This window comes from Thalia democratica, chromosome 6, assembly GCF_965202585.1.
Source record: "Thalia democratica chromosome 6, ktThaDemo2.hap1.1, whole genome shotgun sequence".
In the NCBI taxonomy this organism is placed as follows: Eukaryota; Metazoa; Chordata; class Thaliacea; order Salpida; family Salpidae; genus Thalia; species Thalia democratica.
This window is the reverse complement of record NC_139170.1, coordinates 4,056,644-4,128,732: the sequence shown is the minus strand read 5'-3', so window position 1 is coordinate 4,128,732 and position 72,089 is coordinate 4,056,644. Positions and strand designations below refer to the sequence as shown.

The window sequence follows — 72,089 nt, the reverse complement described above, 5'->3', positions numbered from 1 at the left end:
TAATTTGCAAAACAACAGTTTAATTTAAGTTCACAATGTCAATTATTTTCGCAATTTCATTAGGTTTACTCGTGAAAATGTCAAAAGTTGCCCTAAAGCAAAATAAAATACCAAAATAGAATCATTCTATAAAGAGTAATTACATTTTTCCGTTTTCAGAAACGAAGCTCTTCTTGTGCTTACTAAGGTATTAAAGTTACAAATAAAATTTTTACAATAAAAGTTCTTTTTTATTTTGATTTAAAGTAAGTAATTTGAAGTAACAACTAGAATTTAAAGCAAAATATTATTTTTTAAACGCTTATGTTTCGAACTTTTGCTTAAAATTATAGCTATCGTAAATAAACAAAACTGTTTTTTTACAGAAACTAAAACTTAAAGTGATTATAGATTTAATGTATAAAATGAACAGAGTAAAAACACAAAAATTTATTTAATGATACAATAAACAAAATTATATATTGTAAAAAAATCAAAACAGTACTATATATATTAAAGAAAATATTTTTGAAGCAATTTTTAATTTGAAGCTATTTTTATAGTTGGTAAAGTTTCACATATTAATGAAAAACAAATTAACTATTATTATTTAAAATATTTGTTTTTATAATGTTATCAAGTACAATAAATGTTTAAAGAAGAATAATTTATATTACGTTCGAAAACCTTGCTTAAAATATGAAATATGAAATTAATTTATTAATACATATTTTCAACACAACTACAATTTATTTTAATCCAAAACTGAGAAATTAAGTAAGCTTCCATTTCGCTCATTAAGTTTTATATGTATTAAAATATTTTTGAAAATTTGAATAAGTATAATACATTTACCGTAACTCTAAAAGATAAAATACAATGCGACTAAAATTACGTTTGTTTGAAAAATATTTTAAACTAAATTAAAATTAAAAAAAAACTATTAACTTAAACTAAAAAGAAACACCATTCCATAAACCTTTAGATTTTAATTAAGATTTGGATTTAAAATGGAATAAATTTTATTGAAAAAAATCTCGTTTTATTGAACCATTGAATGTAGATGTAATTGAATTTTTGTTTGGAATATGGATACTAAATAATTTATAATAAAAAAACCTACTATATATTCAGCCATGACCACACTTTATCTATCACATTTCGTTGTCAATATCAAATATCATGGTTCATTATTTTATTTTTTTGGATCTTAGACTAATTTTTCATAAATCGAAACTTATTTAAGTTCAGCAGTTAGAATATACAGCTTTTTACAAAAAGTAACTGAATTATAGTTTATTGTGTTATTTCATAATTTTGAAATTACATAAAAATATATTCTTTTTTTATTAACTGTAAACACCGGTTTGTTTTTAAACTTAAACACATAGTCCTTAAAATTTTTTTTATATTACTATTGGTTTTATATTGTTTTGTTTTTTTTTTCTTGGTTGTCTTACTATTTGATCTTTTTAACAAAGTCTGGCAATACCGACAGTCATTACTTTTACTTTCTATACCATTTTTTAAATTTTAGTTTTAAACTCAATACATAAGAAAAACAAAAGACTTTTGTTATTTTTTACAGTCAAAAAACTGAAATAAAATGAAAAATCATTTTTTAATGTGGTGATTACAATCCATAAAAAATAAAGTCTATAAAACTTTGATAATAATCAATATAATGTAAAGATTCAATGAAGTTAACTACAATGTCGACAACCTAACATTCATAATCAAGAATAAAACATTTATAAATAGCTACATTACTGTTCGAATCTGACATTTTTATTTATTTTTTAATAGAATTTGATGTTGAACAGTTTTAACAATTTTTGAAAAGCAAAAGTACCAATTTTTCAAAAGAAAATCATCTAAAATTTAGAAACTAAGACGACCAAGTCAAACAAAATATAAAAATATTTAAAACTAACAATTATAGTAAAATATTTTTAAGGACTAAGTGTTTATGTTTTAAAACAAATCGGTGTTTACAGTTAATGAAAAAAGAATATACTTTCATGTAATTTTAAAGGGGTGTCTTGCCAAATGTGAATTTTTTTCCTTAAATATACACCTATTTTTACTAGCTCACTAAGGATCACTGAGCACAAAATTTGCAGTTAAGTACTATTTTTTTTTAAGTTTAACTCAAACTACTTAAGAGCAAAAGGTAAGCTGCTAATAAGTCAATTGTCCAAAAAAAAAAGTTAATAACAAAATATCGTTAATTTTCGAACTAACTTTAGAAGGTATGTAAAGAAAAAATAAATGAGCTAATAAATTAAAAAAAGTATAACTTTAAAAATATTTGATTTTGTAGTTTAAACTTTAAATTGAAAAGACGATTATGTGCAACGTATATCCTACAAAAAAGTATTTTTACAAAATTTTCTGTTATCACTTTTATGTTTTTTTTTGAACTAAAACACTTTAATTATATTTCGTTAAAAACTAAATTGATTTGTAAATAAACTTTTTAATTATTTATAATGTTTTCACTACGTAACAAATACTACAGAACTGGACCTGTAATTTATTTTGTAAATAGTTACTCGAAAGATTAGAAAATAACTCAAATTAGTTTATTTAAATTAATTGTTTACGATAATTTAAAAAAGTAGATATTATTTAAAAGAAAGTTTGTGTTAGATGGTAATTTTTTTAATTTTTACTCAGTTTTTAGTTAACTTAAAACTACCTAACCAACAAGACTATTAATCTAATTATATACTATAAATTAATATTTCAAACAAAAAAATTTTTACGCATAAGTATTTAAAATAATAAACATATTTAGTATTTAAAAGACTAGATAGATACAGAGATCTAAAAATACTTAAGTAATTTTTAATAAAATTGTTTGTTGTTAGATACATCTTTCATAATAATAGAATCCTTGCCTCATTTAATCGGCGATTATGATAACTAGATTCTATTATTCATTTACTACATACTAAATACTAAAAATTTCAAGAATTAAATGCTAAAAACTTATTATTTTTGAGCACAGTAACATTTTTTAATATCCACTACCAGTACTAAAAAGACTATACATAAGTAAATTTTAATAAATAAAACCTTAAAAAAAACTTAAATGTTATATTTTAGATTATTATATCAACGAAGTTGCATTTAATTGAACTTAATTTATTTTCTTCTGTTATTTATAATTAATATTTACTCATGTAACAGACAACTGAACATTTAACCCAAAAGAGTAATCAAGTGTACAGCTTTATTAAAATAGTAAGTTAAGTAACAAAAATAAAACTGAACTTTTTTTGTGGTTACTCAAACATAATATTTATTTTTGATGTTTTGGTTTACTAAACAGCTTCTTAATTTGCGGATTTTTAGGTTTGATGACAATAAAAAAATAAAGTTATAAAAAAATACACTCAATGTCTTTACACTTGTATTTATTTAAGTATTAGCAGCAATTCACAAGGAGAAAAGTCGCTCTGCAGCGTATAACTCTTACAATTAACTTCCCTAACAAATTATACCAATCTCAGCAACCAGTTTTTATTGGTGAGCAACTTCTAGTGAATTAATCATTTGAATAATGACTTAAATTTGAAATATAAAAGTATAGGATAACAAGATGGATGAAAATAGAAATTATTTGAAGATTTTATACTAGTTTCAATTGTATATCTTAGTTTAAGTTTGTCTTTTATTTAGAATCAACAAAAATTTATTTATCACATATTTCTTGAAATAATAGTTGTGTACTAACTATAACCGCAACAAATTGTTTTGTTAACAAAAAAGCAAAGTTTACAAAAAATATAAACGCAAAACTTACCATCGAAGAGAAGTCACGGTCTCATGCGTCTGACCCTCTGGTTTGCATTCTACGGTTAATGAGTTCAAATCCGGGCAGTGGAATATTTTTTACTATATTTTTCTCAAAAAAATCTTTTTTTTTTTATGTCTACATAACATAGATGATAGTGTGTTTCTAACTATATGACTGTTTGAAAGTAGTTTTTTTTTATATATTTAAAAAACTATTTACAACCAGTCAATTAGCTTCAACCACAGAAAATGGACACTAAAAATGAACTCTAGAATAAAACTATTTCTTTTTACCGACTTTGTTACTTCATATTTCAAACTTTAGTCAACCTGTCTTGATTTTCAAAAAAATAAAAACTATACTGAATTTTTATACTTAGTTATTATTTCCTAAGTGCACTATGGTTTAAAGTTTACAAAACTAATCACATTAAGACAATTAAGACTAATCTTATTAAGTCTTAATATATTATTAATATAGAGTAGTTTGGTAAACTTCGTAACGGCAGTCCCCAAAGGGAAGGAAATAATAGCACCGAATATTTATGTTAATGTAAATTTAGGCAAAAAACAAAAATAAATACTACTATCAAGTTTGCATAGTGTATAATAAGATTAATAACTATTTTATTATAAGCACCGCCATCCTGAGCTTCGTAAGTTAAAATCCGAAAAATTTACCTTTAAATAAAAAACTAACTAATCACAGCAACCCTGAGTTTAAAGCCAAAAAATTCTCAAACTCGCCAGACTTAGTTTATGCCTAACTTAAAAAAAAAAAAAGAAAGAAGTGAGTGATTGAAAAATGAGCAAAATTAAGTCAGTATTTACCATGCAACAAAAATGTTACAGTGATTTAAGCTAAACTACATCACTTGTAGTTTTACATCATTAAAAATAGCTCTTTAAAATATCTAATTAAAATAAAAGATATCATTTTTTTCAGAAGACCTAGTCAATCTATTACCAATGCAGGCTTTATGAACTGTGGATAATGCTGATATAGGATAGAAACGTTAAATAATCACTAATAAAACTAATAAGACTTTCCTAGTTTGTTGAAGAAAAACTGATATAATTTTGAAACATATTGAAAGCAAAATTCTACAATAACTACAAATAAACATTTTAGTAATTTAAAACTTTCCATAGAAATAAACTACCTAAGCTAGTATTTTTAATACAAATCTTTAAAAAAAACAACATACTATTAACACATAAGTTTTCTGGTCAAAGGGGGTCTATGCTTTAAGTCGATTTTATTTTGATGAACTTTGTGTCCAGCAATTGTTTTTCACAGTTTTGAAATTCAAATTAAATAAAAATTACAATGAAAATAAGTTCATAATAAAAATCTAAAAAAATACTGCATTTATAAAAAAATTTTGTTCTACAGTTTTTGAACAACAGTTCTTTAACTTTTTTCTCAATTCTTTTTCTCAAAACAGTATAACCAGTTATTTTTTACCTTAGGCTAACGAAATATAGTTGATTGTGTCTTTGTATTTTTATGACTGTTGGACAAAGCTTAGTTGTTTTGGAAATGATAAATATTTCATAAACTTAGGAAAATAAGTTTATTTCTAAACTATGAGGCAAAATACAATTTTTTTCCTTGTACATTACTTTGAATAGTTTAGGATATTTTCAACTTCAAAGTTGTTTTAGTTTGTTTTGGTTCTTGTTACTGTAATCATAACAATGATATTTTGTGCTCAGTAAACCATTAAACCTGCAATAAAAACTGGTACAAATTTAAAAGAAAAAAGTTCACGTTTGGCAAGACACCCGTTGTTTTAAGGCATTTTAACATTAACATTATTTATTTCGACGCTTTTTAAAAAGATTTCTAAAAAATACAAATATATTTTTTGAGTTATTATTTACATACATTTGTTTTTTGTGGAAAGTCCTCATATTATAAAAATAGACCAAAATTTAGTAATTCACCATTAAAATTAACTTACACAATTTGCAAACTATAAAAGTTATGAATACTAATAATATTATAAGTTTAGCTAAAAAAACGTTGGAAATAAGATGCTTCTAGTTGTTATAAAGTCAAAAAAACGATTACAATCCAAACGTTTAAAAAGATGAAGCTTTCTTAAACTTAATGTATTAAACAAAAAATAGTAATTTTATTCATAAAGCTTTTAAGTAAGAAAATGTAAACTTTTAACAAGAAAATTGATGTGGTGTTTGAATTACTATAGACTTTACAAAACAAGAAGTTGTTTTTAAAGTTATTTTTTTAAACTAAAAAGTAAAGAAAGCAAGATATTATTATACAAATCAGTTTTAAAATAAAATACTTTGCTTTAAAAATTTACTAATTTACTAACTCAGCATTTGAAGTAGATGATGCCAACAATAAGTAGTTTCTTTATAGTATGGTAGGAATCAAGATTTGAAAGAGACACGCCTCCACATTCATTCAAACAAGGTTGTCGATTATCTTTACAAACTTTTTGACGCCTGAGTATGAGCTTTTGACCACAAAACCATTTCCGTGACTGTCCTAAAAATAAAGTTTTAAAAGAAATTTATTTTTTGTTTTTTAACTCTTAACGTAAAACTTACCAGTATGTTTCTTGAACTGCGCTGTGTATATTTTGTCACTTCTAATTGGTTCATGCATCTAGCCATCTTGCAACGTTCACCAACTGTGAAAAAGCATCGAAACGATTGGTCGAGGTATTGCTAGTTTTTATAAAGTCAAAAAAATGAATACAATCTACACGTTTAAAAAGATGAAGCTTTCTTAAACTTAATGTATTAAACAACAAAATTTTAATTTAATTCATAAAGATTTCAAGTAAGAAAAAATGTAAACTTTTATCGAGAAATTTAATTTGGTGTTTGAATTACTATAGACTTTACAAAACAGGAATTAGTTTTTAAATTTATTTTGTTAAACTATAAAGTAAAGAAAACAAGTCATTGTCAAAAATATCGGTTTTATAATAAACTATTTTGCTTTAAAAATTTTAATAATTAAATTCACTGCTATAGTAGTTAAACAAACTAACTGAACATTTGAAGTAGATGATGACAAAATAACTAGTATCTTTATGGTATGGTAGGAATGAACATTTCAAAACTCCTCTACGTTCAATCAAACAAGGTTGTTAAATATTTTCACAAACTTTTCGGACGCCTGAACATGAGCTTTTGACCACAAAACCATTTCCGTGACTGTCCTAAAAATAAAGTTTTAAAAGAAATTTATTTTTTTGTTTTTTAATTCTTAACGTAAAACTTACCAATATTGAGCTTGCTTCAACCACGCTGAAAATCTTTCGATGTTTCTAATTGGTTCACGCATCTAGCCATCTTGCAATGTGCAACCATCTGTGGAAAGGCATCGAAACGATTGGTCGAGGTGTTGCTGGACATTGAATGGTAGTCTACACAAATTTTGGCCGCTGAAAATTTGCTTGAATGTTCTAACGAATAAAAGATTTGTGCCGACTTTCGGTGCTTTCCATTTTCATAATTCGATTTACAACTTTTTTTTAAATATAAACCTAAGAGTTAACTTTAATTAAATAACTAAATTTTCAAAGATTAACTTTTACCCTAATAAAAACAAACATTTTAATTTTAAATAAGAAACAATTGTACTAAAAAGCATTTAACCAAATATAAATCATCATATAATATCACACTATAAATATATAAAAAATGTTCATGTACCCTATAATCAATAATCAATCTTCATTCTAATCATATGAGTCTTTTCCCATAGTGATATCCAAATGTAATTCTAACTGTAACACGAAACCCCAGTTCAACACTCTGCACCCCCGTTGAAACGTCTCACGTGCGGAACCACGCAGGCGGTCAAATCTCTTCCTCCGGCAGATTGATCTCCCGACAACACCCACGAGGAGTGAAGCACTTCGACAAGGGCGGTGCAGAGCAAAACAATATCATAGAACCGTATGTCCATGGAGAGCCTCGAGTAGTGAACGTTGCGGTAGTTTTCCCGGCTCCACATGCGCCTGCCGCCGAACACTCTCGGGTTGGGGGGGTTTCCCGGCGCATGCTCGATGATGAGGAGCTTGTTGTTGGGACCGAGGTGGCCGCCCAACATGTCAAGGATCCGCCACGTCTGATCGGGCAGCTCCAACTTGTTGGTGAGGACGACCATGAGCGCGTCCGCTGGAAAACCCGGCTGCTTCCAACCGCCGGCGTTCACGACCACATTAGGATAATTCCCCAAGTAGGTGTGAAGATTGTTGTTGCTGAGGCGGAGGGTGCCGAAGAACACTCTGCCCAAGCTCTCTTTCGTCATATCATGGATACAGATGTGAGACATTACGAAAATTTTATCAAATATCTGTAAAATATTCACGCAATTAATTTTCGTAAAATGACAATTGGTAAAAAGCTTTATTAATTTTATTTTGGTAGCAGTTTTAATATGAAGGTGAAAGATGTTTTCAAATAAATCGCTACTGAAACAAATTAATTTGATTGTGAAATAAAGTTTTAGCTTTAGTATTTTATAATATAAATTTATTATGTTATTGCAAAAAAAAAATCGTTTATATACAAATTCGTTTGTATACCTACAAAAGACAATTGTACAACTTTAGTACGTAAAAATAAATTATGTTCTTGAAACAGACTAAAATAGACGTACACAAAAACATATCAACTACCAATACTTATATAAATAATTTCTTATAGCTTACAGCTGACCATATAACTGTAATGTAATTTCTGTAATACTGTTCATATTACGAGCAGCATAAGAGAAATACAAAAAAAGTTTTAGTAGCTAGCTCTTTCTTTTTCCAAAACTCTTTTTTTTTTAGGTAAAGAATGAGAAATATGCAAACTGTTGTGAAAAAGTAAAAGCTCATTTTTGAAAGCTTAATGCGAGAGTTTAGTCTGAACTTAGCTTGACCTTTTTACAAACGTGTAGCCTTTTAAATATTGCGTAACTAATATGTCACCTTCTCACAGCTAAACAAAAATCCAGCTTCATATTTGTTCAAAAATAAATCATTAATATCTTCTTTAATTGAAACTTTATGATTTATTCAAAAAAAAAAGAATCGGAATTTATAAGGTTTTATCACAAGGTTGTTCACAAAAATTGCAATCTATATGAGATTTCTCGTATTTTGTGATACCGTTTGTTTGAAATACATACTAAAGTATTTGCAAGCAACTTATGCACGAGTGTTGTTCTTAATTTTTACACTTGGTAGAATATTATAACTTTTTTAGTTTGTTGCAAAATTTATTTCACACTTTAAAATATATATAATATTATCAGTTTTAGTTGGTAAACATTTTCTACAATCTTTAAAATTTTGTTAAATCTCAAATTTAAACGGCAAGAGATTTAGTTTGAAAATGAAAGAAGAAATAAAAACGATTTTTTTACAATACTTTGGTAAAAATGACAAAAATTTTATTAAAAAAATTTAAAATTTAAACTAGTTTTTTTTTTAACTTTGGTATTTATCAAGAAGCTTTCACAAGTTAATTGTCTTATTTAATGACAAAATACAATCGAAGATTTATTTTTTACTTTGTTGAAATATGATGCTCAGAGATATATTTTGTAAATAATAAAAGTTATTTGAAAAATAGTTTTTTTACTTACTTCATAAACTTTTTTGAATATCTATAGATACAAAGCTTTCATTAATTAGTTTTAAAGGCAGTAAATTTATTTAAAGTAATAAAATTTATATTCCTAAAAGAACTCAAGGGCAACGCGAATGGTAGGAAAAAAAACATTGTACCTTTTAAGCATACAAATATTTTATAAAGTGGTTTTCTTTTTTCCTAAATACTAACATACTTCTTGGTCTAAAGTTTATTAATGAGCTTGAAAATAAAATAAAAATACAAATTAAATAAATATATTAAAACTCACTTAACTGATTTAAAAAATATTTCTCTGTATCTGCCATCAGAACTTAAATTTTTCATATAAAATTCTAAAGTGTAATTTAACAAAATTTATATTTATTGATTTGTTTGTGCTCTTTGTATATTAAACTTATTTCTAAAATAATAAAAATCGAGTGTAGGACTTCAATAAACATTGGGGAATGAAAACCTTGTTTTCAACGATAGAATTTTGATCCTATTTTTTCATTCAGTTTTAAACATTAAAGCTCAGACACTTTTATTTACATAAAAGAAATAGATTAAGTGTTACTAAATTTTATACTCTTTATAATTATTAAAAAAACCTATAATTAATAGCATTTAATTTTTTTAATGAAATGTATAAGGTAATTTAAATTTGTAAAAAAATAAATAACAACTAATGAAAAAATATTACAAGAAACTATAGTGGTTAAATTTAAGTTATAATAAGACGTGATTAATTCAAATTTTACAAAAAAAAACAACGTGTTAAAAAAAATAAAAAACTATTTATAAACACTAAATAAGAAAAACTTACTAAAACTTAAACTGTAGCTTTTAAAGTTTAAAAGTGATCCAAGAACCTTACAATTTAGTTCAATCTAATAAAATCTATATAAATAAAAACTTGATGTCTTATTAAAGATTTGACTTTATGTGTACTTTGTTGTTTGGAAATACTTATAAAAAGAAAAATAAAATATATTATCAAACTTTAGTTTTCTAACAGTTTGTTCAAAAACTCTATGATGTTAAACTTTTTTCTTCCACAAAAACTTTGAAAAGAGATCATAAGCGATCTCTTAGGAATATATTAGCAAAATCGTTATTGAATAAGTTCGTTTGTTTAAGAAAATAATTGTAGGATCCTATGCCTTTGGTACTCAAAATTTTCGCTCATCTAATTCTATTATGATTTACGAAGAATTTTAAAGGCAATGCAAGCTTAAACGAAAACTATTATTATTATTATTTTAATTACTATTGTCATTGCCATTGTCATTATTATTAGAAAGATTAAAATTATGACTTTATTATGAACACCAGCGTATCGAGTTATATTTTACTTTGTTGAGCAGCTTTCTACCTTTAATAGGCATGAATATATATTTACCTAGGCAGCCGATATTTATTCATAAAGGCTAGTTGTTAACTTTAAAATATTCTTAAGTTGAATTTCCCGGACAAGACGTCAAAAGGTATCTGTGGTGCGCAGCTCTATATCCAAAAAATTATTCGTGTACCAATTCTTAGGACCAAATTTTTTCAGCGTCGGTTTTTTTTGACGTAGATAGATAGTTTTGCTCGCACTGATAACTCAGGAACGTCTGAAAAGCTTTACGAGTAAAATATTACGTAATAAAAACACAGTGGTCGATTCGTGTTCTAAAAAAATGGTAACCGGAACTCGTTTCACCAAAATCAATGAAAGGCAATACCATTGATGGAATAAATTAGTATCTTAAGCTGATGCTGCATTTTTTTAATGCATTAGGCTGGTTGAACTTTGAATCACTGCATAAAGGTAATAAAATTAAAAACGTTTAAAATTTTCCGAACAACACTTATTAAAAAAGAAATTGTTCTTCCACGTATGCAATAATTAACACTATCATCTTTTCTGTATTGAAGGAAATGTTATTCTACGAATCTAAGTCACTGTATTACGCAACCTCTAATCGTTACTAATTTAGCTTTATTAACAAAAAGATTTAAAGCTGCAACTTTAAAAGCAAAAAGTGTCACATTCGTAATTAAAGCACAAATATTTAAAAATAACCAACTTTAAATATTACAGAAAGCTGACATATGCCTTGGTAAAAAACACTAACTACAGAAATAAAAGCTTTAACGGCTATAAAACTGTATTAAACTTAAGAAAAGTAACCGCCTTTTGTCTGTTTTTGGCTGACGCAAAAATATTTTCAACGAATCTGAATTGTTTAATAAAATTTTAAAAATGGAAAATCCTAAGATGTTTGCCATACTTCTTCATTTTCATACAAGAATTTTTATTATAATTTCTCATATTAGAAACTAATAAAACATTTGTTAAACATTATCTTACTTATGAAAACCATTAAAGAAGGCTAAAAAAGACGTTTGTGATTAATTTTTTTTTTTTTTCTGTTTTTAGAAGATTTGCTTTAAAAAAATTCAAAATTTACCCTGAAGCAGTAAACCAAAATAGAATTGTTAGACGAGTAGCTGCTATTGAATAATTGCATTTCCTCTATGCTCCGAATTGAGAGCTTTATAAAGTTTTTTCATTACTTACGTAAATAAGAAAGTTTTGGCTAGTCAGTCAGAGCAATAGGATTTTCTTTATACAAAAGAAAGTTTTATATCAGGAGTGTTAAAAAAAAATTATTTATTGAACCACCTAAAATAAATGATATAAAAATAATTGTTTTACGACAAAAATATAGTTAGTTGTGAATTAGTTTGTCTGTATGTGAAATATACAATTATACAACTATGTAAAAAAACATAGTTGTATAGACAAACTTGTTGCAGTGACTCTTTTAAAGTTACAAAAATAATCATACGAAAAATATTAAAAAGTTTTTTATAACTTTTATAAACACTATCAGAGAACGATTTTGGCGATATTCTAAGTTATTTCAATTTTTTAATTCGTTTGATTTTTTAGTATAGTTTAGCATGTATTGTCGTTACTTATAACATTCTTTTAAAGGAACTAAGTCTTGAAGGCTTTATTATATTTACTAACAAACTTACAAACAGAAGAAAACGTAAGTTAACGGTAATGTGAGTTTTAAAGTCTTTTTCTCAATTCACTTACAGTTTATAGAATTTTTACATGTATAAAACTTATCAATTATTTAAAAACAATTTAAATTCTTTATAAAAGATAATTAGAATAAAATAAAGTGAAACTTTGAATTTTATAGCCCATTGAGTTTAAATGAAGCGATAAAAAATTTCAATTTTCCCGTGGTTTGCATTTCAACTAGATCATCACTTTACGCAGCAGCGAAGATGCTTATTGACGTCACGGAAGGAGCTTTCGGAGCAACTACTTTTTTTTAAATCACGCGTCACTAATTTTTGCTCCGAGATGCAATGCGCTAAGAAAACTTCTACTGTTGCGAAATGTAAAGTATGCGAGTTGTGTTGTTTTAAAAATAGTTAATATGAAACGTTTAGAATTTTAGAAAACAATCAAAAAGGTCTCAACCACCATAAGGGAAAAATAAATATTCTATGTGAATAAGAGATTTTATAGAAGCGCTGACGCGGTCTTTGACCAAACGTAGTTTGCATAACAAAGTGTTGAAAGAATAAATACAAAATATATTAAAAAATAAATTGATAGATTAGCATCTGTGGAAACTTTGAAAAAGCAGAAATCAAGACTTAGTTTCGTACTAATATTTTCAAACGGCGCAAACGGAAACCAGAAAAATAAGTTTTAGAGACGAATATTTAAATAAAATAACTTAGCGAACACTAAAGTTTGTGCAAGAGCAGCAATTATTTTTTTCAGAGCAGATTTTAGCGAGTTGCGGTCTGTAAAGAGTAAAAGTTTATTCTATAGTTGGACGTTAACAGCGAAAAAATTGTTTTAAGTATAGTTTACCGGAGTTTATAAACTTACACTACGAAGTTAGGAATCTGGTACGAGGATATAGTTAAAATTGTTCTCTGCTCACTATTGTTAATTTAGAAATTTGGCACGCGACCACCAAATGCCTTCTGGCTTCTGGTCTATAGCTTGCATGAATCGTTTTGCAAATTTTAAAGTTTATTAAAATTGTCCTTAAACAGTTGTTATGTCTATATATATATATATATATATAGTTTTCCGTTCGAAAACGCGCTTTAAAAACACCACAAAAAGGCAAAGCAAACCGGAAGTGTAAACGTTATATTTTAAAATAACGGTCGGTTTACAAATTTTTAACGTTTTCTATCATTAAAAGGAAAACGACACAAGTTGCTTTTAGTGGTAAAAACTATTTTAATTATCTGATCAAACTAAAGATATTGTCATCTGAATCTGAAACATCAAAGTATCTGATATTAGAGCTACGTAAAAAACATTTTCTCCTACCTATTAAACATATTTTAAATCAAGAAAAAAGAAAAACTAAAGGAATATTTGTGTTTAGTTACGGGTCAAAAGTCCATTTTTTTCAAAAGAATGCTTTTAAAATTAACCATTATTATTATCTAGTTTTGTATTCTTTGCTACAACTAAGAGCAACAGAAAAGAAACATATTTTTTTAAGGCTCTTTAAATATTAAAACCAAATTAAAAAAAAAAAACTTGTTTAACGTTTACTTTAGCTGTCTCATTACTTAAGTCTCAACATTTTTTTTTTAATTTTTAGCTTTATATGAAATATTTTTATTTCGAAGTTTTTAAGTTTAAGTTATTTTATTTCAATAAAATAATTTTTTATACTTTTCGAGGATTTAAAACTATACCGAGAAACTTTTAAATTCATATGTACAAAAAAATATATAAGAATTTTAAAACGATATTTTATTTATTTAAAACACTTAGAGTTTTTAGTAAATATAAACATTTCAAACATTTCACTGTTTAACTAAAAACTAATACTTTATTTAAACTATTTACATTTTTACATACTTAAATAATTGTTTGCGTTAGTATAAATTTAAATCAAAACTACGACGAGTCAAGTTCATATGTTAAAAAGTAAAAGAATATACCTCAAAAATAATTCAAACTTACTAAAATCTCTAGTTACTAAGATTAAAACAGTTTAGAAAATATTCTTAAAGTAGTAACCATAATTACTAAAACTAGCAATACTTTGGTTAAGTTTAAAAGTCTTTTAAGACATAAAACAAAAAATAACTTGTACTTTGATGAGTGTACAACTTATTTAAAAGATTCGAAGATTAAAGAAAAATTATGAAAACAATTATGAAAAAAAAACCTTAGTATAACTTAAAAAAAACCAGAGCTTGAAATATCTTTGTCGGATACGTGTTATTGTAAGTTGTGTATTAAATTTTTACTGGTCGTTAAAATCTTAAAAAATAATTTTTTACGTGTTTATAGTCAGCTATCGTAGTCAACTTTTTTTTCTGTTTCTCGCGTCAATAACAACCAGGGGCAACGCGTGAGGTGTTGCACTTATGCAATTGCAACACCTCAAAATTTCTAAGAAAAATATAAAATATCTATAATGTTTTAGCTATTTTTTAGAACAAAATCTCTTATAAAACTCCAATTTAGGAAACGACCATTTTGCTCACTACACTGCCGCAGATTCTTAGCTGACTGCCGCAAATAAACTCAAAAAAAAATAAAATTTCTTCAAGAATTACTGCAAAATCAATATGTTTCAGTAAGTAAGCTAAGTTGAAAAATCCCTAAAGCAGGCCTAAGTATCATTTCACAAGCGATTGTAAATAAAAAAATGAAAACAAAGCTAAGCAGAGCAGGGACAACGCGCGCAGAGAAAACTCGAGCAGAGGCAACTCGAGCACCGGCAATTCGAGCACCGGCAATTCGAGCTCCGGCAACTCGAGCAAGTACTGGAGTAGAGGCAATTAAAGCATTGACAACTAATTTTTTTTTGCACCATTTAAGAAAAATACCACGCGACGCCACTGATAACAACCATATTTTTTCTTGTAGTCAATAAGTCTACCAAACTTTTAACCTCTGCTGCGTAAAAGCCCAATATTTTTTATTCGTTTTTAAGTAAGACCCTTATAAAATTACAAATTTTAGAAAATGCAAGAAACAGACTGTAATATACCACAGCAAAAGTGACACGTCTAACTATTGCCGCATGCAAAAGTTTAACAAACTCAATAATTTTTATTATAAGTTTTTAAGTACGTAATATTCAACTTTTGATTAGTGTTAAGATAAATTTTGCTAAATTTATTTTTTAAACTAAAATTAAATTAGTAGAAGTAGTTTAAACTGCGATTGCATTACTTTTCTTATAAGATGAGACGCTTATTCTGTTTAAAGTTAAAATTTTGAGCTTGAAAAACAAGTAAGTTTTAACGCTTTTTCAAAGTCTTTGTTATTTTAATCATTTAAATAAATGAAAACAATCCTAAAGAATTGAGCTCTTTACTTCTCAATTTGATCGTTTTAAAACTACTAACTACAAAAAAGCTGTTAAAAAACTATATTTATATTGAATTAAGCTAAAAAACATTTTTTAAAGATATTTTTCAGTTTAAAGAACCTGAACTTTAAAAAAATGTTTTCTTTAATACTTTATTTCTAAGTAACTATTAATTAAACCTCATAAACTTGAAAACTATACAAAAAACACACTTGTTCAACAAAGCTAAAACGATCAAAGATATCTTTAAGTCAACACTTCACTTAGGTTAATGCGAGAGGCTACTGTGAGGTAAAAACAAAAAGAGAAGATAATAAAAAAGAACGTGGCGTGATGTAACGTGATACCCATTACGTTTGTTGACAGGTAAAACACCTACGCATATTTCGCAACATACTTAAGATAAAACATTGCGAAACGTTCTTCAAATTTTTCACAAATACTTAAAAACGGACACATACGCCGTTTTTCTAAGTGTCTAGTTAATTTAAATATTTGACAATTTTCGACTCGATCATAAATCAGTTTGATCTAATCTTTTTAAAGCAAGATAATAAAATAACTTAAACGTTTACAAACTTCTGTTAATGTATTTTAGAGGAAATTGAAAAACTAAACCAATAAAACAATTTAATTTCATTTTTATTAAAACTGTATTTTAAAGGTAAAAATAATAAGACTAGATCTTGTCGGTCAATCCGAAATCTCTGGTCGCCTACTATAGTACTTTAACTTTAAATCTTTAGCATTTTTTTGCAATCTGCAGACAATATAGCATTGTTAATTGAAATTTAATAAAACAGTCACCCAGACATATACTTACACATCCACCTTCTGGCAGACGCCTACGCTTGTAAAAAGTTTAAGGTATAGGCCTTACGGCAGACGCAGATTTAACAAAACAAAATGTATATTTAAAAAAAATTAAGCAAAATTAATAAAATAAAAATAACAACCCTTCACTGATATCAAAAAGATTTACTGGCTAACTGCATTATTTATGTTGTAAAAAAGTGATTATCTGCGAATGACGCAAGTTTGTAAATTTTTTAACCTTTCAACTAAAACGTGACCTTTCAACGGGTGGGTAAGAATGCAGCAATTAAAATATACTTCGCTGTACAAAGCTATTTCAGTCCCGCACATTTCAAAGATCTTTAAACTTCCAGGGCTGAAAACAAAAAGTTTTCAACATCTGTAAGTGTTTATCTTTATTGTGAAATTAAAGACTGGCGCAGAGTACATAAAAATGTTTTTTTTCTTTGTTCAAATAGCTTAACTTTACGGTTATTTTCATAGTTGATCAATCACGGATGCCGCTTTCGAAGGGTAAAATTCGCAGTCGACTACTACGGCCGTCGGGTAGAAATTTAAAGAAGTTGAAATTTTTGTCCAATACGCGTTAAACTTTAAGACTTTAAAGTTTTAATGAGCTAAGAACAACATAAAATAATAATAATCCTTTTGCATAAACTTAAGTTTTGAGTACTTAAAAAATATAATAAATGCGTGCTTAGAACTTGAAAATTTTTTATAACTTTTTGATAAAGCAACTGAAAACCTAAAATTTAGTATTTGTGTATAAAAGGTTTGAAGTTTGAGGGTGGTTAGTGCAGGTGTGTTTCTACTTAGCTTTGTCCACAAATAAATTTAAAACTAGACATACTTAAACAGCTAGCCAGCCGTCTTGATAAAAAGTTAAGAAAAAAAATAAAAACAGTTTTTTTCTGATTTTTTCAAATTTATTGAAAGCATTTGTAAAAAGCTTTGACTATCACACTATAACACATTTTAATGTTTTTAAATTCAATGCAAGCCATAAGTATGTATATACTTAAGGAAGGAAATAGATGTTAAAAGAAAATAATCGTTGACTTTGCCTAGTTCGCAAACCTTAGTAGATGTGCTTAAAGTTTATTTTATTTATTTTGAAACTTGGAGTCAGAAAAACGAAGACTTTTACTAAGAATGTTGAAATATAAGTCATTGTAAATTTTTTATTATTGTCTTTAGGGCAAGACAGTAACTGTAGGAAAGTTTTTATGTTTTTCAAATATAAAATATCGACGAATGATGTGCTTGAATTTCATATAGTAAAATGGTCTTCTACTTAAAGCAAAACTTTACTTGCACCACATTATAGAACAGCTTGAAATAAGTAAGGTACTAGATTGCGTAGATAATCATTAAAAATTGTTGAAACAGATTTTTTTTTCATTAAAATGACACTGGTGATTTATAAAATGTTTACTTTAAATTTTTAAAAGTTTGTAATGGCATAAAAGTTTTAGAAAATTATGTAAACTAATGTGTTACAAATAATCATTTTATAATCGCTAAAATATATTTTTTATAAAATTACTTGCAAAATATATAAAAATATTTTTGATATTTTAAGAAAAAGTTACAGTATTTCACAATAAATCAGCGTCAGATTTTTTTTAAATAGAAAATGCTGTTTTAGCTCATACATTTTTTTAGCTTCCTTTAATTTTTTTAGTCTCTTTAGTTTTTTACAAAAGTAAGCATTTACTTTATCTAGTTCAGAAAAATTTTTAAGCAAGTCTTTTCCTAATGGCTATAGTGTATATACTAATAAACAAGCAAATGAAAGAAATACTGTTTTGCCACTATACTAAAAAACAATTTTAATAAAAATGTGAACTAATAATAATTTAGTACACAAACTTTTCACTTTTCAAACTTTAAGATGATATATTAAAAGTAAGTAATATTTTTAAAATGGCCTCTGCTATACAGTCTGAAACTTTGGTTGGGCACAGATTTCCTTTCAACAACATACATTTTTCAATACAGAAGCGTTGTTAATAGCTTTAGAACTTACTTATTTCTAGTTACGATATAAAAGACTAAAGCATTTTAAAGTTATATTACAAGCGTAAACTTGGCTTGAATGGCTTTTTTTGTAATTTTTTTTTCAACCAAACATTAAAAACTATTTTTTTAATATCTTTGACGCTAACTTGGAACTTTTTTTATTCTAAAGAAAATTTTTATGCTTTGCTTTTCACAATAATTTCCATCGAATTGGGGTTTTACTTTAATAATGAACACCCTTTAAAAATTTAACGTTTTTTTGCATTTTTTTACTTAACACCTATTTTTTCGAACTTTTTTTTTGAGTTTGTTTTTTTTTTAACATACTTATTAAACTGAGTTTAATAATATAATTAATTCATTTTTTAACTTTTTTTTATAACATATACCTAAATCAATTTTTCTGTAAAATTTAAAATTTGCACAATTTTCGTTTTTTTGGTTTATGTTTTTATCGAAAAAATATAATATTTCTACAATAATCTTAATTTCTAATGGACTTAAATATTTAAATTATATGACATTATTATAATTTTTTCTTTATTTATTAATACTTTTTTAATACACGATCCATACAAATGTTTATCCCTAAAATTACGTAAACAAAGTACTTTAAACAAAGAATTTAGGAAAAACTTTTATGGACTATATATTAAAAAAATAATAATATATTAACTATATTAACTATATAATTAAATATATTAACGTCATAAAACTTAAATATATAAGTCCATTAAAAATAAAAAATATTATAAATATATTATATTTTTGCAATAAAACCATGAACCAAAAAAACAAAAATCGTTCAAATTTGAAAGTTTGCTGAAAAATTGATTTAGGCATACATATAAAAATAAACTTTGAAATCACAATAACGATATTAAATTTAGTTTAAAAAGTATTTTAAAAAACAGATTAAAAAAAAAAAAATTTTTTCAAAAAATATGTGTTAAGTAAAAATGGCTAAAAAAACGTTAAATATTTAAAGGTGCACCACTACAAAAGTAAAATCCCGATTCGATAAAAATTATTGTGAAAAGTAAAGCAAAGAACTTTCTTTAGAATTAAAATAAAGTTTTAAGTTAGCATTTAAGATATTGAAAATAACTGGTTTTAAAGTTTAGTAAAACAAAATTACAAAAAGAGCCATACAAGCCAAGTTCACGCTCGTAATTTTATTTTAGAAAACTATTTTTAAATTTAACGTCTAATAACTTGAAGGAGAAGTTGTATAAGGATGTTTTATGGAAAGGAGGATGATTAACTCTATTTAATTTAAAATATTTACGTTGTTTAATTAAATTATAAGACAAGTCTGAAGTTTTAAAGATTATGTAAACCTTTTAACTAAAATATCAAAGATTGTAATAAATAGTTGTTGTTTGTTAGAACCTAAAATTGATTTGAGCGATAAATTAACTGTTTAATATACTAGCTTCAAAATTTTATGCACTCACAAATCAAGATGTACACATCACGTAGGATACAAACGGGATACAAACGGAATACAAAGCTTGTTTCGGAATTATGTACAAATGTCAAAAGACCTCTTACAACTATCAAAATAAATAACTTGAAAACGCATAGTAATTATAAAAGCTAAAACGGTAAAAGAAGCTAAGTTTTAAATTTAAAAAAACAAAAAATGCTTAGTGAGAATTTAGCGAAGTTAAGCTTTCAACTTTATCATCCATGGAATTCAATTGAAGCGATACAAAAATTCAGTTATCACAAAGTTTGTAATTTAACTCGATTATCATTTTGCGATGATGTTTCATGATGTGTTAGGTGCATAATTAACTACGTCAAATTAAATCTGCTCATCAGATTTCGCAATATTGTTAATTCACTGAGTATGACTTTTTATGGCATGTTAGTAAGAGACACGCCACAAAATGACATAAAATGTTAGTAAGAGACACGCCATTATTATAAACGGCAGAGAGAAACTAATCTATTTACTAAATATATTAATTTATTAAATCTAATCTACTATTTTATCAATAATAACTTACTCCACTAGATTTAATTTTTTTTTTTTTTAAACAAAAAATTTGAATCCCCGGCGAAACTGTAAAGAGTAAAAAACAAGGAATTTCGTATAATTTTTGTAAACATTACAAAAAACAAATAAAAAGTTGTGCAACAAAAAGGAAAACATAACAAAAAGTTCGTCTCCGAGAAAAAAACAAATGAAATACAGAAAAGTTGTGCAAAAGTGACAACCACTTAATTATTCCAGAGCTATTCCAGGTATTTGAAGTAATGTTTAGACTTGATACTTATTCAAATAAAAACACTGACAAGCCCTTTGAGCAAAAATTAGTTGCCAAACAATTTTTTTTATTTATTAAACGAGAAAAAAAGCGCGAAATTTTTTTTTTTGCTCGTTTGTAAAAAAAACTTTTTGGTCATCAAGTCATATGCCACTTAGATACAGTTTAACGTTTTGTCCAGGAAACTTAAAAGATATAGAATTTATTTTTCAAAGTAGGGAACAACTATTATGTTTCCAACAATCAAACCTTAGCACAGTCTAAACCAGGGTTTCCCAAAGTGGGCGATATCGCCCCCCTGGGGGCGATTTTAGTAAGTCGGGGGGCGATAATTAGTAAGGGGGCGAAATGGTGGGCGATAACTAGTAAGAGGGCGAAAAGGGGGCGATTTCAAAATTTGGGGCTGTCATAAATTTTTTACTTTTTATCTTGCTATTTTACTAATTTTGGCTTGCTCAAAAATATTTGACCATGAGGTAAAACTTAAACAAAAAAAGTTTATTTTGTTTATGTAAAATATAGAGAAAAAATCAAGTACTTATGACTCCTACTTTCAAGTAAATTACATATTTTGATTCATATATTTTCTTGTTTAACAATTACATAGATCATAGACGATCGGAATTCTTCTCACCATTCTATAACCTGACATATATATTATTTGGGATCATAAATGGTTTTGTAAAAATCTATGTTATATATTATCTATCATCTCATGATATTTTCAATTGTTTTTTCAATTTAAATCTGTTAATAGTTCTATTTTGACCTGGTTAATTTTGTAGTTTGTATTTGACATTTTACATTACAATAAAAGTTTCTATAGCATAGTGATTAAAGTATTTGTTTGAAAGAAATTTATTTGAAATTTTTTTGTTATTACTTGTTTGGTCTGTATAAATAAAAAATCTTGATAACCGTTAAAGTTTTTATTTCAAAAATTTTTTTTTTGGTTTTAAAAGAGTATAGATTTGAGGTCTCTATTTGAAATGACTTTAAATTTTCACTAAAAAGATTCTTAAAGTCAATTTTATTTTCTAACTTGATTTATTATTGTTAAAAAATCTATATATTAAGGAATTTTAAACTATTAATACAACTTATTTTGTTTTATCTTAATTTTTAATATACTAGCAATTAGAATGTGTTGTTTATTTTAATAGCGCAACACTTACTTTTAGTTTTCAACTATTTTCTTCTGGTAAATTATTATAGGCTATTAACTAGAGAAAAAATAAATTTAATCAGTATTAAATAAGCCATCAAAAAGACTGCTACAGTTACAAAACAAAACTTTAACCTAATTAAAAGAATTTTTTAATCGATTACTTTCTCTTCAAAGAATTAACTGTAAAACTTTAGATATTTTTTTGAGTTTAATTTAAGAAAAAAGAAAATAATAACGATACTTAATATTTTGAAATACACTTTCAATTTGGTTTTCAGTTCACATAGTATTTCCTAAATCACAACAATACTTAATCATTTTATTACAATTTTGCTCGAGTTTTTTAATTTTCTTATAGGTTATTTTTTTAAATTATGCAGCCCGCAGTTACAGTTTTTTAACGAGTTAAAACTAGAAAGGATTTTTTAGTAAATATGAATTGCTGACTAAAAAAGTTGCCCATCATTACCCTAAAATGTTTATTAGTTACAAAACAATTCATAATTGAACAGAATTGATTACAGATTACAAAAGGCTTTTTAATATTTAAGTATTTTAATACATTTTACTTGGCTTATAAGAAAACAAATGTAACTTATTTTTTCAAGCCCTGTAAACTACTTTAGACACAGCCCAAAAGTGCGTGCATAAGAAGTACCAGACTAAATTACATTTCGAACACAACTTTTTAGGCTCAAAAGTTTGTACTCAAGAGAAAAACTACTTTGTAAAATTGTAGGGGGCGATTATTTTTCAAATTTCTGAGAAGGGGGCGATTTAGAAAATGAGTTTGGGAAACCCTGGTCTAAACTTTACACGTAATTCGCATTTTGTTATAAAAATGTTCACATATGTGTTTATATAAATTGATATTTACTGTTCAAAAACCCACTTTAAACAGATCTCAAATATTAAAGTCAAGCGGAAGTGCAAAGAATGTTTAAGCTGTAGATTTTTAAAGTATTTTATGTCAGTTAACAACATAAATTTTTTATATGGCCAGTTTTTAAAAACCTAATAAACGAATCGTAAAAATGCATTTCGGACAACAACAGCTAATAATGAAATATATTTAAATAATTACATTTTAAAAGGAGAAAATTACAAAGTTAGAACAATTTTTAATTTTCTTATAATTACATGAAAATAAAATGCGTATTTTTACTTTTAGTGGGAAAATTTGAGTTAATCATTTTGTAAAATCATGAAACATTTTATCAGACTAAATTTTTTTTTTATTTTGATATAAAAACATCAAAACTGATAATAATTCAAATTTGTATGGTAATTTTTTTATGTTACATGAAAAACTACTGTACATCAAACAAAACTAAAACCTAAGTGTAGAAGTTTAGCTTTTAAGTTTGTAAACATCTTAAGGTCAACAGTTCATTTGAATGTGGAGTAAAAAAAATTAATATAATAAAAGTTTATTTCTTTATCATAAATTAGTTGTACAATTTTTGCCACTAAATATATTTATTCATACAAGCAACAATATTTAAGATCTTTAAAAAGTTTAAATACTAAACTTATTAAAGTTAACATACTAGACTTATTTTTTAGATATCTAGTAAATTTTTTTTTAAATGTGTGTAGATATATTCTTCTGAAAATCTATAGTTGTTTAACATATCTCAATAAATATTATTTTAAAGTTTTTATGTGTAACTTGTTTGATATTAAGGAAAACAAGATAAATTATTAAAATTTTGTACAATTTTAGCAAATTTTTTTATGCTTTATATACATTATTAATGAAAAGTTATTATAAAATGATATTTTATATCTTAAATTAAAGCGTTTGGAGTTAATAGAAAAATTAATAATTGAAAAAGAATTTTATTCTTTAGTTAAAATTTTAAGTTTTTTGTAATTGTTTTATTTTTTGCAAACTAAACTAGTTGTTTTCGTATATATAATGGAAAAATTCAAATTTAAATGTGAAAAATTAATAAAACATATTTCATAACAATTTTAAATTTACATGAAACTCTAGCTTTAAAACTAAAATAGTTTTTTTTAATTCTTAAGAAAAAAAATCATAAATACTGCGTTAGCAATATTATACTTAATGGTGAATTAAATTTTTTTGAGAATAATTAAAACAATTAATTTTGATTTAAAAAAAATAATTATTGTACTACAATATCTTATTAAAGAGATTATGATGTAAAAAATACAAAATAATAATAAATAAAAGAGAAATTTAGTATAACTCATAACTATCAAAACTTAAAATTTCGCAATCTGAATCTTAATACACCTATATAATGTAGTTGTTTTGAAATGTATTAAACGTATTTTAGCTGGTCGTTAAGTTCCTAAAAAAAACTTTTTATGGAATTAAAATCAGATAGTATAACCAACTTTCAACTTTTTTTTTATTTCCTGAGTCCGAAAAAGATATGTTTTATTTAATAATGGGTTCTTAGTTTAATGGTTTACGTTACAAAATTTCAACTTTAATTTTTTATAAAAGAAATCCCTTCTAATGTTGGTACTTTTAACAAGCGTATGAAACTTTTTGCTATATCAGTAGGGCGACGCGTGTGTTGAAATATCGCCGAACCAAAATTTTAACTACGTCAATAATTACGTCAATAATATTTTTCTCAACTTAACTTTCGAAATAGATTAAACAACGCGTACATCACTAAATTTGCAGATAACTGGCAGAGTCATAGAGTGAAAAAAAGATTTAAAATTACAAAAAATATATTATTTTTATGTTTTGTTTAAGTGTTTTTGTAACTTTAACTTGTTAAATGAATTTAAAATTAAATACTGTATTGAAGTATATATGAAGTATTGACAATAAAAAAAAAAACTGTAAGAATTTTATAACTATTTTCAATTCGACTGATTTTTTGTAAAAATACTTTTATTTCAAATTTTAACCTAAAAAAAACTACTTGTTTTAATATTTCAATAAGACTATTAATCAGTTCAAATCATTAAACTTATAACAAACATTAATAAAAACATAACAAGCCTTTCAAAAAAAAACACTATACAAGGAACACTACTAGTTTAACAAAATTAAAACAGTCAAAAAATACTTTTTACACTTACAACTACTGCAAAAAATTTAAGAATAGTTTTGTGAGTCTATACACTCAACTAACGTTAGAGCGTAAGGGTACTATCGGATAAAAATAAAGAGAAGATAATAAAAAAGAACATGGCGTGATGCAACTTGATACTATTGAAACACCCACTAAGTTTGTTGAAAGATAAAATGTTGCGCAACATTTTTATAAGTTTTTAACTTGATACGGGAAACCTACGCTCTTTTACAAAGTGGCGAGAAAAATTTAAATGTTTGAAAACTCATCGACTCGATCAAAAATCGGTTTACTCTACATTTTTTTGAAGCAATATGACTAAAAAACTGAAACATTTTTAAACTTTTTGTGATGTGTTTATGATTAAATGAAGAAACGAAACTAATTAGATTAATTATTTTTATTTTCACTAAAACTGCAATTAATAGATCAAAATAACATGGCTAGATCTTGCCGGCCAAGTCGAAGTCTTTAGTCGGCGACTTAAATATTTCTCTTTAAAACTTGGTGTTTCTTTTTTTTGTAATTTCCAATCAATAGAATTTTAGTGATTAAAATTTATTAGAACAACCACCAGGACAAACACTTTACAAAGTTTACAATCACCATATAAAATAGACGGCTACGCTCGTTTAAAAGTACGAAAAGTTTAAAATTTGGACCATTTTTGAATGGGGTCATTATTGATTTCCATTTGAAAAAGTTAACAGCTATAAAACAATCTGTAAGTATTTTTACTTACAAATCAATTAATAAACATATTTGTTCGATGGTTCTAAAGTATTTTTAGCTCAAATGAGAAATTTTTAGTTATGCGACGTACTTTTGGTATTAATACAAATTTTTTAAATAATTAATGTTCTAATTTTTTCAATATTTACTTAAAATCCGTCTTACATTTTATTGAAAATAAATATTGTGCTTAATAAACAAACATTTGGTGAAAATATAATTTTTTGTTTGTATTTTGTGAGAAAGTTCATAAAGTTTTATAGTTTCCTAAACTAATAATTCTCAAGGTTTAAACTCGTAACAGTTAATTTAATGAACTTTAAATACTACAATCCATTTATTCAACTTCCAATCTTCTTAGTATTGACTAAAATAAATCTTAATTCATATCTCTAAAGAGCAAAAGTTAACTACAAGGTTCAAAAATTTAATTTATCGATTTTTCGTTCACGATAAGTCCTACTAAAATAGCCCTGAGCCAAAATACCGAAATAGATTTTACATCCGCTCGGTAAAACTTACCCAGTAATTTTCCATTCGCATCGAGAAGAGAAAAAAGATCGAGAGAGCCTCATTTTGCTGATACAAAAATGCTGCAGCACTTTTATTTGTTGACTTGTTTTAAATGTTAAATTTAAATTGGTTAAAATAACTTTGGAAAATATAAAATTTTTCCGGTAAAACATATTTAACCATACGTTGAATATTAAAAAAAGGCATTAAAAAGAGTATTGGCATAATTTTTTAAAGTCTTTATTTTACATTAAATACTACTTAATACTATCCTCCTACTCAAAAGTAATCTAATCGAAAATCATTTGAAAATCAAGTGTTTAAATTTATAAAAGTTGTGTATATAGTTGATTTCCTTAACTAAAAAAGAATGCTCAATTTACTGGGATGTAAAGATTATATTTAAATAGATTTATGCAAATTATATATTTTATTCACGACCGTTTTTAAATAACAGTATAAATAACTAACATTGTTATATGCAGTTTAATATTTTATTTTTGCTTGAAAAGGTCAAAATTTTTTGCCGCCGAAACCGGTCGCGAATAAAATACATAACTTGCATGAATATTATTTAAAACATTTTGTAAAATAAAAAAAAAAATTTACTGTAAACTTATTAAATTTAAAATTTGTACCTGTTTTTTAGGATATTTGTACTCTTTGTAATTTTTTAATACTAAAAAATATTTATAAGTAATAAAGATTTGAGGCAACATAATTTAATAACATACTTTGCTCCTTTAAGCTCGTAATTTTAAACCAATGTTGGTCGCTTTTCATGTTAATAGCTTTGATTTTATACAAACTTTTAATTTGTATTTATCATTTAATACATTGGCTTATTTACTTAAGTAAATTTACTTAAGTACTTAAGCAAATTTACTTTAAATTTGATAGATATGTAAAAAATAGACTGCTATATATTTTATCTAACTCATTTAAAATAATATTTTCAACCAGCAATTAGCAAATTGAATGCAACGACGTTTTCTTGGTAACATGTAATGGTCTACGCTTTCCATTAAACTAAAGAGTTTGAGACTGATGCTTTTTTACCATAAAAAAAAAAAAACTTTAAAAACTAAAAATATTTTTGATTTTTAATTAATAAGTTTTCGATTTTAAACTAATCTTAATTTTCAGTTTGTATCATCCATTATTAAAACAACTTACTTTTTTTTTGTAAAAATACTCTAAATGTTTTGTTATACAAAACGATTTTTAAGAATTCAAAAACTGTTTGCTTTTTTGAAAAAGTAAATTTTTTAATACAATAGAATTAATAACTAAAGCTTTTTAAACTGTACTTAAATATTTGTCAAAAATTGAATAAAAGTGCAAATTTTTCAATCTAATTCAAGTTAAACCTTATTTATAACATTGCAAGTTCTTCATAATTTGTTTAAGTTTTATGTTGCTCCAAACATTTTCTTATCTCATTTAATTTTTGATAAAGAATTAAGTACAAATTGAAAAAAAAAATTAGACGAAAAGTTAAGTGAGTTTAAGTTCTATCGTGCGTTATGTATAATATTTTCGATAAACAGTTAAATTAGCTGTATTTAAATAAGTGTTTCTTAAGCAAACCAAATATGAATCAAAAATATATTTTTCATATTTAGTGACCAGAATACTTTGCAATTACAAATTAGTAACTAAAACTAAAACAAAGTATTAAACTAAAACTTAGTTTCACACCTAAAGCTGCAAATCTTTTAAGTTTTTTAACCCATATAATACTTATTTCTTACAAATTTCTGTCTAAATTTTTTTCATAAACAGCTTAATATAAAATAATGTTTAGAATAAAAGCAAAATTTAAAAGTTTCTGTTAGACTACAACTTTTTTAATCTATTACAAAACTAAATATAGTAGTAAATTAAAAAAAAAACGTATTTAAAAAAAGGCTGCTACAAAAAAAAAAAAACTGTAGTAACAACTTTCATAACAAATTAACTGCACTATAGATTTAAGTTATTCAGTTACTAAACTTCTTTCATTAGAATCTCTGCACATCTAACGGAAGATAAATTATCGATACATTGTTTTAATTATAACTTATGAAAGAAGTAAAAATAAACTAGTCTTACGGCTAATTCATTTAAAAAATGTTTCAAACTTTACTTTTAAAGATTGTCTTATAAGCTATGTAAATTAATTCTTTTGTTTTTAGATAATTATTTACTTTCTGCCACTAATGTGCTATTTCAATTCTCGAGTACTTTAATTTTGAAATAAAAAGTAATTTAATTTCTAAGCCTATTTCATTCAAGTTTTTTGAATACTTAGGTAACAAAACATGTTATCGGTTGAAAAATTAAACTTGATCACGTTATTATTATTTTTTGCCGATTATTTTACTTCTTAAAACTTGTCTATATACAAAAAAATATTTCAGGCAAGAATTCTTTGCAAAAATAAAAACACTATAAATTTTATAAAAATGATAATAACTTTGCTTCCTATTTTAAACTTTTTTATAGCGATTTAGATATAAAATTTTTTTAATATTTTATATTAAATAGAGTACAAATGATTTAAAATAAAATTACTAAATAAATTTTTCTTCGAAATTTACATTTTCTTGCCAGGTTGGATACTCAAAATCGCAACGGTCGCTTAAATTTATTGCTTTTTTTTAACTTTTTAATAAAGTATATCTTGTAGACTATTTATGAGTGAGAGTGCTAGTTTGTTTTTACTACTTTTTTTTATACTTTTTACAACAAACGTCTCTGCTTAATTATAAAAAAACCATTTTAGCCGCATACATGACTAGGGAATTTTATTTGTTTGTTGGTTGATTATTTTTATCATTTTTTACAAATCAATGAAGCTTTAGAATAATGAAGAGAATTTTTGAAATGATTCATAATCATGTGGCATTAAGGGTTTAAAAATAATAAGATGACTATATTTTAGATTGTACTGTTAGTATTCCATTTAGGATAAATATTTGGTGGTTATTGAAGATTTAATGTTTTACTTATATAAAGCTTTTGTTATACTCAAATTTCCTTTAAAATGATTTGATTGTTCAATACAGTATTATATAAATACAAATTCACTGTCATTGATTTTCTAATAAAAAAGTTCTTTTTGTACTTACATCTTAAATTATTTTAGTTAATCATGAAAAGAAGAAATGGGTGTGTCTCCTTAATTTTAATGAATCGAAAAAATATACTTTCTGTCCAAGATTAGAGTTTTTTTTGGTTTGTCACAAAATTAACAATTTTTTACATTGTGTATTAAAGTAATTGTAAAAGGTTTCAACTTTTTTGTTTGTTTTAAATTTTAAGTAGAGTTTCATTTTCAGTACCCTAAATAACAAAAATAAAAGTAAATATTTAACTTTTCATTTTACTTATGAGTTAATTTATATTTTGTAAAAAAATTCTGATTCAAACGTATGAACCGCAAATTTTTTTAAGTAAATTTTCCTGGATATTTTAGAAATTACTTAAAATCCATCTCCTCCTTTATTTTTCAAGCAATCTTATTCAAGTTTTCAGGAAATGTTCCTTATAGTAAAAGTTAAAAGAAAGTTAATTTATAAATTTTAATGATTTAAAAAAATAAAAATTTTATGACAAAGATTAAAAAAGAATGTCTTTTTTTAAACAAAAAATATATTTTTACTAAAAGTTTTTTAAAGTCCAAAGTAACATTTTTTGTTATTGATTAATATTAGATTGTGAAAGTTTGAAGAAGATTGCTTGAAAAATGTAGGAGGAAATAGATTGTAAATAAGTCTTTTTTCGCTGTTTTAGTTTTCCCTACCCATAGGAAACCAATTATGCACCCTGACTTTGACTGGTCATATATCAAAAAATAATTTAAATTTTATAAAACAATAAAAAGCATATTGAAGCTTAGAAAAAACTATAAAATAAGATCAACTTGTGAAAAAATAGTTTACCCCCCCCCTTACGGCCTTAATTTTATGGTTGAGTAGATTTTTCCTACTTAACATATTCAAAGTCCAAAAAACATGAAATGCAAATAAATGCAGCACTTCATTACAGCAGGAATATTTTTTTCAACAAAAAAGGACATCAAATAAATTCAAATTTTTTAATAAAACTTTTGATGAACCAATATAACTTGAGTATGATGTTAATTCCATATAGTTTCTTTAACTTAAAACAGGGTTTCCCAAAGTGGGCCATAAGCAGTATAGGAGCCACAAGCGGCCATGAAGTCAAACGGTGAAATGGTCAAATTTATGATGACTGGTCTTTCTCCTACACCAATCGATTGACCATAGTTGTAAGCGTTCTCATTTTTTTCTTTCTCTAAAAACATGTTTATTTTCAGCTGTTTCGTAGATCATTTTAAAATATCAAAACAAACAAAATGCAAGATCATAATTTAAAACTTACACTAGGTATTCTGGAGTTAATGATGAATAACAAAAAAAGGTCTCATGTGTTTTTAATGGTTGTTTTTTGGGTAATCTTGCTGGAGGGTGCCAGAGCTCTTTAATTTCTTTAAAGGGGGCCTTTTGAAAAAAAGAGTTTGGGAAACTCTGACTTAGACCATTAAACATCCACTCAAAAAAGTTTTAAAATATCAATCACAATTTTAATTATAATGGCTCTGCTCAGGGTTCCCACTTCCCTATAAATCCCTAGAAAAAGTGAAAAATATGTGAAAATCCCTAAAATTTCATATAAATTATGTATTTTTGCATGGTGATTGAAATTTTAAAGTCACAGCAGCAGCACTGCAAGGTGAAAAATCACATAAAAAACTTAATTATTTTTTTTGCAAACTCAGTACAAAACTGACCCTTTTGCGCCACCTAGTTGTTGAATTATTTCTGTTTTTATATTAAATACAATTTATCTAAAAGTTTGTTTATTTAAATAAAATTAGAGCTCAAAACCCTCAAACTTTTGTAGATTTTTTATTAAGACTGTGCTTATAAACGGTTGATGACATATTTAAATTTAATAAAGCTCACAAACCAGTCATTTATTGTAATAACTTTACTAACATTTTTCAACTTATACTAAAATGGTTTTTTGGGTTTTTTTTTTAAACTGAATTGATGTACGGATATGACTGTTGTTATTTACCATTATAATACTTTTAAATAGTTTCCGAATTATTTTCTTAAACTTAAATATTTGTTTATCATAATTTTTAAAAGCTGTGTACAGAACTAATGGAAAATTCTGTACATATAATTCCATGAAATTCTGCACAATTAAAGTCATAGGGGAGGCCTGACATTATTGTTAAACAAAATTAACATTGACCTCTTTATAAAAGCAAAAGCCATATACTAAAACATACTTTCAACAGAATTAAAAAAAAATTAAGCTATAGTCATTTGCGTGAAAAGTTTCCGATACAAAAATAACAGAGATATTTTTCATCGTTTCTCTGAATTGAAAAATAATTACTAAAAGTGTATCTTATCCTTAGTTTTTAAATCAATTAACCTCAACTTTTTAGGAAAGTTTTTTGCAATAATAGAAAGAATCCTACTGAAACAATTTTAAAAAGATTAAAATTGAAGAGTTTGTGACATAAATAATAAATAACCATGTTAAAAAAAATCAAAATATCAAAAATTATTACAAATCAATTGCATGTTATTAAGTTAAAATTTCAGTGCAACATTTCAAGAAATTGTAGTTTCAAAATTGTAGGAGAGTATCAATTTTAAATAAAGTTTTCTTATTTTGCCTTTATAGCTTGGTACTTCCTGAAGGAGCCTACTGAACTCTCTATTTTTGTACTCTTTTATCTCAAAAATTAAACAAAACTGTAGAAGCAACTGCTGCTTAAATTTGAAATTTTAAGATAAGATCAGTAAAGATAAGTAAAATAACTTACCTCAATGTCTGCTCTTTTGTTACTAATAATCTTTTTGTTTTATTTTTGGGTAATGTATTAAAGATTAATTGTAAATATCAAAAATTAACTTTTGCCACCAATTACATTAAAGTTATAATAAAAAATCTAATAATCTAAGATATATAAAAAATTGTTATTCTCTTAACTGTAAAATAATAACATCTGTGCATACTTTTATGCAAATTTGAATAAACATTAGTCTTGATCTTAAGTTACTTTTTTAATATATTGTTTATAAACACTTTCTTTTTTTTTAATTAGTTATATCTTTCACATAATTAGATAAGTAATTTTTTACTTTTTTTTTCTTATCAAAATTCTAAGTAACTTTTGAGATATAAGCAATGAAATTTTGAGAACTAAATAGGTTCCTAATGGAAGGGGCAAACTAAAAACGCAAAAAAAAAGAGTGTTTCACTAAAGTTTTATCTCCTCCTTAAGTTTATGAGCAAATATTTTAAAACTTTTCTGCAGTAATCTTTAATGAACTTTTAAGAACTTATAGGAAGCAAATTTTTTAATTGTGAGATTTTTTAAAAATAAAAAATAAACAAAAAAAAAGATTTTTTTTTAATTATGGTCATAAATCTTTTTTTAAAATCTGCTTCATACAAAGTGTTTGTAATATTATAAATAATTTTTCCTGAAAATTCAAATTAAAAAAAACTAAAAATAAAGCAGGAGATAGATTTAGAGTAAATGTTTTTAAATCTGAGAAAATTGCACTTGAAAATTTTTTAATTTCATATGTTAGTATGGTATTTTTTTTTTAAAACTTACTATATCTCAAAAGTTATTGAGTTTTAAAACTATCTTATAGTTTTTACTCTAAGCTTTGAAATAAGAGCCTATGTTATTTTTGTAAATTTTTCTTATACAGCTTAATAAAATTTATAAAGCTTTTTAAACCTAGTTAGTTTTGTTTAAAAATTCAAACTGATTATACTAACTTAAGTTAATTTGTTTAACTTTAGAAAATATAGTCATAAAGTAGTCAAGCTTATGTTGTTGTCTGACATAAAATTAATAACATAAGACATATCTAGTTTGAATTTATTCCCACTAAATAAACCATTATATAATCAAAATTTTCAAGCACCTATGATTCTTTATTAAGTTTTTTAGATACATTATGTCTACAAATTAGAAAAAAAAGTATTTAATTTTAGTACTCCTAATAAAGTTTATACCTTGTACAATTATTTTATTGTTCATTTAATGAGGAAAATACTACTGAAATTAGCATTCAATACTAGCAATAAAGCTATTTTATACTGGGTAGAACAAAGTATAATTGTTTCAAATATTGATATGAAGGTTGATACTAAACAAAATTATTGTTTATCAAAGTTTTTTTAAAAATTAAGACTTAAATTTTTTTATGACCTAATAAAAGCAGTATTGACAAGTTAGTAATTCATTTTCTGTAGTATTTGAGTTATTAACAAATTATGCAGACTTATAATTTTAAATGACAAAATGTTTTAATAACTTAAATTTAAAAATTTTTGTTTTTTTAAGTTTTTGATTTTATAATTTATATATATTAAAGCTTGATGTACATTTTTTTTCAGTTAGAATTTCATAACAAATTTCTGTTAAAAAATTTGTTATAAAATCAGGCCTACATCAGCTAAATTAATGTAATTCAGCCTAGTTTTTGGTCACTCAGGCTGACTTTTTTAAACTTATATAGTTACAACCTTAATTAATGTTATATACAAAATAAAGTTTGTGTATTAATAATTAATTAAATAAACTTAAATTCTGTCTTGAGAAACGTTAGCTTTAAAAAGTTCCTGAAACAGATTTAGAATAGCAGTATATATAATCAACGATTAAATGGCAACCGGTTTTTACAACAAATTAAACAAGATTTATTACAATAATATTTACCAAGTATAACTTAAATATTCTGCCTATTTCACCTAAATAAACTTTTTTCTTATTAGTGAACCTAAACTCAAAACCAATTTTTTCAATAGATTTAATATTATATAAATAAAATCAAAAGTAAAATGGCAGCAGGTCCTTACAACTACTCGTACATTTTCAAGTACATTATCATTGGGGATATGGGGGTCGGAAAGTCTTGTCTCTTGCATCAGTTCACAGAAAAGAAGTTTATGGCTGATTGCCCTCACACTATTGGTAAGAAAGTATTATTTGATATCACAAAACTTTATAGTAAGTTAAATAAATGATTATTATTTATAATCAATTTAGACACAAGGAAGTACCCTTAGTATTTTATAACTAGTAAAACTGGTAAGCTGTCCTCATATCAAAAGTAATTTTGTTAATTGTTTAATTTTGATATTGCTAAAAAAAAAAAACAAAGTTTTCTCAAAAATAATCTTCAAGTAAAACTGTAGGTAATATAATAAGTACAATAAATTATTTTTTGTTCAAAACACAAGTTAATGTTATAAATAACTTCTTTAAAACCATAGGTAATTTTTTTTAAAGTTAACGTTTGTTGCAAACAATAAGTCATGTTTTTTACAAGTTGATCTTAATTTATAGAGTTTTTCTAAGCTTCAAGATGCTTTTAATCGTTTTATAAAATTCAATTTATTTTTTGAGATATGACCAGTCTAAGTTGGGCCGAATAATAAGTTCCCTACGGAAAGGGAAAACTAAAACAGCTAAAAAAGACTATTTTATTTAAAATCTATCTCCTCCTACATTTTTCAAGAAATCTTCTTCAAACTTTCACAGTCTAACCTTAATCAATAACTAAAAATGTTACTTTGGACTTTAAAAAATTTTAGTAAAAATATATTTTTCATTTAAAAAAAGACATTCTTTTTTAATTTTTGTCATAAAACTTTTATTTTTTGAAATCATTAAAATTTATAAATTACGTTTTTTTTTCCTTTTACTATAAGGAACATTTCCTGAAAACTTAAATAAGATTGCTTGAAAAATAAAGGAGGAGATGGATTTTTAGTGTTTTCTAAAATATCCAAGAAAATTTACTTAAAAAAATTTGCGGTTCATACGTTTGTATTGGAAATTTTTTACAAAATATAAATTAATTCAAAATTTAAATGATATTTTTTAATTTTATAAAAACTGGCTTTTAGTTTGTATTTAAAGCTTTCATAAAAAAGCCAAAGTTAATTTCTGTAAAAAAAGTCATGGACCCCCCCTATGGCCTTAATTGCTGTTGCTTGGCCTACCACTGATAAACTAATTGAGTATTCAGTTGTTTTTTAAATAAAATATATATCAACTATATCTTTAAGTTTTATCACTGGTATGCTTATATTGTTTACCGAAACTTTTTTATTGTCTTTAATATATCTAAATAAATCAGCTATTTGAATAAGCAGTAATCTTTGTGAAATATTTTCGTATATGTTCACAAGTAAAGTTATCCTAATAGACAAAATAATTAAATACAGTTGTCAGTCAGATAAAAGTTTTTACAATTTATGGTATTAAACAAAAAATAGTTAAGTATTAATAAATAAACTTACTGTCTGGTCAAGTATTGGATGAAAGAAAAATACTACCTCCTTATCAACAATCTATGCTTTCTTATATTAGACTTACATTGTTTTTCTAAACACTAAACATAATTTTTTAGGTGTTGAATTTGGCACGAGGATTATTGAAGTTTCGGGGCAGAAGATAAAACTGCAGATTTGGGACACTGCTGGTCAAGAAAGGTTCAGGGCTGTCACCAGGAGTTATTACAGGTAAAAAATAAAAGTCTCGATAAAGACCTTCAATTAAAAATCTAAATAAATACATACTACTAATAAGAAATTTTCAAAAGCTGAATTAGAGTTTTCTATGACACTTTTATTTTATGTAACTTTGCACAACTGCTAGTAAAGTCGTCTTTTTAAGTATTGGTCTATAAAAAAATAAAGATATTGTTGAAATATTTATATATGTATATTCAGAGAAGTTATAATATCTACTGATTCTTTATATTGTAAGAAATGCAAGCTTAAATATAAAAGTTAGTTTAATTTGTACTAGTTTTAACCAAATAACTTTAACTAGTCATTTCTTTTCAGCATATCATTTTTACATCTTGTTTTATGAAAAAAAAATTGCATGTTCCATATAATATCATTTAAGCTTTTAATTTGTTTTTTAAACAAAAGGTGTTTCTCAAAACTCAAATTATTGTTTAAACTATTCAGAGAATAAAGAAACAAATATATTAACTTTTCTTTCAAAACATAATTCACATACCATTTTTCAACTAAGAAAACTTACAGTGTATAAAAAAAAATATATATATATATATATATAATTTTCTAGGGGAGCTGCTGGAGCATTGATGGTTTATGACGTCACAAGACGTTCGACTTACAATCACCTCTCGTCATGGTTGACCGACGCCAGGAATCTCACCAACCCAAACACTGTTTGTTTATTGTTATAATTAATATACCAACAATAGTTACAATTTAAACTCATTGAAAATCAACAGCATAATCAGCTCTTTGTTTGTTTTTTCATTGTAAAAAATAAACTTAATGCCAATTAGAACTTTTTCAATTTTTGCAAGCTCTATGAGTTAAAAGAAAATAAGTAATAATAACTCATTGTATGTTCGCAGATAGTTAAAAGTAATTCTTATCTTATTTTAAAGTTGTATAAGTTTTCCAGGTACAGTTGTATTCTCAAGCAAAATTAACATTATTGATACAATACATTATTTAATTATTATTCAAACTTCCAGGTAATCTTCCTGATTGGCAACAAGGGCGACTTGGACGCGCAACGCGACGTCACTTACGAGGAAGCGAAGCAGTTCGCCGACGAGAACGGCTTGCTGTTCCTTGAGGCGTCGGCGAAGACGGGTGAGAACGTGGAAGACGTGTTCCTGGAGACGGCCAAGAAGATCTACCAGAACATTCAGGACGGCAGCTTGGACCTGAACGCGGCCGAGTCCGGCGTCCAGCACAAGCCGGCCAACCCCAGGAGCGGGAACGCCAACTTGAACAGCGACCAGAATGCCCAGGGAGGCAAGGACAATTGCGCATGCTGATTATGACGTCATAGTGTTTATTAATATTGTTGATAAATGTCCTGATTTTTTGAATACATGTTTTTTTTTAACGTAACAACATTTCAAACTTTTCCAAGCTTACATTTGTTTTTTTATTCATTCTCTATCTTAAAGATTAATACGTTAATATTTGTATTTTGTATGTGTATGTTTTATTTTTAATATCAATATGTATCAGTTATGACACTTTTTAAATATAAAATTTGGAGCTGGTTTTTATTGTGTTAAGAATTTTTTCAAAGCTTACTTTTTCTGAATTTTCACACTTAAGCTTGGTAGAAAAGCTGTTTGTTGTAAATTACAAACTTTTATGGTTTTATTTTTAAAATATTAAGCTAAAATTCCATATCTAGACTTAGTTTTAAAGCTGTTTAACTCGGAACTCCTATTTATACTCTCGTGTAATATTAGTGTACATATTGTAAACTTTTTTCTGCTTATTTTATACAATAAAATCTTGTGAATATTTTTAATATATATATTGATTATTCTTTTAACTTATGTTCTTAAGCAATCAAAACTATTTTAATTTTCTTTCCTTCAAAAAGCTTGTGTAATATTAGTACAAAACATTTGAACAGATTTAAATAAGTTAAGATTTCAGCTTAAAAAAACATATTCAAAACTTTTCTCTCAACATGTTAATATATCCTGTTTCAATTAAGAACACTTTTTGCAATTTTTTATTCTAATTAAGTGTTTACAGGTCTTGTTATTTAAATAAATATGACTGCGTTTGAAAATTTGGGTGTTATGCCAGAAATCGGGTTGGCTGTTGATAAACAAGGTAAGTTTTTGGTTAATTTTATTATAAATGTTTATAGTTGATTCAGAATTTAAGTTTGTGTAAATTTTCATATAGATTAACAACCAAATTTACTTAAAGTTTTCAAATTAAAATAGTTCGCTATATTTTGTATATATACCACTTGCTGAATAAAATATAAAAATAATATTTTTAGTAGTTTTTATTTTTTACAAATCTTAATTTTATAACCTCATTAATTGATTAATGAAACTAAAATTAATTTCAAGTTTCTAATTTAAATTAATAAGAGTATAGGGTCTATATTTAAAAGCTTTATAAAAAGTTAATACAACTAAAGAATTAAATGTTTCCTTAATTATTTTAAGCATTTAAAAAACATTTTACAATAAACAAATTTTTGTGACTTAAATTAAATATCTACATGAAAAAGTCAAAAACTAATGTCAACCTTTGCTAAGTAAGCTGAACTTTTATAAAAACAAAGTTGTAATGTGTAAGCAAAAGTTTTCACACTTCAGTCATTGTAACTTCACATTGTTTTCTTTCTATATTTATTATATCTTTATATGAATATATTTATGCAAATTTTATATTTTATTCGCGACCGGTTTCGGTGGCAAGAGATTGCGACCTTTTCAAGCAAAAATAAAATATGAAACTGCATATAACAATGTTAGTTAATTATACTGTTGTTTAAAAACTTATTTCATATTTTATTTTTGCTTGAAAAGGTCGCAATCTTTTGCCACCGAAACCGGTCGCGAATAAAATATAAAATTTGCATAAATCTATTTATATAAGCTGTTTACATCCCAGTAAATTGAGCATTCTTTTTTAGTTAAGGCAAATAACTATATATCTTTATATGAAAATTATTGTCGAAAAATGAAAACAGTTGTTAAAAAAAACTTTCAGTTCAAACTTACTTTTTGCAACACAAAACATTTAAGTGTTAGGAAAAAAAATCACACACTAATTAAAAAACTAAGTAGTGTTTAAAAAGTTTTGTTTAAATTGTTGTAACAGTAGTTTAAAAGCTGTTAGACTAGAATAGCTCATGATAATTTTTAGCTTAACTAAAAATAAAAAGCCTATTGTATTTTAAATGCAAGACTTTATTGATAGACACATTGAAAAAAGGAAATAATTATATAGTTTATAAACAGTGTTTTTTATTTATTTATTTCAAACACAATAATAAAACAAGTAGTGCTATCTAGCGTTTAAAAATCTGCCTTTAATTTTATCTAATCTAGCATACTTGCAATTTAAGGCCATATACGGGTTCCAACATTTTTTTTACAAAAATTAAATTAGCTCCTATATAAAATAAATTACAAACTACAAGCCGGTTTTTTTAAATATAAAAGTTTTAACTGGTTTGTGAGATATACTTATGGAATATAAATTTTTCATTGTCATTTTTCTTGGAAGTTTAAAAGTTCACAGAAAATATATATTCTTCATTATTTGAGCTTAAGACCTCAAATTTTTTGGTTTGCAACTTTCATAAGGAACCTATTGAGCACACCGATTTTTATTGTCAGTTACCTTAATTTTTTAAGGGGTTATAAATTTCTGTTAGCATAGATTAAACTATACAGTTAAGATTAACTTGTAAAAATAAAGGTGACCCTTCCATGGACTTAATATTTATTTTAAAGCTAATTATCTAAGAAAAATAATAAAACAAAGGTAAAACGACAGTTATTTTATCGTAACAGTATTTTTATTCAAACTTAAATTTCACAAAACAGGTTGGAAAAAAACATAAATAACAAAAAGTCCACATTCCTACTTCTAACTGTAAAAGTATTTAACATTAATATTAAAAACTTAATTTTCCACAAAACAGGTTGGAACCTTCCCACGGACATCCAGCAGGAGTCGATCCCACTCATTCTAGGAGGAGGAGACGTCCTGATGGCCGCGGAAACAGGAAGCGGAAAGACAGCAGCTTTCTCCATACCCGTCATTCAGATCGTGCATGAAACATTTCAGGATGTTAACAGACCTAACAGTGGGAAGGTGATTGTTTTGTTTTTTATATTTCTCAAAACCTATGATATAAATAGTTATAGTTATTATTTTGTTAGTATTACTTAGTAAAGGCAAGGTATTATTGTGTAAATACATTTTTCATTTTCTGTCATACAAATAGTTAAAAATTAGTTTTACAAGTTCATGTCATAGTTAACAGGCCTAATAGTGGCAAGGTTAATATTTTGTTAGTGTTTTTGTAGTTCTTATTACCGGTCATATAACTAATTCATGAGACAACTTGAGAAGTAAATGTCATAACAGTTTTGTGTAGTAGAAGTATGTTTATTTATTTATCTCTTCAAATCTAAAGGTACAAATTGTATTTTCTGAACGGATCAATATAGTAGAAAGGTCAACTAATTTAGAAAAACAAAGTTTTTAACTTCAAAGGTATAAGTATTAAAAAAATATCTATATTTTAATTCAAGCAAAACTTCATATATAGTTTCATTATCAGAGTTACTTTTTAGTTGTTTAGAAGCTCAAACGATTTTCATTAAAAGTCGTTGTTTATTAAACAATTATTAATTTAGTATTCTAACTATAATCATTGGGTTAGTAGTGTATTTATTTTGTCCTTATAAAAAAAAAAAAAAATAATACTTAAACAGTACTTAAAATGTTTGCTAAGTTTCATTACAGTTATTACCATTTTCTTAATTTCTAGTTTTTCTAACTAAAAACGTAATAAAAACAATTAACATAAAAGAAAACAATTTTTTAAAGAATTAAACTATTATAAGTAATTCAGTTAACTAGTTTGTAGAACAATTAAAGTTAAATAAAAACAGTACTACTGTATGGCGAATAGTTAGTTTGACTTAATTGGTCAAAAACGCTTACATAGTGTATTTCTTAAACATTATTTGCTTAACAAATAAATAGATACGTCGAATTGGGTTTATATTTGCTTAGTTTAAATATAAACTTTTAGTTTTGTAAAGTTTTAATAACCTTTTTTTTTGGTTTTACCATCAAAAACTGTTTTATATATATTGTATTTTTGATAGTAAAACCAAAAAATAGGTTGTTTAAACATTACAGAACTAAACGTTTGTATTTAAACTAACCAAATATAAACCCAGTTATAAAAATATAATACGTTATAAAACTCTGTTTTTGATATGAAACAAAAAGCTTTTTATATCAAAAGTTTTACCAGATAGCAACGAATAGCATTTTTTTCTTAATAAATTTGATTAATGCTTAAGAATTGAAAGAAAGTTGTTTACGTATAAAACCAAACTGATGAATCACACAGCTATAAAAGTTCAATGAATGTAATTTTATTGACCCAGAGTAAAAATTGAAAACGTTTTCCTACTATATGTTATCATAATAAAATAAAGCTAAAAGTAAAGAATAATATTACTAGTTTAGATTTGAACTTAAATACATATTAGATGTTTTTTCTAATTGAAAAAAACAAAAATAGTTAATTTAAAAACATATACAAGTTGTATTTGATAAACAATCAAATAACTGTTTGAGTTTTAATCAAATTATCTTTAGAAAAAAATCTATAATGAGATTTGTATAAAATAATTTTAATTTTAAAATTTTGTAATTAATATTGTCAGTGTTTTTTACAAAGTATGTATTTTTATATACCTGAATAATATATGAGAAATTGTTGGTATTTAAAAGAGAAAATAAATTTTTCATGTATTTAAAGATGCAAGTTTTAAAAAAGGCTTCACTGTCACTGTAGTTTATATGTAAATTTCATGTATCTTAAGTGAGAAAAGTATAATGTTTTGGTTTTTTCTAGAAAAAGGAAATAAAAGTAATAATAATTTTATTTCTTTGTTACTGTTAATACTCATTGGTTACTTAATGTTTTGCACAAAAAGAAACAGTTTAATGAGCTTTATAAAAATATTTTTACACTACAGCAAATTTTTATAAATAATACAATAGAAATTGCAAGTATTTAAAAGAGCGAATAATTTTTTCATTTACTTAAAAATGCAAATTTCAAAGAGGCTTTTCTGTCGCTGTAGTTTTTATAGTCTAATATGTAAATTACATGTATCTCTAATGAAAAAAGTATAATGTTTTGTTTTTTAAAAGACAAAGGAGAGAAAAAATGATATTAACTTTAGTTTTTTGTTACCACTAACACTCAATGGTCACTCTTTATATTGAACAGTAACTAAGTAACTTTCAAAATATAAAATATAATTTGAAATAGCTTAATGAGCTTTATAAAAATAAACTACAGCAAATTTTTATAATCTTATATGCAAATTTCTATGTTATTTTTTGAAAAATTTGCACAATAAAAATTTTAGATACTTAGATACAAAAAAAAAAAAACTATTATTTGTCTTTGTAATGAACAACAATTAAACTTGAAACTTATTTTTCAAATTTAGTAACATCTATCATTTGAATTAAGTTCACGAAATCATTAGTTTTATAATAAACATCAAATAAGATTAAAATATAGATGTTTAGTAATTATAAAAATAATTTTTTTTTAATATGGTTATCATAATCATAAATGTATATTTTTAATTGTTTAAAATATTTTTAAAGTATTTTAGCTAAACAGTTTTAAAAAACACTGTAATAATTCATGTCTAGAAATAAATAATTTTATATAGGGGTATAGTAGGTTAATTTAATAAAAAATATTTTAGGTAATAAGTTTTCAAGTTTTGAAAAATTTATTACACTACTTTAATTATATTTTACTGTTGCTATAAAAAGCTTCTAGATCAGGGTTTCCCAAAGTGGGCCAAGTTGCCCCCTAGGGGGCCATGACAGATACTCAGGGGGCCATGAGTAGCAAAGGGGGAAGAGGGGGGGCCATGAGCAGTAAAGGAGCCACAGGGGCCATGAGGCCATAACTTGAAACTTACACTAGATATTCTTGAGTTGCAGATGAAGAGCAAAAAAAAAAAAAGGTCTTATGTGTATTTTATGGTAGTTTAGAAACTTACACTAGATATTCTCGAGTTTCAGATGAAGAGCAAAAAAAAAAAAAAAGGTCTTACGTGTACTATATTGTAGTTTATGAGTAATCTATATGTTGAAGGGGGCCATTAGCAAAAAAGTTTGGGAAACGCTGTTCTAGATTAACAATATTAAACGTATCATTATTAAGAAATTTTAACACAAACCATTCATTTAAAAGATAAGCTTTTTAACTATATTTTTATTTAGCACACCATTAGTTAATATTTGCTAAAAACTAAACTGGAAAAATTAAACTTTATTTTAAAACTTGAAACTTAATAATTTAAAATTAAAACATAACTAATGTTCATTAGATGGTAATAAAAATAAATGATTTGTGTTATAGTGTACTTGAAAAATTTTCAAGATATCTAAAAATAATTCACCAATCTATATAATTTCCATATAATCATCATCTAGTTATCAGCATAGAAAAATCTACACAAAATATAATAATTAAAATAAAAAACCATAAGAAATAAAACATTTTTACTACATCAGGATTTTTACTACCTTCTAATTCACTATCAAAATAGAAATTATCCTAAATTATAATATTACCAAATAATTTCGATAATTGAAATGTAAAATTTAGATAAGTAATTTTAAAGGCTCAGCTTAGTTTTTTTTATACAAAAACCATAATAGTCAACACATATATAATGACAAGAAAAACAAGTAGGTAGTAATATATATCACAATGCACATGTACCAACACAATGCATATTATCTATGAATTAATGAATTATTATGTTTTAAATTTCCATTGGTTTTAAAATGTTTTTATCACCAAACGCAGCAACATTATCTAAATGCAAGATGAGTCTTCGTGAAATTTATTTAATATAATAAACAAAACAATTAACTCACACAGGGTTTAACTAACACATTGAACTACAAAAACACCAACAAAATAGTAATGATAATATTTATAATTTCCCAGCGTTCATCATCCGGTGCTCAACTATCCAAATGCAAGATGAATCCCCATGACAGGGGAGACAAGTTCGCCATAGCAACGGACGGGTTGCTATGCCAATGCAGGGAGTTCAGGGATTGGCATGGAAGCAGGGCTAACTTCGGGGTGACAAGCGGAAAGTATTATTATGAGGTGGGATTTTATTTTTAATAAATCTTAAATATTTTTTTGATGTTGAGTTCGCTAAACTAAGTATTTTATAAAAAAAACTGTTTGATCAAAATTTAATTATTTCTTAAATATTCAAAAAACTTGTCTTTTAATGTAGACTGTAATTTTTTATAATGAAGCTAAGTTTGGAAACTTGAAAACAATTAATTATGGTTCAAGTTTTTTGTACATCAAATAATAAATCAAACAAAACAAAAATTAATATTTCAATCTTACAACAGGCCAAATGTAAGGACGAGGGTCTGAATAGAGTGGGTTGGTCCACCACAGACGCCAATCTGAACCTGGGTACGGACAAGTGGGGGTTTGGGTTCGGTGGGACGGGAAAGAAGTCAAACTCCAGGAACTTCGACACATACGGGGAACCTTTCACGCAGCATGACATCATTGGGTGCTACCTTGACATGGACCAAGGTTTGTTTTTATTATACTTTATATGTATAGTATTTTTAGTACTATTCACCGAACATGCTACTATTGGCTGCTGTTTGATTATAGATCAAAGTGATAATTATTCTTTTAAATTGTATTGAAATTAATAGAATAATTTTATTATTATATTTAATTTATCATAATTATTTTGAAACTATTCAAATGTGTTTAAAAATAGATTTGTTTTAGTAGAATGAAGAAAATACTAAAATTTAAAGATCTTGAAACAAATATTGTCATTATTTTTTACAAAGTATCTAATTTTATATATCTGAATAATATATGAGAAGTTGTTAAAATTTAAAAGAGAAAACAATTATTTCATGTACTTAGAATGCAATTTTTCAAACAGGCTTACTTTCACTAAAGTTATTTTTATAATCTAATATGTAAATTTCATTTACCTTGAATGAAAATTATATATATTTTTTAACTATTGACTTTTACTCGATTTATTGTTTATAAATTTAATGTGTACCTGATTTTAAAAATAATAAATTGAATAATATTTACAAATACTTACAAATACTTTTTATTTATTTTTATTTCTGTTTGCATTACGATAACTTTTAAGACTGCATAAAATGTTAAGGGTAGTGTTTAATTTATGCTAAATTTTAAAATTTACTTTTGGTAAAAAAAAGCAATAAGTGCTTCAAAAAACAGAAAGCTGCAAAATAAAATATTGAAAACATCAAAACACTGTATATTGGATAGTGGTATACTGTTGCAAATACCTGTTTAAATAATAAAAAATCACGATAAGTACACTGACTGGATAATAAACTTTAAACATAACTGAAAATTATTGAATGGTGAATAAAGTTTCACTCTTCGTTAAACTTTTCTGCCAAAATCTGTTTTATAAAAGCTGAATGAGCAGCAAAACTAAAGTATTCAGTCAATATTATAGCTAGTCAGTATATTTATAATGATTTTATTTGAATAGTTATTTACAAAAGTCTGGCTATTGTTGCAAAACTCATAAGTATTTAAAGAAAGCGAAAAGGGAAATATAAAAATATTTTTAGTTAGTGGAAGTAATTTTTTAAACGTCTTTAATAATTATTTTACACACATATTTCATACAAAAAAGAGAATTTTGTACCATTGACTTTTATACGATTCAACGTTTTACTAAAATAACTGAAAGAAAGTCATTTTAAAAAACAGTGGGCATTTAAGACATGTTTTATAGTGTTTTTACTAGGATATTTTATATAATGGTTAAATTATAATTATATTTTTAACATAGTTTTGAAGAACTTATACTCAAGAATATATAAAATATAAAATAAAATTTATTTATTGTCTACTCATTTTCCAGTAAAAGTGTCATACTCAAATAACAACAAATACATACTTAAGTCACATTTCACAACATCTTCACAAACAAGAAAAGGTGTACAAAAACTTATTAGTGCTATATTGACTTCTTTGTTTTCTGTCAAAAATGTACTAGTGTACTGTCTTCTTAGAATTTAATAGATTTTTAACACATCAACAGCGAAGGTGTCATTCTCGAAAAACGGCCAATATATGAAAAACGGCCGTTCTCGACAATATGAGATTAATGATAATAAGTTATTGAATTTTAAATATTGAACATAAATTTGCAATAAAAAGTTATTTGCAATCTGTAACATAACTATTTAACTTGATATTTAAATTTTATAGGAAAAGTCTCATTTTCGAAGAACGGCAAGTTTTTAGGCCATGCTTTCGATATTCCTGGTTACATGCTCAAAATGCCCTTCTACCCGGCTGTAGTTTTGAAAAATTCAGAAATTGAACTCAACTTCGGGTTTGACGGGTTCAAATTTCAACCGCTAGATGGCTTCCTGCCCATGCACAAGTGTCAGAATAAAGTGAAGAACCCCAAGTCGGGTGGTGGTGAGGTAAATTTAAAATATTTTCAGAAATGTTGTTAAACTTACGTGGATAATTGTAAATAAAATGTTTTAATTTATTTGAATTTTCTTTTCTTTTTTGTTTAAGTACGGGGTATCACTAAATACTTTTTGCTATTATACATTAAATAGTTTTGCTATATTAAATCAGTTATATAGTTATACATACCCATACATAAATGTTGTGATAAATGTTTTTATTGTTTTTTGTACAATTTGAATTACTTGTCAATGCAAAAATTCGACAAACTAGGTGGTTGATAGGTTAGAAATGTGAACGTTAATATTAAATTTATTGTTTTTTAAAACATATTATTAGGTGAAGCCAGAGTGTGGTTAAATTATTTTCTTTTTTATATTGGGATATTGGTTATTACTTCTTTTCTTGTATACCTTTAATTATTATTTATTTGTCGAGAAATATTATGTAATTTTTTTAAACTAAATGAAGAACAAAGTTAAAGGTAATCGTAATAGATTCAACTAGTAGTAAATACGTTTAATGTTTTGTTTAGAATTATTTAAATTTTATTAAATAGTAGTGATAATGTTTAAAATCTTAACTGAAAGTTTTATTAGACTATTCGGTTTATTAGCAGCAAAATATATGCATCAAAAGAAAAGTTTTTTTTATAAATATAAACACTACTTTTAACAGTTTTTAAAGAAATATTTTTCTTTGCATACATGAACTAACTTGTTTTATTTGTAATAGTAATTTAAAATTTTTATGTTTAACTAATTTAAAAAAACATTTTACTTTCCAGCAATCACAAAACAAGACGAAGTCACCAAACGCTCCATACGCCATCATAATTGAACCAAGCAGAGAATTAGCAGAACAAACATACAATATAATAAGGCAACTATCTCAACCATTAACTCAACCAAGACTGAATTCTGTATTGTGTTGTGGAGGGTCTAGGTTATTTGTTAATTTATTATTTAACAAAATTACAACATTACATGATAAGGTATATTTTTTTTACAAGTTGTCAATTAAGAAATAAGACAATTGTCTCAACTACTTGTATTAATTTTGGTTAAAACCCTTGTATCTATCAAAAGCTTTTACTTTATTTAATGTAAATGATTTATTGTAAAATTATCACTAAATTAGGTGGGTTTTAATTTCTCTTACTTATTGTTTTTTCTTGAGTATAAAACTTAATTAAGAATTGCAAGCTTTCTTTATAATTCAAATTGAATATCTTAAACTTGAAAGCACATACATTTTTGATTTAATATATTCGTGTTTAATTCAGCTAAAATTTCAGTAAAACTTATTTTATATATAATTGAAAGAGTTAACATCATAAATTTCTGTAAATTAAGCTTTTTTTATTACATTTTAATATGAAAAAAGTGATTGCTTTAAAGTAGTGCTTTTACTTACACTAAAATACTAATCTATGGTAACCTGGTTTTAAAAGTTTAAAATTGACATATATCAAAGTTTTAACTCTATTTAGTGAAACAGAAAGTTGACTATTTTGTTATGTTTTCAGTGAAATAGCTCACATATGCTCTGTGGTTTACTTGAAATAACTTGAAGCAAAATCATTTTCTCATTAAAAACATGTGACTGATTTCTCTTTTAGTCTGTAGTGACCTAGACATAAAATAAATTAAAAAATGAAATAAGTTTTTATCATGGGTTTCTATGTAAATTAGTATTAACATAAGTTTGAAACGTTTAAAGTTTATCAAGCAACAAAAAAAAAACATTCAAAATTAAAAAAAACATATTTTTTGTTTTACTGACAAGATTAAATACTTAGCTGTACAGTTTTTTCTTTGAAATTTTTATTTTAAATATGTTATAACTATTAAACAGTTTTTGTAACAATTAAATTAGAATGTAGTTGCTACTTGAATTTCATAATACTGCTTATTCTAGTAAGAGCTTATAAGTAGAAGGTATACTAAAGTTAACAACTTATAGTGTGATGAGTTATAACGTCATGTAAATAAACCAGAAAAGCTGGTCAACGAAAAAAAGATTAAGTCAAACTTAGTAGGGAATACTTAAAGGTTTTTTAGTAAAATAATAATAACAAATAGTGTTATCGTTTTAAGTAAAATAAAACAACTATAATAGTTGACCAGTTTATCTGAGAAGGTATTTATATTTAGTTTTGTTTGATATTATATTATTTATTACAGTGTTTCTGATCAACTTAGGGGTATAAAAGAAGGTATTTTAGTTTATTTAGTATATTATTTGTTTTAATTCTATTGTTTTTATTTCAGTGTTTCCGATCAGTTAAGAGGAATTAAAGAAGGTGTTGATATATTAATTGGAACCCCCGGTAGAGTAAATGATTTTGTCCAATCTGGAAAAGTTTTTAATTGTATAATATATAAAACTATTATTTTTTTTGTTTATAGTATTGCTAATATTTGTAACTGAACAAAAAATAATTTCTAAAAACTGTTCAAAACTTAATATAAAAAATATAGCGTATCTCAAATGAGTTCTAAAATTAGTAAACGTTTTTATCTTTCTATTAAAATGTTTGAATACTATTAAAAGTTAAACCAAGAGAGAAATTGTTTTAAAAGATAGTTTAGAATAACTAAAACAATTAATTAATCCAAAAATACTACATTTCAAGTATTAAAATTTGTTTACTGATTTATGTTTTAATGTTAACAATATTAACTCCAAATATTTTGAATAATAATTCAATTTTCAGGTGAATTTGAATCAAGTTCGATTTCTTGTTTTGGATGAATGCGATGGTCTATTAACTGCTGGACATGGAAATTTTATTAATACCATTCATGCTAGAATTCCTAAAGTAAGTTGAATTAATTGACATACAATTTTACTAATAATATTTACGCTTGAATTTATAAAGTAAGTTGAATTAGTTTATATAGATAATATTCTTAATATTCATTTTAGAATACTTATGGTGAGATTAATAAATTTGCATAGAACTATTTATGCTACAATACGAAAAGTAAGACTATTAAGTAAATAAAGCTTAATCAGTTCTATTCATGCTTAAATTCCTGAACTAAAATTGTTAAATTGATACCAAGCTCAAAAATGTTATTACATGTTAGTTTTTGTACTTATGGTGGTATATATAAAGCTTCATTACCTGTAAAGTTCTTGCAAAGTTAATAAATAAAATGCATTGTAAAATAATTAGAGTTTTTGAGACTTGTATGTTCTTTTATGTGTAAGAGTTTTAGTAATAGTTAAATGTTGTTTATAATATATATATTTATAATGTATATATCAAGAAACTCTTCAAACATCTAAGTTTAGGTATCATATTCTAACTTGTATTAATAAAGGCTTAGCTTTTTATTTTTTTAAAGCAATCTACATATTTCATTAAAGTATTAAAGCAACATTTTTATACAATTAGATTTTAAATACGCTTAATACACTACATAACCAAATTTTAAATTCATATTTGTTCTAAAAGTGAGAATATAATATCTGTTAAAATATTCTTGTACTTTTTCAATTAATTTTATGCTGACTCATATAACATTTGATGCTTTCAATAAACTCTCTTGTTTTATATTTTGAATGAAATAGATAGAATATAGATAATCTAATAAGCGACAATTAACTTTTTCAACTCCTGTTTAATAAAAAATTATGCAAGTAAATTTTGAAAAAAAAAATAATAAACAACTTATAAAAAACAAGATAAACGTTTTAATCGTGATTTTTGCTTTGAGAAATAACTTAATAGATAAAATAAAGTGTTTAAGCGTCTGTCAATTATAACAAAATAAATTCGTTTACATTTAAATGATTATAAAATTCACATGCCAGAAATAAGAAAAGTTTAAATTTAAATAGTAAATTATTTATTTTCCAGTGATGAGAGTTGTTTTACAATATTAATTCATCTAAAAGCTTAATGTTCTTGATAACACAAGTTTTTAATAAAATTTGATCAATTGAAATTGTCTTTTTTAAATAATTTATAATAAAGTTGAAACATAAATATAATATTATTAAATTAATATTCAGGTAACTTTCGATGGTAAGAAGTTACAAGTGATAATTTGTTCAGCAACATTGCACAGTTTCGACGTGAAAAGATTATCTGAAAAAATTATGAGCTTTCCTACATGGGTCGATCTGAAAGTTTGTTTTATTTTATTTATGTTCTAATTAACAATAAGTAAAATAATTACCAATGGTTTGTTATATAAATCATGAATTTTGTTTAGAATTAATTAATGTTTAGTATTGATCTAAATAAAAACTTCAATATGTATTTATATTTAAGATATATAATAATTCATTCAAATAAGTTATTAAGAAAAAAACATACTTTTATAACTATATTTTAATGTAACTAAACAGAAAAGTGTTTTGTTTTAAAAACTAGTATACAGTTAAATTTATAACATATTTGTGTTGAACATTTGTATTGTGTTACACTACAATGAATAAATTTTATGAACAATAAGCAATTGTTAAACAAAGTTTAAAAAATAAATTGAATAACAAAGTAGTTTTTGTGCAAAAATGTGTATCTATTAAACTGTTGAAAATAATACACTATTAGAAAAATAGTATGCACATTTTAATTTTTCCAACTACAAAAGTTACTTTTCAATTTAGTGTAACAATTATGTTATGATTAATTATAAAGTTTTAAGCGGATTTGAAACCAATACTAAATTGCATAACATTTGAAAACAGTTCAAAATTTATTTGATTAAATCGTTATAATCGTAGTAAAACTGAAATGGTTTTTTAACTGTTTTTTCAAGTTTCAGTGTGTTTTAAGTTCTGGAAAAAGTTTAAGTATGTTTTTACTGTAGTAAGTAGTTTTCAGATTTGAGTTTTCTTTTTACTATAAACTGTTTATAATGTTCAGAAAGTAACGAAACACAAGAATTTTGCAGTTCATATGTTTAAAAAAAAAAAACAAAATTTACTGAAGTTTTACTTTATAAAAGCTTTTTATTAAACTGTTTTGACATGTTTTACATGTGCATTTCAATATAAAATATAATACACTAAACTTTTACAAGAAATATAAGAGCTTAAAATTAAAAAACTATAATTAATAGTTAAAACTAACATAGACTCACTTTAACAAAAGTAATTGTTTTATGATTTGATTGTCTGTTTTCGTTTAAAACATTACTAGCAGTATAAAAATTAAAATATAACTCAAAATCAAAGCTTAAGCAAATAAAATATATCATTAAAAAATTACATTATTGTATACTTAAAAGTTTATAGAGATAAAATAAAGTATAAATTTTAATTATTTAAAGAAATTATTATTTATATAAATAGTTTAATTTTAATTAGCTATTAAGTTTACTGGTTAAATAGAATCTCACTCTAATCAAACCATTTTTTCACTAGTGTACTATATAATCTAAAATTTTTTTTATTTATCTGGTTAAAGAGAAAAGCAATTGTAATATAATTAGTATTATTTTATAAATTGAAATTACTGATAAGCATGCTAACTATCAATATCCAAACCAATTTCCTTGTCTGTTATAATAAAATTAATAAACTAACTTTAAAACAAACAATATAGTTCCTATTTATATTATTTGAGTTTTCAAAGTTTATATATAAAAATAAAATACAAATATTAGCTAATATAAATGAGTATATGAAAATAATAACATTGAATTAATATAAACAAAATACGATAATAACAATTTGCACAGCACTATAGAATATAAAAATGTATTTATTACGTCACAGGGCGAAGACAGCGTTCCTGACACGGTTCACCACGTGGTGGTGCCTGTCGACCCTGTTATGGACCCGAGCTGGATGGGGTTGAGAAGGAGGTTGAAAACTGACGGGGTCCACTTCAACGATGACGTCACAAACAGGGAGAGTGCGGAGAAGAGGAGCGAGGGAATTAAAATATTGAAAGGTTTGTTTACATAATACTTAAATTAATATATATATATATATATAAAACTAGTTGTTGAAAAATTATTTAAAGACAGTTTGAAAATTAGCACAGTGTACTCTTAACATCTATTGCATCATACTGCTTTAAGTCGTAAAAATTAACCCCATAAAAATTACATGTTATATATGCTAACATTTGTACGATAAAAATTTATATATACATACTACATACAAATTTAACCATAAAAACTTATTTAACCGCCTCAATCGTAAAAGTTACTCCCATAAAATTGCATACAAGTTGAATATATATAAAAAACTCTTAAATTTTAATACTTATACCTTCTGTTCAAGAACTTTTTTAGCACCTTCACCCTTTTCTTTAGTCCTTTAAAACTCTTAATAATCCTCTTCTGTTCATTATTACTTAAGTTTGTATACATTCTTCCTTATCAATAAAACAATAAATCTAAACACTCCAACCCAGTTACTCAAGCCCAAACCAAGTTTCAGTGCAAAACTCTATTATAATTCTTACTTCTGTATTTTTTGTATTATCGAGAGTGAATTTAGTTTGAAGTTACCAACTTTAACTGAATAAATTGTATGATCATACAGTAACAATCTTTAAGTAGTTAAAATAATTACAAAATAACATCTAAGGTGAATACTGTTTGTGCAACAAAAATAAAACAACATGGAGCAATTTATAAAATTCTAACTAAAGTATATAGATAATAAAATTAATATTCTAAGGTGAATACTGTGTTAGAGCTATCAAGCAGCACAAAATGGAACAATCAATTATTTTCTGTCGAACAAGATTGGATTGCGATAATTTGGAGAAATACTTCACTGAGTTGGGCGGAGGTATGTATAGTCATTATATTTTGTATTAAATGTATGACTTAACAAGTTAATTGATTTATTCTTAAGCTAACAACAAACCAGGAAACATGTTGTGTATTATGAAAATAGTTTGTGCAGTGCTATGCATTATATCGTGTTGTTATCTAGTACAAATCTTTCATTATAAATCCAATAAACTGAAAAAGTAAAAAAGCTTATCAAACTAAGTATTAAGTTATTCCCCACTTAACAGCAAGCCTGGTCACTATTTTTATTTTTTTATTAAAGACCGTTTTATATTTGAAACTATTTTGGTTTGAAACTAATAAGAAATTAACTGTTATATCCTTCAGGTAACAACAAACTATACCTTGTATAGCTAATTAGATCTTATATTACAAATTCACAACAATTAATTAATTATTTTAGGCAAAGACCAACCATTGTATTTTAGTATTTAATATTTGTTATTAAAACTTATTCGTTCTCCAGGCAAAGACAAACCTGGTCACATGTTCAGTTGTGTCTGCTTGCATTCAGGTAGAAAGGAAGACAGGAGCAAAAACCTGCTAAAATTCAAGGATTTACAGGTGAAAATTATTAACCGTTATATGTCAGGTGTTATGTATAACTTAGTGTTTTTTTCAACTCTGTGAAAAAAGCATTTGATGGTGAATAAAGCTTTTTCAGTTGGTTAATAAAAATTCAAATGTTGTTTCCATTATTTCAAGCGAACCACCTAAAAGGAAATGATTATAACATTTACTGACTTAAATCCAATTTAAATAAAAAACTAAACGACATATATACTTAATTATTATCTTTTATCCACTTGATTTAAAAAAACTTCAACAGTTATTAGTAAATGTTAATTTTTAAGTCTCCCCACAGGTAAACCGCCTTACTTGCTCTAATTTTAATAATTATTTTATTAAAACAGTTTTATATGACTTAAGAATCATCATACATAAACAGTCAATTTTTTGAAAACCTTGACAATTTATTTTTTTTCATTTTAGGTAAACCACCTTATCTGCACCGACGTGGCTGCTCGTGGTATCGACATCAGGGGAGTTCCCTACGTCATAAACGTCACGTTGCCAAGCAACAAGGAGGATTACGTGCACAGGATTGGTCGAGTTGGGAGGGCTGATCGAATGGGATTGGCTATTTCGTTGGTTGCTACCCAGCATAAAGAAAAGGTTAGAATTTTATTTCTTTATTATTAGCTATTTTGTTTGTCAAGGCTGGGTTTCGCAAAGTAGGCCATATGGCCCCTTAGGGGTAATCTAAGCAAGTTAGGGGGTTACCCTGCAAAGGAACTAAGAGGATATTTAGATATGCTTCTCGAGAAATTCAAATCTTAAAATAGATACCTGGTGATTATAATGAGTGCGGGCAATAATATTTAATTTTTCTGAAAGTTGAATTGACGTTTCTATAACAAATCTTAAATAATCCATTGACTATTCTTTTTAATTAATAAATGCAAGTTTAAAACAAATAGTTTTTTTGATAACGTTGTATTACAAAACAAACTGTCTGTAAACTCAGCATTCGTAACATAAAAAAATTCAATATAGATTAAAAACTTTTGTCTGTGTTTAGTATATATATTTATATAGGTATGGTACCATTCAAACTGTAGAAATAGAAATATAATTAAAATAATTATTTATATAGGTTTGGTATCATTCAAACTGTAGAAATAGAAACAGATGTTTCCAAACACATTTAGTCGAGCAAGGTGGTTGTTGTATCTGGTTGGTAATTAATAATTGTATAAATAAAAAGATAACATTAATCAATTATATTATTAAACAGAACGCCAGTTTAAAAAAACACTTGGTTAGACACTTACTGTAATTAGATTGTAATAAATAAATTACAATATGAATTGTTTAGTAGTTTGTTAAAATAAATACTTAAAATATGTATAATGAAATCTTGCATAAAGATTGTTATATTAAAACAAACAATTTTATTTTATCAATTATTTTTTGCTTTTTAGATAATTAATGGTTGTTTTAAAAGTTAAGTTAACATAAAATATTTTAAACTATTTTTTTTTTATTTGAGCTTTTGAAATTTATTTTAAATAAAACGTTGTTAAATTAAATAAGAATTGTTTTAAAGTATTTTAATTATTAATGAGTTGTTTCGAATTAAATTCAATTTAAAAAGAGTTGAGTTAAACTTAAAACTTGATTACTTTTTTTTTTCTACTTTCGTAAATTTTTCTGAAAATAAAATATAGTTAATTGTTTTTTCTTTAAAATACAAAGTTTTTTTAATGTTTGTATGTTTTTTTATTACTAGTTAATTTAAATTACTTAACTGAATAATTTATAATGTTTTTTTAAGGTACGATGAAAAACAATTATTAGGAGATATCGAATCACATTTGAAAATAACAATCGAACAAATTGGTAAAAATATAAATGTTCCTATAAATGAATTTGATGGTAAAGTTAGTTAAGTTTTAATATAATACTTTTAATAAATATAAAAAGTTGATAAGATTGGTAACAATATAAATGTTGCCGTAAATAAATTTGATAGTAAAGTATGTAAGTTTTTATACTCAAGCAAGTACTCTGAGTTAATTTACATCAATATAAATAACTTTTAAGATGTTTTATCTTAATACTATTATTTGGCACAATTTTACTTTTGGTGTAATTATTATCAAACAATATTGCAAAATATTGACTCTGCAAATATGCAAATCAGACTGACCTTTGAGTATAATTTCCATCTTCAGGTCGCATACGAATGAAATGTTGTTATTTTTACTAGATTGTTGTTCATTTTTGTATATTTAATATTTATAATTGATATTCAGGTGACATATCAACTCAATGATTGTTTTAATTTTAATTAGTGTTCAGATCACATACTGCGAGAAACGTATTATATGTGTAACTTGTATATTTTTTTTATGCCGCAGTGGTTTATTAATTTTAATATTTTAAGTTTTATTACTTAAAATTTCAATTAACTTTCAGGTTACATACGGGGAGAAAAGAGGTCAGAAGTCGGGTTCAATGTACAAAGGTCATGCTGACATATTGGCACCCCAGGTAAAAAATGTTGAATAAAGCATATGTTTAACATAAAAACTTACATTTTTTTTACATTTATATCAAATAGTTAAACTAAATAGGTAAATAAGTAAATTTAGGTATTATTTAAAAGTATATTTAACTCATCAAGTTGTTTTTAATGTTTAATAAAACATATGTTTAACATAAAAACTTACTTTTGTTTTACATTAGTAACATTTTTATGTTTAACATAAAAATAAATAGTTTAAATAAATAAGTAAAAAAATAAATTTAAGTATTATTTGAAACGTATATTTTACTAATCAACTTATAATGGAGGTACATGATCTGAAAATAATAGTTTTAAAAACAAGTTCAAGTATTTAACATAGGAAATAATAGATGCTTGATTAACAAAAACTCATATTATTATTTGAAATGTATATTTAATATATTTTTGTTGCAGGTTCGCGACCTCCAAAAGTTAGAAAAATCCGCACAATTGTCTTATTTGATGTTGGCTAACAGGACCAAAGAACTCATCGGTTCTTTTTAACTGCAAATTATTAGATGTTGAAATATTTTTATTAAGTTAAATCTGTTAAACGTTTTTTTTTTCACAAGGGGCTGTCTGTAGATTTTGGTCAAGTGTTTTTTGATCTAAAATAAATATGTAGGAACTACTAATGAGTTAACCATTGATAGACTAAAATATTTGTATAATGCTTAAAATTCTGACTCTGTGTTATTAGCTATGTACTTTTTAGTTATTTTCTTGGCAAAACAAAGTCTTAAGAAATCATACATTTTTTCAGTTCTAAAAAGTACTAATAATTGTTTACCTTATTTTTGTATGATCATTTAACAACTCTGCACCTAGTATTATATTAGAAATAGTTTCAATATATAAACAAATTTATGTAAAAATCTTTATTTCCTAATTTTCCTTGGTGCATTATATATGTATTAGCTAGTCGAACTTTTCAAGTTGTTTTATTATTTAGTGAAATTTTTATTATGTTAGATTAGAATTACATTAGAAGCTCGTAGTAAACTTTTTGTAAACCTTTTTATACTTCTTGTATGCTCAATTATTTCAAAAGTTTATTCAACTAAAAAAATAGCATACTCAAACTTTACCTTATTACTAACAACAGCTATCTAAATCGAACTTTGTTTCTATAAAATATTATTTATTACCCACTTTAATATTGCCTTCAACTTAATGTAGCATCGTTCACACTGTTTTTTTTTTTTATAAATAAAACTAGACAAAAAAACTATAAAATTTTATTATTTATAAGTTTGTTGTCAACAAATTAAAATTAAACGCCCACGCAGCAATTAACTACTTAAAATTAGCTCTCTTACACAACAAGATAGTAATATTCGAAAATAAGATTAACTTCTGCTTTACTTTTAACATTAAAAATCTCTCTGTTACTTTCTGAACTTAACAAGGTTGCCACTTTACCTGGAAAAACCTGGAATTTTAGAAATCTTGAAAAAAAAAACCCTGAAATTTTAACAATTTTCACATGTTCAGTAGTAAAATTTTGATTTGACTCAAAAACTCTACCATATAATTAAAATCATTTGTCATCCTCAATTTTTTTTATTAAAAAACATATTTAAAGTAGCTTTACAAATCCAAAAATAGATTCAAAAATGTATACTTTATAAAATCTGGAAGAAATTTGGAAAATGTTTTGAAAAACGAGTAACAACCCTGATTTAAGTTATTATTTAAAAATTTAATGTTTTTCAAATAGCCAGTTAAAAATTTAACTAAAGCTTGGTTTACTTATGTGTAAAAAGTAGTTATAAAAATTGAGTTTTTGAATTGATGTTCTAAATTATATTTTCTAGCATCTGTTGTTTAAATAAAAATAGTACGCTTTCGGCTTGGTTTAAAAAGCAAAAAAATAGCCGGTAAAATTTTAACATTTTTTAGTCTGAAAAATAGATATAAGTGATTTGAGTTTCGTCATGTGTAAAAAAATTTAATAAAACTAATTATTTTACTTATTAACTATAACCATCTAGCTTGCTTGTATATATGGTTGGCCTAGTTAACTGTCATAGTGTTAAGGATAAATACTTAAATTCTAACTTAAGTACTTTCTTGTTTACAATTCACTCCAACAAGCAATTTGTTTATATAACAACCACTAAAGAGATATGTACAAACTGGACACTTGCTAATTTTCCTCGTTTTATAACTAACTTGTATATTTGTTGACCCTAAATATATTCAAAAAGTAAATACTTTTTGATTTAATATTTTTTTTCTTGAAGTAGTTAAACAACTTATTACTAACAATATACTAATTATTCTGAGATTGATTGTAAATTTTAGTAGTTCAATATAATCGCAAAAGAGTACTCAATAAAATAATAAAAAAGAATTCTAAAAACTTTCTTAGATAATTGTCAGCAAGAATGTATTTTCGAAAAAAAAAACTTAAATTTCGCGTCTAAAACCGTAAAAAGATAACTCAACTTAAAACAACCTACTTACTACAAAGAGTGGTATATTTTCAAAAACAACAACTTATTTATTGTGACATAACTATATACTTTTACATTAAGAAAGACAATCAACTATTTTATCCTTCATAAATGGCCTAAGGTTAAGGCTCGTTGTTGGGGTTCCTAACTGTGTTTAAAAAAATAATAGTTGTAAATAACTTGTTTTAACCATGTTTAGACATTATTGAAGATAAACTAAAAGTATAATCAAATGAACTCTTGTTGTTCTACTGGATTGACTGTTATACCTAAAAATTAATTGAATACTTATTCTATTGTTATCCAAATAAAAATGTTATAAGTTATTAATATTAACGTACTTAGCAGTTTTTAAGAATTTTTTATCTATTAGTTTACAAAATAAGTGTTAAATTTTTAAAAACTTACCTATTTTAAATTGTTAATAGCAAAAGTGATTTTTTTAATAATAAACAAAATGTTTTGGAAATAAAAAAAAATCCTGGACAGACATTAACTAAACTTTATATTGTGTACTGATCGATAACTTTTTTTGTACTCCAGATCTAGGTCCAAACTTCTAAAGCGTAATTTCGTTCAACCAACAACAAATGATACAAAAATGTTTTCTGATGTGTAAACAATCTAAATACATCTAAAACAATAGTTACTAAATTTTAAAATAGTTTTCAAAATTTTACTACTTACTGTCCAGAAGCCTGTAGGTCTGTATATTCTGCTGCAATTACTTACGAGCGTTTATCGGATTATGTCTGGAGCTTTTATCATAGGTACGGTAAAAGGCCAAACATGGAGTGGAGTATTGTTTCAAAGATTAAACATACATCCAACGGAGTAAGTGGAACTTGCCCATCTTGCAATACAGAAAGAGCAGTAATAAGATCTATTTTGAACAAGCGACTAGATTTATCGAACATTTGTCCTCACAACCGAATATTCTACTTTAATAAAATCTGTCTACTTATGCACTTATTTATTTTAAAGTATATTCGTATACAATCACAAATACTAAGTTTAATACTACATGTTTTTAAGCTGAAAAACTTATTGATCATTTTGTTAAATTTATTATGACATAACATTTCTGCATAACTTAATTTATGTTTCATTTTTAAAAACTAGTCAATTTTTAGAGCTTTTTTGAGGTTAGTACTTGCTTTTATTAAATTTGTAGTTTTTGTAGACAATTTTATATTTTTTGTTTCTATTCCAAACTTCGTTTTTAAACTAGAAAGTTCGTTTATAGTTACTACTCACATCACATAATTATATATGCTTTTTTTCTAATGTGTGTTAATATTTTGTAGAATCCGTAGATATGTTCTTAAATTTATTTGAGAGCAGTGAAACGCCGTTAGTCGGAATAAAGTTTTAACACAAAAACATATCTAGTAAATTTAATTTATCAATTATTTTCTGTTTAATTTTTAGGTTTTTATATTTTTACTTAGTGTTTAATTTCAAATATATGATTAGTTGATGACAAAAAAAAAACATTACAAGTTAATCTTGTTTGTAATATTTTGTACTTTGCGATTTATTGTTATTTTTTACTTTTTTTCAATAACGCAATTCCTTATCCTTAGCAAATAAATTTTAATAAAGTTTAAACGTTTTATTTTTGTAAATTCAGCGTTTTGTATATATTTTAGCTTACATACTAAGTAACAGGTGTATATAAAACATAACTTTTACATAAAACTAACTATATCATTTAATATGTCTAAACTCATAGTTGTATTTGTAATATAATTAAAATTTTGGTTTTTCCATAACCGTATCATTTTATTATGATGCATAACAACACAAAAGAAAAATTTTTGGGTTTAAAAAACTAAAAGTTGAACTTTTTTGTTAATGAAATAATGACAAACTTTGGTAATAATTACAGTACTGAACTGCAATAAAAACTTAGTTTAAAAAGGAAAATATAGAGTAAATCAAAGTATGATCTTTTTGTAAACGATCAGCAAATAAAAAGAATCATTGTAATTCAATTGTAATATTCAGTTTAATAAACTTTATATTTTACAAATGAAAATAAAAATTATAATAAATGAAACACCAGACACTTTTAAAATGTTTGTTATTAAGAACTATTTAGTTTATTCTTGTTGAAGCAATTTTTTTTAAAGTTCTAATTTGAAAAAGTAGAACGCTATATATTGACAATTTTTAGCTGACGAATAAACTTTAAGTTGAAATGAAAACATTTGACTTTAACTTAAACCTTTTTATATAAAACCAACTCATTAAATAGATTGTTTAAGTTTAATAACAGGTAAACATATTTTATAAATTTCTAAGTAGTTAACTCCTTATTTTTTTACATCTGATAAAAAAATAAACTTTAAATATCACGTTAAACTTTTTGGTAACAAGCAATTTAAGTTTAACTTAATGCAGTTTAATTAAAACACTAATATAAAAATAGTTTAGAGAGTAAAAAGTTATTCTATGTTTTGGACTTTATTGATAATTCAAAAACTTATTTTTTTTTGTAATTGTAATTAAAAAAACAACAAAACAAATGATTATTAAACAGTTTATTAAGAATTAACAAAAAGTTTTTTCATGGTATTTTATAATTAAACACTATTGATAAAAACAATATTTGATCAAAAGTAATTATTCATAACCTAAACACTTTTTACTATTCAGACATTATTTTGAAATATACCTATAATAATCAGCTAGTTTAACACAGTGGAAAATATAATTGGCCTTTAAATGACAAAATAAAACAAGTAGCAAGTAGAAATACAATCCTAGTCGATAACTATCTAAAAAAACAATTTAAAACATCAAAGCTCTAGAATAATAAAACAACGCATGTCAGACTTAAAATATTTTTTGTCAACAGTAATTACCTAAAAAAAAAACCAAAAAAAAAACAACAAAATTATTTAACACAATGGCAGCTTTCAACCACCAGGTTTTCAATAATTTCTTCTCCTGATATACTCCCGGTAAACACTGACCTTTTGTAGTACGACTTCGGAACACAGCAGCCCTTCTCCATATCCAACGATCCTTTAATTTCTCTAACTCTCTCATCATTCGAAGCTTCGTAAAATAATTTCTCTCTTAAGCTCACTTTTCTTCCGCAAGTGCCCGAGCAGTATCCGAAATCGATCTCGTGAGGTATGACCACAGCGGAAAGCACACTGTACTTTGAAATGTCCAGCCTCAATTCCTTTCTAGAACATGGGTTCGGTTTGTACGCAGTTCGGCGCTTTCTTCTAAAAGAAATTCTCTTTTTCACTTCTTGGGTCGCAGTAATGTAAGGCTTCTATAAATTAAGTTAGATTAAGTACAAGTGTTTTCTATACATTTTAACTTAAGATAAAAACATAAGAAAGATTAGTCCTGATTTGCAGTTAAAAATTTATCTTACCTTATAGTATGAAGCAAAACAAAACTTTAGTTTAATTCTATTTCAAATCTGTTTTCACTACATTTTTAAAGTATAATTTTAACTAACATTTAAACCGCCTTCTCCATTGGTGGTAACTTGGAAAATTTTCGTGTTAGCTAGCAGGCCGACTATTATGTTTTGATATCTAGAACTCAAGATCAATTGATTTAATAACTTTGTAACTCTTTTTGATTCTATTTTAAGCCAATAACCGGTATTTGAAGTTGTAATTTTCTTCAAAATATTCAAACTCGCTTGTTTTCTAGAGTTGATTATGTAAACTCTGATCTGTTGCTTTGTAGTTTTTACCTCATTCGGTTTGACCCAAATAAACAGTTTGACTGACTTGTATTTATTTTTTTGAGTGGTATTTAGGTCAAAACGACATCCTTTACTTTTTATATTTACCACTGTTTAAAGTAAAATAGAGTTGTACATAACTATTATTTGGTAACAGACTATTTTTATTTTTATAAAAGTAATCTAATAAATTATTAAATAAAAATAAAATACAAATGTATTAAAACAAAGTCTTTATATATAACTGAAACTTATATGATTTTTTACTGAATAATAAATTTATGCTACTAAATTCACTCTGAATTTGTGCTGATTAAGCTTTTTTACTTATTACAGTTGCAAAAATAATATAAACATTTGATATTAAGTTCTTTGAAAACTTTTTACCTAATAAATCAAAAATAATGTTTTATGAACTTTTTTTAATAGTAAGTTTAAAAGCTCTTAGTTAAATGATAAAAAAAAGTTTATTCTTACAAATTAAAAGCTCACTAACTTGGCAACGCGTAAATTTTGCTTTTCAAAACTTTAGAGTCTAGTTCTTTATTTCGAAGAGTCATTGGTGAGTTTGTGTTATTTTGATTTGAATGAACAGTTTTCTTCTCAGCATATGTTAATATTCTTTCTCTTAGCGTAGAAAATGAGTTAGTTGAAGTTGTTTTTTGTGGTACAATAGAAGCTACTAAACTTAATAAGAGTACAAACACTTTGATCATAATATTTAAGTTTGCTCTGTTAAATGTAAATATATTTGTACTGTTAAATAAACCTTTTTTTAACGAAGTCGTGTATTTATTTTATGAAGTATTATTAACAATTTATACCTCAAACAAAACATAAGTTCAAATTTAAAATGAATAAATCTAGAGTAAAGTTATAAATGATAAATATAAGTGTTAACAACTAAGTACTTTTATTTATCATCTTTAAACATGAATAAAAAGCTTAATTGCGTTTTGTTTAAGTTAATGTTTTTTTAACTCTAAAATAAGTATTAAAAATAAAATTCAAGTTAGACTATAGCTGTACTCTTAATAATTTAATTATACAAAGTAGTTACAATGGAAAAATAGCACAACGATTTATATGATTTTAATTTAACTTTAAGAAGAGTAAATGTTTATCAAAACTTTTAAATACTAAGATAAAACAAACTATTAAACGTATAAACTAGCAGGACAACGATATTAGTTATTCTTAGAAGAAAAATCTATAGAAAACAGACTTTATTTATCATTGTACACTGTTGAGTTCTTAATAAAAATTAATAAAACAACAATTTTATGTTATCTTTAAGTTGTAATTAGGTTTTAACTTAAAACTTATTAATGTTTTGTTAAATTTATTAAAAGGTTTTAGTAAAATAAATAATTCAAGTGAACATTATATTAATAAAACTATGCTTTTGAGTATCTACTTACAAACTAGAGTTTAATTATCATTAAACTGTGTCATACACATATAAATAATATATAAAGTTTAAAAACTAAACAAAAAAAATCAACTGTGCTCATAATAAAACTGCTTACTTTAAACCAAAGACCAAGCCTAATTTTTAAGTAACTTCACCTTGATTTATACAACTTAAACTAATATAACAAAGTGTATAAAACTTTTAAATGCATATAAATATTGAAACCGTTTGTTTATACTTAAAATTTTGCTGAATATCACTTTTAATTTGACGTATTAAAACTACGTGGAAAATTGAAAATTTCATTATTGTCAAAGAAGTTATTAGCTGTATGCTTAAAAAGCATTAACAATTTTAGTGTGATTTTAGTGAACAATTTTTAGAAGTTTATTTAGTTTAGTTGAACTAAGTTAAACAGTTATACGCTATGTATTAAAATCAAGTAGACGTAAAAAAGGCATAAAAAATTAAAAGTTATGTTATATTATCGATATCAATAGATAAATAGTGTTTATTTAAAAAGAAATATCTATCATATAAACAAATATTAGATATAGAAACAAGTATTCTAAAATGTAAGTAATAATTTAACAGTTGAATAACTTATTATCTTTGATAAAAAACGTTATAGTATTTACTGTTTAATTTTAATTTTCTTAAAGCATTTTTTTGATATTTTTTTAGCAAAATATAAAGTTTTATAACATCAGGTACTTAATTTAATTAGGTTTTATGTAAAATGATTTAGAAAAAAATTGTATATGACAAACCGAATTAAACTAGTTTAATTTAGTTCTATTTTCTGTTCCATTTTCTCTTAAAATCATAAAAGACATTTCAAAAACAAAATTTAATAAACTTTCACTTTGAAAGTAAACTGTAGTAAACATAAAATCTATTTAGAACGGTGTTTAAATATAACTTCTTTTACTCAATAAACGTTAATCAACACATTCCAACTATGGTTAAAAAAAAGAAGTTTATTTAGATAAATTAAGTTTATTGCTTTAATATAATTGTTTACGCAAAATACTTTTAAACATACTTTAGTTTTGCTTAAGAAGTTACTTCTTAAAACATCTTAATTTAAACTATAGCTAGGCTTTGTGATATTAAAAAAAGCAATCCTTTAGAAACTAATGTTAAAATTAAGTTTTGTTCACTTCCTGTGATAAATGATATTTACATAGTTAAAAGATTAAAACATTTTAGAACTACTATGGCAGAGGAAATGTAGTATTAAGAAAGATCCGACTTTATAACTCCATGGTAGATACTTTGTTCTATATGCTTATACTGTTTTGAAGCTTTGTGAAGTTTTAAAATGTTTTAATCCTTCAATAAACAATTATTTTTATGTTAACATATTAGTAAACAAAATAAGTAGTATAAAGAAAATCCAGTACTTACAATAAATAAGCTCACTTATTAATATATGTTAGGAAAATCAGTTTATAAAAAACAAACTTTAGCTTTTTTGTGAGTAAAAAGCTATAAGGCTTAAAAAACATTGTATAAGTTTAGCTTGGTTATGGCACAAAATAAAATAAACTGTATTTGCAGTTCAACCTCATAGAAAAAGACATTCAGCTAATAAGAAAATCTATGTCAAAGTTTGAATTGCGTAATATATATTGAGATTAGTTGATATTATTGGAATTTTTGATGAACCAAGTATATAATGACGTCAATAAACAAACGAATGTTACATTGGCTTGAATAGCTTTTGTTTTTTTTTTAATCAAACTTAAAAACCCTATTATTTCTAATATATACAATGCTATTTTTTTTTACTCTAAGAAAAATTTAAAAAAACGTTAAAATTTTAAAGGGGCCCCACTACTAAAGTCAAACCCCTATTCGATGGAATATATTATTGTATTTCACAATAATATATTCCATCGAATAGGGGTTTGACTTTAGTAGTGGGGCCCCTTTAAAATTTTAACGTTTTTTTAAATTTTTTTTACTTATTTTAGCTTTTCCTCAAAATAAAATATAATTATTATTTTCTTATTAATAATCTAAGTTTTTTATGATGGAAATATTTATTTTTCCTTTAAGTTTTTTTAAAGATATCCCTAAATAAAACTTTCTAAAATATACAAATTATCATTGCTTTACTGCAAAGATAGGTATATAGATGCAAGTTATCGTATTTTACAGTTATAAGTCGCTAAAGCAGTTAAAAAGCTATACGTTTTTTAATATCTTTTAATACCTTTTGATTATAAGTTTAGCTAAATAAAAATTAATTTTGATTAGCCTTTAGTAATACTTGGCTAAATTGTAAACTATAACTTTTAAACATCTTTTTTTTTTTTTAAGTGACAAAAATTATCATAAATTAAAGGGTTTTTTATCAAAGTTAATGAAATATTGTTTATGTTAAAAAGTAAAATATTTCGATAATAGGTTGAACAACTTTTTTTTTTCTTTTCTTCCAGTATAAAAGTTTTAAACGTAAATAGGAAGACTAAAGACTTTTTAGTAACATATTTTAAACTAAAGAAATTAAACAATGTAAACCGAAAAAAGTTATTTAAACTATAAGCTAAAAAAAGTAACAGTTTTGTTAGTATTTTTATTTCAATGCATTTTTAGTACTGACTTTGTACTTGAAAAAACATAAACGTTTTAATATAATGATACTTTTTTAATGTAACAAAACTTATTTTATTTTTTCTTAAATCTATTTGAGTACTTTCGAAGTAAGTCTTGTCAAACATTTTATGTTACTAAATTAATTTTATTTAAGTTTTGCACTAAAAAAAGTTGTTTCAATATTTTTTAATCGGACACAACTTTCTAATGACGTAAGACTTTTAACTTAAAAAGAAATGAGTATTGTTTATTACGAGGGTTACTTTGACTCGAATAGATTTTTTTGTATTTTATATTTTGTCAAACTTTAAAAACCATTATTGTAATGCTAACTTGATTTTTTTTCTCCAACTTTATTTTGCTTTGCTTTTCACAATAAGTTCCATCGAATATGGGTTTAACTTTAGTATTGGGGCCCCTTGAAAAACTTAGCGTTTTTTATTTTAGTTTTTTACTTATTTTTTCTTTTCTCCAAACATAAAATGATTTAAAAAAAAATTATTTATTAAACTATGTTTTTTATGATGGAATTATTTTTTTAAAGATATTCCGAATAAAACTTTCCAAAGTATCTAATTCTATAATGGCTTTACTGCAAATACATAATATTTTTCAAACAATACTTATTTTCAATAATCTTATTTAACTAAGTCTTATATTATAGAAATATAAATTTTTGCATTTATTTTATTATGTGGCTTATGAAAGTTTTATTATGTGGCTGATTTTTACATAAATTCATAGCACTTGAGCCAGAAATTCCTCGCATAATGTAAGTTTGTGCAATACTAGCATAGGTCATATAAAAAACATATTTCTTTAATATAAAAGTTAGTTAAATAAATTATTGAAAATAAGTATTGTTTAAAAAATATTATACAATTGCAGTAAAGCCATGATAAATTTGAATACTTTGGAAATTTTTTTCGGGGATATCTTTAAAAAATCATTTTCATCATAAAAAACATAGGTAATTAAAAAAATAATTATTATGTTTGGAGAAAAGCTAAAACAAGTAAACAATTGAAAAAAAACATCAAATTTTAAAGGGGCCTTACTACTAAAGTCAAACCCATACTCGATGGAATAAATTAATGTGAAAAGCAAAGCAAAATAAATTTGTTTAGAATAAAAAAAGTTCGAAGTTAGCATTTTAATAATGGGTTTTAAAGTTTGATCAAAAAATAATTATAAAAAAACTTATTCGATTTTAAACTAACCCTCATGATAAACAGTACTCATTTCTTTTTAAGTAAATAGAAAGTTGTGAATGATTAAAAAATATTAAAACAACTTTTTCCGATGCAAACCTTATTTAAAATAAATTTAGAAACATAAAATAATTTTTGACAAGACTTACTTCGAAAGTACTCAAATAGATTTAAAAAAACATAAAATGTGTTTTGCTATAACAAAAAAATATCATTATATTAAAAACATTCATGTTTTTATAAGTACAAAACATGCGTTGAAATGAAATACTATCAAAACTGTTACTGTTTTATAGCTTAGAGCTTAAATAACTTTTTTTGGTTTATTTTATTTAATTTCTTTAGTTTAGTATATGTTACTAAAAAGTCTTTAGTCTTCCTATTTACGTTTGAAACGTTTATACTAGAAGATAAAAAAAAATAAAGTTGTTTAACCTAATATCGAAATGTTTTACTTTTTAACATAAACAATATTACATTAACTTTAATAAAAAAGCCTTTAATTCATGATAATTTATGTCACTTAAAAAAAAGTTAAAAAAAGTTATAGTTTACAGTTTAGCTAAGTTTTTAGACTAATCAAAATTAGTTTTTATTTAGCTAAACTTATAATCAAAAGATATTCAGAGAGATTTAAAAACGTATAGCTTTTTAACTACTTTAAGGACTTATAACTGTAAAATACGATACATCTATAAATACTACCTAAAACATTTTAAGGGCTAAATAAAAGCCATGAAAAATAAAAAACAGAAATTAATTGAAATTTAGGAAAGTTTCCGACTTTTTTATGTTTAAAAAAACTACTACTTTGTTTTTAAGAAGTATATTAGTGTTGTGTACATGTTTAAGTGATAACTTTATTAACAAAGTTACTACATTAGTTTTTTTGCTAAATTTCTTATCACTTAGTTTATTTTTTTATTAGTTTACAACAGAAGTAATTTATTAATAAATTATAAAACGAAAAAGTTTAATTGAAAACTAGTTTCATTTAGTAAATTACACTTAATTAAAAATTTACTATTAATTTTTGGTATATTTTGTACATATATTTACTCAGAAAATTTACAGCTTGTTATAAACTATAATCAAACATTTAATAACTAATTTCAAAATTTCATTAGTTGTTTAATATACACGATTGAATTATTAATGAACCTTTTGAAATATATTTATATTTTAATTTTGGAGCTGTAAATGTAAACCTCAAAAGATTAAGCAGTTTACAATTTAAGCTCTCGTTTCTAAAAATTGATTGAGAAGTATAGAAGTAAACATTTATTATTTAATAAATATTTTTAACCTACGAGGCTCTATTTATAACTAATTACAAAAGTAAACATTGATTAAAGTTAATATTTAATTATTAGGACTCAAGTCAAGTACCATGAATAATGAAAATAATACTTTCAATATCAAAACTAACATTAAGCATTAGTTCTACACAAAGGTTTTTAAAACTTTATTCAGAGAAAAAAATCAACTATTTGTAGAGTACACAATAAAAAATTTAGAAACTGCATTTTACGATCAGAAAAGTTTAAACTTTGTTTGTGTATGTTACAAACAAATAATGAGATTTAAAACTTATAGTCAAACTAGTTCTAATTTGTTAATTTTAAACTTTTGCATGAAAATAAATGTTTACACCGACACAATTTATATGCAGTAAATTTATTAAAATATAATAAATAAATAGTGAAAGTTTGCAGTTATAAGTTTTTGTTTTATGTAAAATTAACACGTACATAGCAGTTGGGACACGCGGTATTTTTGTTAAGGGGTGCAGAAAATATAAAATTATTTGAAAAATATTATTTTAACATTTCTAAAACTATTTAAAAAAGATAAATGTAGATCAATAACAAAAATTATTTGCACCTAAATTTTTTATTTAAGGAATTATAGTTTTATCTGATTTATTACATTTTAAAAAGTTTTTACTTTTGTTGGTTCGAGTATTTGCTTCAATGGTCCACCCCACGCGACGTCCCTGGTACACGGACAGTATAGCTTGAAATATTAACTTATATTTTGTTTTTTCAATTGAAACATAAAGTATTTTCTACATAAAAGTTGTATATATCGATATTAACAACATTACAACCATGCTAACAGTCATTGTAAAGCCTAAAAAATTAATTGTATTTGTATGTAATCAATTAAAATTGTTCCTTATAATACATTTAAAACTTTAAAAAATTTAAACGATATTTTAAGGAATAAACGAAAGGAAGGAATAATTTGTTAAACATTTTGAACTGTTAAATTAAGAGGAAAGAAATTATTGATAGAGTTTGTATTTGTTTTTGAATAAAACAAAATATTAGTCACAGAGTTCTATCGGCCAAAACATTTTTCTTTATTGGTATATGTTTTAATAAAACTATATTTAATTTAATTATAAAACCTTTGTTTTAAAAGGTATTAGAAAAATCTTCTTGTAAATTAATAAGCAAAGAAAATTAAAATGTTTACAGTGTAGTTTAAAAGATTCAATTTCTGCTGCTCAACGATCTAATAAAACTTGTTATCATAAAAGTGGGATATCTACTATGTTGAATTATTCTTAAATCATTTATAAAACGAATAACAAACAGTAATAACACAGCAGGATAATGATAACAATCAATAGACCCTTACTCCTAACCCAAACATGAACAAATAATACTTTTAATTAAATATATAAACTAAACTTTATGAGTTAATAAAGTAATTTTACATCCACTATAAGGCTGTATAGAATAAAGGTTGTTATGGTGTTTATTTCACTAATACTTGATGAATCAAGAAAGTTTGCTCATGGTTGTGTTTAAACAACAATAAAAATATCTTAAAAAAAAACAAGTTTTTTAACGTCAGTATTCCAACGATCAAACTTATTTGCTTAAAATGCGACTAAATAAAGCTATTGTATCTACACACATTAGAAAACAAGTTTACGAATATTGTATTTAAAATTATATGTGCATAATTTAATAGTTTTGGAAAGGTTTAGTGTAGTAAAACTTTAATTATATAAAACAATACTTCTTTTTTTTAAAGTAAAGTATCAACATTTGGAAACATTTAGTAACTCCCAGAACAGATCTTTAACACTTTAATATTTTAAAAGATATTTCTTCTAGCCATATAGAAATTGTTTAATTTTATTATCACATTTATAAGTTTTGTTAAAAGAAATACTTTTCAGTTCTTGATTTAAAAATCTTTATTTAACTTTTTATAAACTCAAGCTAGTCTAAATTATTTCAATCTGACATTTTTGCTTTAAAAAGTGACAACTCTATTTATTTTTGAAATTGTTTTACAAATCAAAAAATAACTTACCTAAAAAGTATCACAAATGTAAAAATGTATTTATTTTAGTTGAATAACTTAAAAATTGAACTTTGATAAGAATAAAACTAGAGAATAGTAAATACACAAAGGTTTTCTTTAAACAATTCAGTCAACAAAATTGTATATTGAAAGAGAATTTTCAGATTTTAACTTGACATTTTGATCAAACTATTAGTTATATTTAGAATGAAGTTTTGAGTTAAAACAAAAAAATGTTAGCTTAGTATTCAGTGTTAAGCTGGTATAGGACTTTCAACACTCTTACAACCAGGCATATCTTAAACTGATTTTAGGCTTGTTTTTATAAAGCTAAGTAAAAATTGCCGAGTTTGTAGAACTAATAAATTTTGTTAGATAGTGATATGAGTTTATTTTTAGACCAAAAACGTGATGTACCTTTTAAGTATGCCAAATATGAGTAGCTATAACTTTTTAAAATTTCTTACTTAAACTAAAACCGACTTGAACGAAAATTGTGAGTAAAAATAAAACCGAGTTTAACAAAATTTAGACTAAAACTAAAACCACGGTCCTGCAGAAATTAAATATATGAAATTAAATGAAATTTAATTGTCAAGTATCAAATGCTTGACGGTCTTTAATGTACTAACATGAAAAAAAAAATAGTTAAGTTACAAAAACATACTATATACTCTGTTTTTTTTTTGAACTCTTTTATTCTTTATATTTATGTCAAGTGTAGATTTTAGTAATAGAAAGGTAATAATTTTTGAATATAACTATAATAACTTATGCTAGTTAATTATAAAACTTAAGACATTTTCTGTCACTTATAACTACAGTAAGTGACAATAGTTACACTGGTTTGACTGGTTTTACACTGGTTAGAGATATTTAAAAAAATTGTATAGAAAAAAAAATTGAGGATAAAGTTTTGAAAACATTGCGTAAGTGTAAAAATTATATTGAAATTGTTATTTTTGATAGAAATTTAAGAATTAA

General features: G+C 24.7%; 2 protein-coding genes across 3 annotated transcripts; both read left to right on the top strand.

Annotated features, from left to right (window-relative positions):
- The first annotated feature begins 34,232 nt into the window (after nt 1-34,232).
- On the top strand, nt 34,233-37,987 carry LOC145838199 (ras-related protein Rab-14). The gene is made up of 4 exons (XM_082945759.1): nt 34,233-34,394; nt 35,839-35,950; nt 36,528-36,633; nt 36,952-37,987. The coding sequence occupies exons 1-4, from the start codon at nt 34,262-34,264 to the stop codon at nt 37,258-37,260; spliced, it is 660 nt and encodes a 219-aa protein (XP_082801885.1). The 5' UTR covers nt 34,233-34,261; the 3' UTR covers nt 37,261-37,987.
- LOC145839580 (ATP-dependent RNA helicase DDX1-like) lies at nt 37,980-57,573 on the top strand. 2 transcript variants are annotated; one of them, XM_082947192.1, is made up of 18 exons: nt 37,980-38,068; nt 39,906-40,078; nt 44,001-44,168; nt 44,429-44,621; nt 46,317-46,537; nt 47,317-47,474; nt 48,716-48,747; nt 48,835-48,893; nt 49,249-49,353; nt 50,556-50,672; nt 52,269-52,446; nt 53,184-53,297; nt 53,769-53,866; nt 54,296-54,478; nt 54,960-55,039; nt 55,641-55,746; nt 56,285-56,359; nt 56,790-57,573. In XM_082947192.1, exons 1-18 carry the CDS (start codon nt 38,008-38,010, stop codon nt 56,877-56,879), a joined length of 2,211 nt encoding a protein of 736 aa, XP_082803318.1. In that variant the 5' UTR covers nt 37,980-38,007; the 3' UTR covers nt 56,880-57,573. The 2 variants fall into 2 exon arrangements, with proteins under 2 accessions (XP_082803318.1, XP_082803317.1); XM_082947191.1 differs by lacking the exon at nt 48,716-48,747 and having other exon boundaries at nt 48,803-48,893.
- Nucleotides 57,574-72,089: the final 14,516 nt, after the last annotated feature.

Coding starts and splice junctions, on each gene's coding strand:
- LOC145838199 (XM_082945759.1), top strand. CDS start 34,262: ATGGCAGCAGGTCCTTACAACTACTCGTACATTTTCAAGTACATTATC. Junction 34,395..35,838: donor TGATTGCCCTCACACTATTG/GTAAGAAAGTAT, acceptor ATAATTTTTTAG/GTGTTGAATTTGGCACGAGG. Junction 36,634..36,951: donor ATCTCACCAACCCAAACACT/GTTTGTTTATTG, acceptor TCAAACTTCCAG/GTAATCTTCCTGATTGGCAA.
- LOC145839580 (XM_082947191.1), top strand. CDS start 38,008: ATGACTGCGTTTGAAAATTTGGGTGTTATGCCAGAAATCGGGTTGGCT. Junction 50,673..52,268: donor CTACATGGGTCGATCTGAAA/GTTTGTTTTATT, acceptor ATTACGTCACAG/GGCGAAGACAGCGTTCCTGA. Junction 55,040..55,640: donor CAAGGTGGTTGTTGTATCTG/GTTGGTAATTAA, acceptor TGTTTTTTTAAG/GTACGATGAAAAACAATTAT.